Consider the following 60,948-nt stretch of genomic DNA (forward strand, 5'->3'; position numbering starts at 1 on the left):
TTATTGGCATTTAGCACTCATGTCACAAGATAATGTCAAATTAGGAACATAAAGTCCTATATGTCTTCTATGCTCATTTCTCATTGATATATAATAAGTATGAGCTATGAAGCAAGAATAGTGAAATTTACCTGACAGTCCAATGGAATAACCATTATATCCTAAAGCTGGGCAATCAGATATATGCAATCCATCACAGTCTTCCTTAGGCAGAGTCTTCATAGGCACTTTAGACCTAAATGGGAGGATTATGGCTGCCATATTATCTGTACTTCCCTTTTTGAATGCAGCATTTACTATGCAATCAGCTAATGAGTGCATACAGGAAGAATTTAGTTCTGATCTAACAGCGAAATCTGCACGTAACTTTGACAATATGTCACAAACATCTTGTGGGTTTAGTTGTTCTAAAACACCATCTGATGCAGCCACCAAGTAGCTGTCATTTTCTGTCAAAGGTTGCCAATCAGTGATCTCGGGCACAGATATAACACCATAACTGATAAGAAATCGAAAGACTGATAAGTCACACCTAAAGATAAAGATACTATTTGCTTACTAGTAAAAACAGTACATTGGGAAGTCATTAGAGCTGAAGAAAACAACAAAACTGAAATAACCAGAGCATGCAATTCAAAGCCATATTTCAAATGATAAGGACAAACTAACCAAGAGAAGGAAATCTTAGAAATAAATATCTATGTGAAACACAGGCCTAAAGAGCTCACCTTTTCAGGTACACATCCCCAATAGCTCTAGAAACAGCCAACTGACCATTAACTCGAGCTACACCACCCCATTCAGAAACATGTCCCCCAGCAGACTCCACTCGAGACCTTTCGTCGTCCCTATCTGGGTGATGATCTCTAGTCAACTCCCTAGCAATCAAAAAAGACAACCCATCGGAAGCTACTGATTCAAATGTGCGATAATTTCTAAAGGGATGAAAGATCCCATCAACCTTTGTCTGCCTATACATCCTCAATAAAGCAGCTGCAATTTAAAAGACCATCTAAGTAAGTATTTGATATCTACTCTTTACACTAATCCAGAATAAAAGGATGAATAGCAATCAAAATCCAGTTGTCCAATTAACTCATATCTGAGGTGAAAATGATAACCTCACCCCGTGCCTCTGTTGAAGATTTATAATCCTCGGAGCACACAAACGCCTTTGAATCACCAATGTTGGCCGCAAAAATTTGATTTTCTGCCATCAGTATGATTGCGGCAGTAGATCCAGAATCAAAATTATTTCTAAAAGCATCCTTCATGTGAAAAAGTATACATCAGAAATAGCAGCATTAGATGAATCAGAATCTGGTCAACCCAAGAAAAATTATTCAAGACTCACCCTTGAAAATGCAGAATCAATATCATCAATTGCTCTTAGCACTGCTTCCTTGAATATTTCCAATGGAAAAGATTCATCAAAGATTGATGACAAACTCAGCTTAAGCCTATAAGAATAAGGAAGGCTCAATTATACATTTATACTTCCTAGGTATTCATGAAATCTCAAAGTAGACATTGGAGATAACACTGTTTAGATTTCTGATACTATGCAAAAATTTCTTTCTGTGAATTCTAACACCCGAGTAATTCCTGTAATAAGAAAAACCACTGAAACTTGTTCGCAAAAGGAGAAGGGCTACCTCCCAAATTTCAACTGATGCTGGCCCAATTCCTCATCCCACTTCAGGTCCTGAAGTACATCATTCCCTCTTTCATTTGGTAGCCATCCCCTCAATTTCCTTAATAGGACAGAAAACGTTGTGTCAAGAAGAAAGAACATATGCACTGTAAAGTACTCCAGTAATAGCTTTGATGCCATTTCACTTGCTTCAGCACCATTATGGCCATCAAAAACTCCAACAATACCAACTGTAACCTCTGTGATACCTTTAGGACCTGCAACAATAAAGGAAAAGGGTGAGAACAGACAACAGTGTGCGGATACTAATTCTAGACAAACAGCCCCCTTCTAGTGATTACCAAATCCTCTAAAAATGTCATCTCAAATTCAGTATCTGGTGAACACTAGCTTTATATCTGATTAGAAGCAATCTATAGTAACAGCAGTGCTCACGTCATATCATTTTTTTGTTCCTAAAATAACTTCAAAGGCCTTTTCTTCCAATATCATAAAATTCCAGAATATACATGAGCATAATTCTCCAATCTCAATACAGTAAAATTGAATGCTGAACGTATATTTCGAAAATGAATTGAAAATACACAATCTACCATATAGGAACCAGTAAATTTTACTCTCGCAGTCAGCAACAAAAAATATTCTATGAAAATGTAAATCCTATAAACAACAAAGGATATTTTACCGAGGAAAGGAACGCGAATATCTAGAGCGCAGATAGCGCGATCTTCCTGCTGCTTGCGACGACCTTGATGCAAGGCCGTCTGACAATTGGCGGCCGGCGATTGATACCGCGGTTTGGAACCGTAGCTCGGAAGTTTCCAGCGAGGACATTTCGGAGACTGAAAAACCGCCGGAGCACCGCCTTCTTCGTACACCGTCAGGCACGTCGACGATTCGCCGTAAGTACGTGTTCCTACGCAAAGGATAAACCATAACACTAATACAAGCCTTTCACCTGTTGCCATTTTATGCGCCGATGCTACTCTTCACACTGAAAGGCATCGAATCAAAACGAAATAGTACTATGACCTGACGATCATGAAATCGAAAGCACAGGAGTGACAAGCAACAACAAATAATCGCGCGATTAATTTTGAAACTGCGCTTTTTATATCATAGCCCTAATGATCCGGCCCGAGAAGGTTCGGAACAACTACAGGGCAGTGGGCACCGTAAGTTCTAACTTCAGTTATATTGCGGGCTGGGCCTCTCTAAGTGCTCGTGTGGTAGACAATAGGCCGCGTTTTTTTGTCTGAATGTTTTGTGCACATAACACATGTATTGTGTATAAATGATGTCAATGAATCAAGTGTCAACAACAACATTCAATATGCTTCGAAAGAAGTTATCAAACGGGTGAAATATCAAAGAGTTTGCAATAATTAAACTAATAATTATACTTTACTTATTTCATCGCTCCATCACATATTTATTTTATAGACTTATATATATATATTTTATACTTTCACAATTTAATAACAATGCTTCTCTTTAAATTTATTAGTGTCTATATGTAATAAAATGAACAATTATATGTGTCAAATTGACATATTAGCACGAAGTTCAGTACAAGTCAATTCAGGTGGACCAAATGAGGCCAATCCATTTTACTACAATGAGCAGACTATGGCTAACTCATTTTACACTATACACATGGTTAAACTTTAATCTTTGATCCATATATACTCTAACATCTTAAATTGTTAAAAAAAATTACTCTGTAATTAGTAGTTGTAATTTGTAAACTTATTCTTATTAATGTTATTACAATATTGGTTATTGATGTTTTTATTTTAGTATAATAATTATTTAAGTTAAATAGTCGAACATAAATGTATAAATTTATAATGTTATGGAGTAATTTACAAAGAAAACATAATTTAAATAAGTTGATATATAATTTTTTAATGTTTTTTTTTTATTTTTTAAACTATGATACCGAAACTATTGTTATGCCGTGGACCCAGGTCACATACACTATACTCTACATTCACATACACTGTACTCTACATTCACACTTTGTAAACTCCACATTCACATACATTATACTCTACATTCACACTTTGTAAACTCCACATTCACACATTATAGAATTATATAATACTCTACATTCACACTTTGTAAACTCCACATTCACACATTACAAAATTATATGTTTAGTAACTATATTACCACTGTTATGCATTCACACATTCAAAACTCTATATTCACAGGTCCTATACTCTATATTCACAACTTGAGAACTTCACATTCACACATTACAGGGCTACAAGTTGCTAGAACTTTTAACTCTATTACAAATTCACACATGCATAACTCTACATTCACGATTTCTATACTCTATATTTACAATTTGAAACCTCCACATTAACACATTTCTGGGCAACTCTACATTCACACAATCATAAATGTACATTCACGATTCCTATACTCTACATTCACACTTTGAAACCTCTACATTCACACATTTTTAGACAACTCTATATTTAGCAATATATTTACTAATTTAAAAAAAAAAAAGACAAAAAAACGACGTAGTTTTGGACCCAGGTCCACCTTGCAAGGTGGACCTGGGTCCACAGCATAATTTGCCCAAAACTACACATTAATTTTTATTTTTTTAAGATAGAACTAAGCCCAGTTCAAAATTTAATCAAACCGACCCAATTGCGCATGTTTTACACCACCACCAGGCACCAACGGGATAACATATAATACTACGTATCTGGTATATAAGTTCCCCATTCAAGGATATGCAGCTGTTGCTTCCTAAGCAGCTGACCCATTTTCCTTATTTAATTAATTCAGTTTATTTTATTGCAAATTGCAGGAAGTTTCGAATTTTCGAACATTACACGCCACAAGATCTAGTAAAAACTAGAAGGTTGTAGAAGCCTCCATTTGCATATGGCTTCGAATAAAATAGATTATCTTTTTCTTTTCGTTCTTGTTAATGACAGGAATAGTACTATTTTTTATCGTATTTTCGAGCCTGTCGGCCTACTAGCGCTCATCTGGTGGCTGGTGCTTATCCTCTGCCCAGAATCCAGAGTGGCGACCTCTTTTATGCATTTTTTTATTAATTGTTTTTCTGAATTATTTAATTCCTCGGAATATAAAAATATAACATGCCAGCTAGATGACACGTGTAAGCATTAGCAGTTGACATTGGCACGTGGCGTGTTGCTCTTGAGTATTAAGATTCGCACGAAAAGTGAAAGCGAATCTCCATAATCTCACCAAAAGACTACAATTTGTGTGCCATTATTTTATTTATAGATCCATTAATCTAAGAAAAATAATATTTTGTATTTGTTTAGTTGCGATTGTGGTATCTAATTACTCACTTAATGATTTCCATTGTTAATTTTGCCCCTTTAGTTTTATTAAGAGATCAAATATTTTACGCTATTAAAAAACAGGTGAACTAAAATAATAATTTGAATGATTAACTTACATTAGAGCCTCCGCAATAGTTGAATCGTTTTGTGATTTTTGAGCAGTTTTTTAAGTGTGATTAGGAAATAAAATTTGAAAAGAAAGAGAAACAAAAGGAAGAGAAAACAACAATTCTGTCAATTTAAAAAAAAATTAATAAAGTATGTTTCAAAGTTGGCGGCAGTGCGCGCCAAGCGCGAGGTATGCACTGCCTGCTTCTTTTCCCCTTTTTTTTTTTTTAAATAATTTTGACATAGTTTTGTGTTTTGCAGAGGAAGAAAACATGAAAAAATATCTCCCACATCAGCTTCAAAACCATGAACCATTTTTGGGCTGACAAAAATCAAATAATATCCTTTGAGGTAGATGTTCTTATAATTAAAACTAGGAAAAAAATGTCAAATAGGCCACTGAGCTTATTACTTTTGTGCAATTGGGTCATTAAATTTAAAAAATGTGCAATTCAACCAGCAAACAAGTAAAATATGTGCAATTATAACATTTTCTAATTTTTTTTAAAAATTCAATTTGAGTTAAAAACATTTCAATATTGATTCCCGATGAAAATGCCACTCTTAATACTTATATGTTAGTAAAATAATCAGATTTTACCAGATTTTTTTTGTAAAAATGTTCCAATTGCACAAATTTTGTTTGTTTGATTGTTCGATTGCACATTTTTTAAGTTCAATGACCCAATTGCACAAAAACAAGAAGTTTAGTAGCCTATTTAACACTTTTTCCTCAAAACTATGAAATCTCAAAGTATCTTTGTTGTGACTGATATTAATACACATAGTTATTATGTGTTACCGCTAAGTACTGTGACAATCGCCAACCATCTATGGTTTAAAATAAGAGCAAATATCATTTTTAGTCCCTCAACTATAATATATGTATCAATTTTGGTCATTGACTATTAAAATTTTCAAATTAGGTGCATGACTATTCAATTTTTATCACATTTGGTCATTGACTATTCACATTTTCAAATTAGGTGCATGACTATTCATTTTGTATCACATTTGGTCATGTCGTTAGATTTTCCGGTCAAATTTCCAGCGAAGTCACCGGTGACCGACTAATTTATTTAATTTTTATTTTAAAAATTATTTTAATACTCCGTAACTTTTAAATAAAAAATAATAATAATAAAAAATAAAAAACGCCGGTTACCCCCGATGACTTTGCCGGAAAATTTAACGGCAGGACCAAATGTGATACAAAATGAATAGTCATGCACCTAATTTGAAAATGGTAATAGTCAAGGACCAAAAGTGATACAAATTGAATAGTCATGGACCTAATTTGAAATTTTTAATAGTCAAGGACCAAAATTGATACATGTACTATAGTTGAGGGACTAAAAATGATATTTTCTCTTAAAATAATAAAACAAATATCAAATTTGGTGATTAAGTTAATAGATCACGATTCTCGTATCAAAATATTACAAATTCGATTATGACAACACCCTCTTAGTTGAATTTGTTGTACACAATATTCTTTGCATGATCTACCTTTTATGCGTAATTTGTGCACTATTATATAGGAACAAAGTTTATCGACATACAATTTCATATAGTGCATGCAAGTTTCCCTCGTCATATGAACACAAAAGCTTCCCAAACTCCATCTCTTGAACCAGTTGAGCCGGACTAATATTTATTAATCTTCCTACCATAATTAGATGCTATAACCGACAAAGTGTTACAGTAGTAGGTGTTAAATCCTTCCTAGGAACTTGGTGATAATGGAGATGAAGTGCGTACGGCCGGTTTCCATGATGTCACCCAATCAAATTTCATAAACTTGCGTTGAAAACCAAAGCCACTCCTTTGCCACCATATGTGTGGTCCCATCCCATTCCTCCACCATATCCAAACTATCTAGCCCACTCCTTCTTTCCCACCCCATTACGAATTCCAGAACCTTCCAAAGCGCCTTCTCTCGAATTTCCCTTCTGCCAAAACCAGAAAACCGCGATAATAAATAAATAAATACGGTGGATGGGAAGGACGCCAGGAAGTCCAGAACCTTCCATGGGACTATTATCTTCTCTGTCCGTATATAATAACGCCAATTAACAGAAATAATTACCCTGTAAATTTCCTTAATCATTCTCTTCTAATGGAGGTGTTAAGGTTTGCCATTGACCAACCAACTTCTTAACGGCACAAACGACCTTCCCAAACGAGAAATCACGGCTCTCTGGAAAGCCCTTTAAAAAGTTCCCCTTTGTCCCTCGTTGTAATGCATGTCAACTTCACGCGACTTCTTCTCGAAACTTCCTCGCTCTCTGTTTCTTCTTCTTCTTCTACTTCTTCTCCTGTTGTTATTTTGTTCCTCCAATCCACGATCAAGAATCTCTTTTGACTGCTAGTTTACATAACCTGTTGCTTTAATTTTTCTTCACACTCGGGAAATTCAATTCGTACACGAAAAGTATAAAGCTTTAATTTTGCGGCGGTGATGGATTTAGTTTACCATGTTAAGGAAGAGTATCCGGGATCGAGTTCGTCGGCGGGGGGCGGCNGGGGGAGGCCCGCCGGTGATACCGCCGCCGCAGCCGATGGAGGGGCTTCATGAAATCGGGCCTCCGCCATTCCTGATCAAGACTTATGAAATGGTGGATGATCCTGGTACTAATCGTGTTGTTTCTTGGAGCAGAAGCGGCCACAGCTTCGTTGTCTGGGATCCTCACGCCTTCTCTACTAATCTCCTCCCCAGATTCTTCAAGCACAATAACTTCTCCAGCTTCGTCCGCCAGCTCAATACTTATGTAAGTTCACAATTTACAAACCTCTCTGCAGCTCAAATGGCTATAGAAAGCCTGCTTTCATTGGAGTCTAACCAGTAACCTCGGAGTTATCAAATAAACAATGAGACAAACTTAGTTGATTTGCTCACTTTTTTCTAACAATCTCTCACTTGATTCGTATATATATAAGCCTAACTTACATTTTCAATCCTTAATTTGAAACTCTAAAATATAAAAAACTTTTCAATTCGTCCCCTTCCCTGGTAGCTAGATATTTGAATTGTACAAGGACTGTCTTGAATTTTTACCCAACCTTTAATGTAGCAAAAATCACTTAATTTAGACATTTTTATGTTGAGATATAATCAAAATACAGAGAAGTGGTCAAATTGTGCGAAAATTTTAACTTCTGATGAGTAAAATGTCTGGTTTAGAATACCGCCGTTTTTGAGTCAAATTGGGTAGAGTGGTTTCATACTCCTCTTATTTTCCTTGGAGATTGTATTCTTGATGATTTAATGAATTAATCTTCTATTCTAAAAAAAAATGTCTGGTTTAGAAATGGGAAGATTGAGTGTTTTGGGTGAATTTTGCAGGGTTTCAGGAAGATTGATCCAGAGAGATGGGAGTTTGCGAATGAGGCGTTTGTGAGGGGGAACAAGCATATGTTGAAGAACATAAGGAGGAAAAAGACGCCGACTTCCCAGGCCGTTCCGGCGCACGCAGTGGGGCCGTGTGTGGAAGTAGGGCGGTTCGGAATCGACGCAGAAGTGGACGGATTGCGGCGAGACAAGCAGGTGTTGATGATGGAGCTCGTGAAGCTCCGGCAGCAGCAGCAGACCACCCGAGCCTACCTGCGAGCAATGGAGCAAAGGCTACTAGGCACGGAGAGAAAACAGCAACAGATGATGAATTTTCTCGCCCGAGCCATGCAAAATCCAGAGTTTCTGCAGCAATTGCTGGCGCAGAAGGAGAAAAGGCGAGAGCTTGAAGACGCAATTACAAAGAAACGCCGCCGGCCGATTGATCAAGGGCCGAGTCACAGCCGGGCCGCCGCCGTTAAACCCGAGCCTTTAGAACTGTCCAACGGAGACCCGTACGGATTCCAGGTCTCAGAACTGGAAGCCCTCGCATTGGAAATGCAAGGATTTGGCCGAGCAAGAAGAGAGATAGAGGAGGAGAATGATGAGCATGGATTTGAACAGTTTTCGAGCGAAAGCTCATATAAAGAACTGGATGAAGGATTTTGGCAGGACTTTTTCAATGAAGGATTCGATGAAGCATTGAAGGAAGAAGGTGAAGAGGGAGATGTCAATGTTTTGGCAGATAGGTTAGGTTTTTTGGGTTCAAATTCAAGTCCTAAGTAATAACTTGGAGTCGATGTGGGATTGTATCACGGTATGATCGCTCTCATTCTCAGAAGCGGATCGAATCATGGCTCTGGTCCTGAAAGAGTTGATGTGGGATCGTATCATCGTCCCAGCAAGGAGGGTCACATTAACTAATGTATTCAATCTCATGATCTCGTGACTTGTGTTTAATGCTATATAGTGTATCTGTCTTGTTCTTGTAGTTAGGTCCTTGCCCGAAGATGAAGCTCAAAGTAGAAACGCTAGCTGGAACTGGTTCTCATCATCTCAAATTCTCAAAACACCTTGGTAGTTCTTTAATTTACATCTTTTGAATGTTTCCTGGTACCCCATTTTGGGTACTTTAGGCCTTTATTGTTAAGATTTCTTCTGGTTTTCTTGGACTTGACAGGAAACATTCGTCAAAAAGCATCTATCCCCGACCACGAAAAAACCTCGTTTTCTGGTGTTTTCAACTCCTCTTATTACCTTTTAATGCTAATAGATAGCTAGTTCATCTGCCGCATCTCTGCCCCTTAACTCTTTGCTCTTTTTATCCTACTGCAGACTTCAGGTTTTTGCTTGGAAAGATTTTCTTGAATTGAAGCTCATCTCCTCATGTCTAAAGGTTACTATTTTAGTATGTTTACATTCAATGATACTATAAACTATATGTTTTTTATGTCAATAAAACTCAGCATATTTAGATTCGACTCTCATCTCCTCCATCCAGTTGACTCATACCTAGAAATGAAAGAAAAAGGTGCACAGTAGAGCATAGTTGGTTTCACTGCACATTCAGGTAGTGGGGGATATTTTTCATAAATCAAATAAGAGCTCACTAGGCATTATGCATGTCACATTTTAATTTGAATCTCACCTAACTCGTTACGCATGTCACATATAAATTTGAATCTCACCTAACTCGTCATGTACAATTAAAAAAAAATGATGCACAGTAAATACTAAATAGTAGTTCGATTCCTTAGTGGAGCAGTGTTTTTGTCTATGTTAGTGTCTGATATTTTTGGTCAGCAAAGATTGGTCGCAATCATTTGTAATTTGTTGTGATTGGAGCGTCCAAATGGCCGAATTCAAGACACAAGTCTTTGAGAATGAGAAGATATACACATATATATATATATATATCAAAGTGAATATTCTTCTGTTTCGATGTAACCCATTCCATTAAGTGCATGGCCCATATTCGTGAAGCTTTAGATTCGACTTTAGCAGACCATCATCGTAGGTTGTAACTCGAATGTTGTTTGGGCCTGCCCTAAGAAGCCCACGTCAACTGTTGCTTAAAAACAAGATGAGAAAATAGTATGGAGCACAATATTCCGGGACAAAAATAAATATGCATGACTTTCGTATGATCATATCTAAATACTATGAGTTTGATTCGTGTCAACATCTACTTGTTTGAACATGTCGCACATAATTTTTTTTAGTGCGATATACTTCTTTTTATATAATTCCCTGCCCATCCAAATATTTACACCTTTCTTTTAAGCAATGAAATGTATGTTCAAGTCCATCTCCCCTAACCCCCATCATATATGTACTAAAAGTTCATCTCCACGGCTTCTTTCTTCTTTTGAGCTCTGGTTTCTTTATCTGGTGGTGATGATTTTGGAAATTTTGCCTCTTTTGTTTGCTATGGGCTTGTATTGACTAGTGTATGCCCCATGTTCTTTTGCCTATATTTCTATTGGTTCTAGTTCAATTTACCTGTACCCAAAAAAGAAAGAAATTAAAAAATCTGAAAATTTCAATTAAGCAATACACATATATGGATTTCAGTTTTGCATTTTTTTCTTAGTAATTCTTTAGAGTTAACAATTTCCTTAAGTACTAAACCAACACTTTTGATGATAACTAAAGATCAAATGTGCACAGACTAAACAACAACCATTGCATTACACCATAACTAAAAAGAAGAGTGAAAAACGATATTTCCTACAATCCTAAAAAGTAGTACCGTGTTAACATGTTCTCAGCTAAACAGATACACAATCTTAAAAAAGTTAATAATTTTGTGTGACACTTGAAATTAACTTTGGACTTAAAAGGAGCATGTATACAATATAATAAATCCGGTTGTAGTGTAGCCAAGTAGCCATGAAGAGTTGGAACGTTGCTTACGATAATACCATGAAGTGTCAAGTGTCACGTCACAATTGTAAACAGAGCTGCTAGCTAGTGCCGCACATGGATGGGAACACAAAAATAGGTAGGCGAAAGCAACTGCAACTGAGCGTTAACCAAGTTAAATTGACACCCCAAAACGAGAAGATTACAGGAACATAGGTGGGAGTGAGTGAGGAGATTAATGTGGTTTCATCCAACATTAATTAGGAAAAAGACAAAACCAACGAGAGAGATAGAGGGAGAGGGACTCCCTTTTTTAGTACGTGCAAAATATTTAAAAAAATTGAAGAGTTATTCAGAAACTTTAACTAATTAGTGATGGTAAAGAACTTTTGTGTTATATAAAATACAAAGAGTCAGAAAATTTAGAACTATTCGGATAACTTGAGATTTACTTCCTTCAAGGGTCCAATATATAGTCTGGTGAAATCAGAATACCTGTTTTATCAAATATCTGACCCGTCTGATCTGGTATGGTCTAGATGGTCTAGCACACTAAGTGGTAGGGAACTGGCCAAATAGTTTGCTCCATTCACATGGATGGAGATCAAACCTCCAATCTCATGCTTAAGGGACAAGTTGCTGACATGGCCGGTTTTTTTATTCGCGGGGCCCTGTGCTAGTAACCAAGTGAGGCCCTATCAAAGTATAAATAAACTATGATAAATGGAAGAAAAATTGCAAAAAACTTAATTTTAGGTCAATATAATCACAAATACATATACTAACTATTAGGCCAAGGCTGAACTAGAGGCCTCCAAAATTTTGGGGCCCTCTGCGGTTGCATGTCTTGCACGCCTTAAAATCCGACCCTGGGGCTGAACCACCAAGCCAACCATGTTGGTTATTTCAAAACTCTTTTAACATAACGTGTATATATACAAAAATCAAACCTCAACTCTGACCTTAATTACAAGTTACAATTACAATAACAGCCTCGATTACCACTAATGATGCTTTTCTTAACACTACATTATCACCTTTAAGGAACAAGGAAAGAGGCCAAGAGTGCAGTTGCTAGCTAGCTGCATGAGAGAATCTTGGAATAGAAGAACCCGTGACCCAAACCTGGCCCGCACCAGTCCCATATATTCTTTCTCACACACCCACCCACCACTCTGCTGCTAATAATATGCCATCTTTCTCACTCAATAGGAAAAAAATGAATTTATTGGCAATCATAACAATTCACAAGAGCACTTTACTCATCCCTTCTTCAGAAAAATCCAATCACAAATTTTTTAATTTCCTTTAAAAAAAAAAATCGTGTAGGTGTATACGGCAAGATAGATTATTTTAACGTGCGTACGACATTTAGGTAGGATAATGCAAAGTGGTGTTTTGAATATCTTGTAAGTAGCAGCAAGCATCTATTGTACGTTGTCTTTAAAGGTGAACATATGGAACCTTATCGCAAAAGAGATTAAAGTAGACGAACATGAATCTCAGTGGAAAGTATGGCCGTCCGATTCATTTATTTAGATCAAAGATCAGCTCGCATAGGATTCCCCCTCAGATCGACATTTTAACTCTAAATTTGAAAAAAAAATATTTCTTTTTTCAGCATTTTTCACGCATAATATCTCACGTTATTATTAGGACTAGACTTCAAAAGATTCATTTATTTAGATCAAAGATCAGCTCGCATATGTAGTATGGGTTCCCAAGCTGATTGAATTGACATTTTAACTATAAATTTTGGAAAATGTTTCTTTCCTCTTCATTTTTCACCACCTAGCATATCCTGTTACTATTAGGGCTAGATCAGACTTCAAAGATTCATTTATAAAATTAGATCAAAGATTAGCACACATAGAATTCCCCACTCAATCAACATTTTGTAACTCTAAATTTTAGAAAATATAATGTTTTTCATTCCCTTGCAAATTACATGTTTTCTCATAGTTACTAAGTTAAATGGTCCACTAAGTTAACTCATTTTTACCAGAAAACATGATTTGACATTTTCTAAGTGACAATAAACAAAATTTGGTAAAAATTAAAAAGTGAAGGAGAGTAGCACAAATTTTAAATTTTTATCTTTATATTGAACATGCTAGAAACCCAAATTGTTGGAACGACAACCCAATCGCCCCCCATTACAACAAACATCATTATAGTAGTTACTAAGTAATACATTTGAATCAAACAATGAGAATAACTTTACAAAAACATTAGATCAAACTATCAAGTCCAACACATACACGATCCTCCACAATCAAAGAACATGTAACCGATCTTTAAGTAAAATTCTTTGATCAAAGAACGACAGGAACCCAAAGTGGCGCTTGCAACAAGTTACATACATTCTAGCAAGAAATTAAAATTTGTGGCTCTATACTACTCACAATATAATAGACATGATATAATTGAAGTCTTGAATTTGAACTTTATTATTAGAATGGGGTTTTTAGATTAATTAGTGGGTAATTTTAGATTACAATTAAAGCTAAATAAGGTAGATTTACATATATAATAAAAGTAATGGTTGGAGAGATGGGTCCTAGGTGAGCTTCTTGCATGTTGCCGGCTAGTTGCATGGTTGACACCCCACGTACTCCTTTGTCTTTGTGCTTTTTAAGTTAATGGGATTTAAAGGGCTGCCATGCTTTAATTTTGTGTCACCCCATGCCGTTTCAAGAAGCCAATCCCTTATGCCTCTAACTTTTTATAGGTTTCAACTCAAATTTAAGCTTCTCTCACGTACGGTCAAAAATGATGAATATATATGTGGGGTATAACATTACTAATAGACAAATCCCTAAATGCTTGCGGTTATTAGCAATGTAAAGCGGTGTGTCTCCGGGACTTTGTCTGATCTCTCTAACTTTATTTTTAATAACAATGAAAATTTGTAGCCACTATCTAAGGCCTAAAAGTTTGCATTGTATTAAGAGATCAGAGAAGGTCATATGTCGCTCTGGTTGATAATCAAATTTGTAATCTTGCGACTATAAAGTCAACAGCCTAATAAACTTGGTATTACGTTTTGTGACCAAAGGACCACAAGGAGGTAAATCACCGTTACTTGTTTATAGTTGATCGACTCAAACCAAGGATGCCAATAGACCACTCCCATTAAAAATCGAATTTGTTGTAATCTTGTAATTACCAAGTCAACAATCTGAACAACTTGTTGGGGTTGCCCATCCCTCTAACTTAGAATGGGGAGCATAGAATTTTGTAAGTTGTAACATATTTCCTTACGTTAAAAAAAAAAAAAGAAAAGCTTTGGACGACATAAAATATACCAATAAATCCGCCGTCGTCAATGCAGTTAACTAATAATTAATGTAGGATGGAAAAAAATTACTTTACTATGGCTATAAATTATAATATATGATTCATCATTTTTTCAATTCATTCTTAGGTGGCTTTGGATTTGGGTTTGGAATAACATAAAGTTGCATAAGAGAAAAGAAAAAGAACTTCTAAAATCTCCCATGGTTGGTTAAACATTTTATCGTAATGAATAAGAAAAATATAATGATACCATTCCTTTTTTGAGTACTACAATCTAACCCTAAACATAGCATCTGCTCAAACAACATGATAATGTCAACATCCTTGATTAGGACCCTAAACATAGTATCTGCTCAAACAACATGATAAGCCAACATCCTTGATTAGGATGGGATGATTGGGATGGGACTCGAACCTGAGACCTACCATTTGGAAAGGTAACAGTGATGCCATCAGACCACAAGGTACTTGGCATGATACCATTCCTTAAAGACAGCGAAATGTCAATAGGCTAACACGTAGATAATTTATTATTGACAATACATTTAGTAGACATGTATTTAATAATTTACCCTTAAATACTCTCTAAATATGCCATACGGAATAAACCTCGTTGATGTGTAATAACTCAAATCCGTGAACCGCACAAAAAAGATAAACTACACCATGAAAATCATGTGCAATGAGCTCCATCGAGAGAGTGTCGAGAAGAATAATCGAACTCATAACATTTTAATTAGTACGAGAATTATGTTCTACTCACTCGGTCACTTCTTTTAGAGCAAATTGAACATAAAGATTACATAATAATAATAATAATAATAATAATAATAATAATAATAATTAGGCAAAGTATGACATGGGGGAATATATATTAACATTAACTGCCAACGGCCTTCTAGGTGGGGTCCGTGGGGATACATGAGATATAATTGTATTAATTTATTTGCTTAATAATTGAAACGTTTGTAGACTCGATTAAATTAATAATAATGAAGTTAAACATGGAATAAAATGACGAAAAAATTAATGAAAAGAGAATTGGGGCAGGTGAAAAGGTGATTACAACCTTAAACAAACACTGCATGGGCTTTTGTGTGTTTGGGAAACGGTATAACTGGAAGGTCAATGGGGGGTACGTAATGCGTAATATAATTGGATTATGATACAAGTGGCCAAGTGGGGCTATTTAAAAGCTAAGGAGAGAGGAGGGGTATGTACAGTACAGTGATGATCATCCTCATCTTCACCACCACCTTTGCCTTTAAGCTTTTATAGCCTCACCACAGCATGCAATTCAAAGTCGTCGCAATCCTTGGCTATACTTTAGGTCGTCCTTATTTCTCATTCTCAAATATCCTTAGCTACACTTTAGCTTCTTACCAACTCCCTACATACTAATTACTAAGCTACCAATCGAGATTGACCCTTTTTGGGATTTGCTGGTGCCAAACGAATTAGACACAAGATAAAATCAACTTAAGTTGTTCATATTGTTGATTTACAAAAAAGTATGCAATTGTTATTTAAAGGTGCGCTTTGGGTGATGAAGTTTGTCTTAGAGCATCTTTAGTAGTGAGGTTATTTTACGGTTTTTGAAGAGTTTTTGTAAGTGTGATTAGGAAATAGAAAATGGGAGGGGAAGAAAAAAACAAAAAAATAACAGAGATGTCAGACGCTCCAGGAGTGCCTGACGCGCTCGAGTGGGCACCTACTGTGCGCAAAATGCGCACATCAGCGAACCATTTCCTTACTCTTGCACTGTTCCAAAATACTTTCCTTGCAGATGATCCTGGACTTTCTCTTTCCCCCTTTCTCTTTCTTCCATGTCATTGTATACTATATATTTCAAAAACTCACTATTATCCATTGATGGTGATGCTCTTATAACCAACTACAAGGAGGTATGTATAAATTAAACCAGCCAAGATTGTTCATAATTGACGGGCTCAAACTAAGAAAGTTAATAAATAGCGAACACGGGGAGTCGAACTTAAAACTTTATGGTTACAATTATAATTACATTTCTACTATCATGATAAAAATTATAATTACAATTAATTTTTATTATATTTAAATTAAACATATCAAAATGTCAATGACCTTGTGGTCTAATGGCACAAAATGATTTTTTTTTTTTAAAGTAGAAGGTCATGAATTCGAGTTGATGTTGACTCTTTGTGACTCTAAACTAAAAAAAAAATGCATTCGTTAGTGTTTGTTTATAAAAATTTATAGTGTTTGTATAATAATGTTCATGAACAAGCTAAGCAAGTTTCTTTAGTATTCGTTTAAGATTGTTCACGAACAAATTCATTTAAATACAATTTATTTTATTTTATTTAGTTATATATATACTAGTATACTACATTAGTATTTTAGTTTAGACATTAAGCCCCTATATATATATATATATATATATAATGTTACTTCTATTTTTCATATGGTCCTACATACTCCAATTAACCAAAATAAACCCATTCGATAATTCTCACCCGTGCTAATTATGCATAGTTTGTGCTCCTTCCTGAAGGAGCTGTAGGCTCCGTCCAAAAGGAACTACTTGCTCCGGAAGGGGCTTTGCTAATTAGGACCAAAAAAAAATAAAAAAGAAAATATATAAAAGACTATTTCTTGTTCACAAATGAATTATGTGTTTGTTTATTTAACGTTCAAGAATGTGTTCACGAACGTGTTCGACGTTAACGAATTGAACATGTTTATAAACGTGTCTATTAATATTAATGAAGTTCGCAAATGTTAACGAACACCAATATAAACGCTTAACAATCAAATACGAAATTTTCAAAAACCTTTAATTAACAAACACACACGAACACAAATAACATTTGTTCATTCATGTTCGGTACGTTAATAGTTCTATTCGTCACACAAAATCTTTCTAGTGATTTACTTTTACTGTATGATTTGCAAACTAAACTATTATTATACATGATCGAGATTTATGAATTATCCAAAACACAATCTCAGGGTGGATGTGTGTTTACTCGTCACCCAAAAAATATGACCATCATTGGCACACTATATTGTTCTCAAATTATTACTCCTTTACCTTTCTTATTTACTATTCATTGGTCAAACCAACTATTTCTTTCCTTATTTTCTTTAGTAATTTTTTATTATTTTTAAATTTAATTTTTTGTGTTTAATATTACTTGTAATGTAGTTTCTAAATATATAAATTTTATATATTAATGCTAAACTTAATATTATGAAAAATTGGATTAAAAATTACTTCAGTCAAACATTGTTAAACGAACCAGACAACCATTTTGGGACGGAGGTAGTATATTATATTGGTTTATAAAGTTCGGGTTATTATTGGAAATACAAATTTGAAATTGTACAAAGATGATTTTTAATGAAAAGAGAAATGCATCAATTTAAAACCTCTTACATAAATTCTTATCTGTTGCAATTAAGTTAATACAATATATTATTAGTACTATGTATGTAATTTAATATCTAGATTATGGAGGTTACCCCTAAATATGACTTACCTGCCCCCACCCTACCCCACAAACATTGTAATGGAATGTGAAACTGTCATTTTCACAATTAATTGGCTAATCTGATCTGATCTGATCTTTAGCATGAAGTGATCAACAAGAGATTATTGCACATGTTGGTCCAATTCTTAGTCCCATACACAAATCATTAATTGTTGGTCCAAATAGCAGTATAGTTATTGTAAAAATGTAATGAATCATGGAAACACTGGGAACTATATTCAAATTTTAATTAATATATATATATATATATTATGATGCCACCACCCCGGCCCCCTCATTCGTCTTAGTCTGCCACAATAATCATCACATTCTGTATGCCTTTTTCTACCTACTGATAATTTCCATGTATACTCGCATACACTGTCACCCTCTTTATTCACATATATAGATACACTGATAGCTCTTATAGGAGAAGTGTCATTGGGTAGTGGGTAGGGAAAAGGAAAGCAAGTATTACTGTACACACATTGCCTGCCATCTCTCTTTCTTCCTGATTATTGCATGGTGTAATAGGCTTAGCATGCTAATTTTTTAGAGTGGGAAACACCATATATATATATATATATATATATATATATATATATATATATATATATATATATATATATACCACACAAATATGCACTATTAGGTACACATCACCAAAAACACACCACTACGTATGAAAAAAGACACCACACAGTGTTAAGAAATGCACAATTAGAAAAGGGGAGTTATGAGGTGTTTTTATGCATTTTCATTGTGATGCATTTCTTAATATTGAGTGGTGCATTTCTTAACATTGAGTGTGGTGTAAACCGCACGGCCGCACGGGAAGGCGCGACCACATTTGAACAGATTTTTATATAGGATTGAGATCAAATGAGAACTACTATAGGCCAGAACGTGGACGAAAAAAAAGCTCATTTAAAAAGTAATTGATAATAAATTTTGAGAAGAGTTTTCAAATGTAAAATCAGGCATTATACTGAAATAATTACAAAAATGTCACTATTTCTTAGAAGAATATTTAGCCATGCTTTTTCAAAATGTTTCCATATGCACAATTAGACATTACAATATACTTTTTTTCAAAAAAAAAAAAGACATTATATTACAATATACTAATTCGTACTTCTCACTGGAGGGGGGTTTTCATGATGATATCCTGCCCATATATATATACACACTGTGTGTGTTTTGATTGCTGCAGAGTTGAACAGACAAGCTATATATCTCTGCAAACCATGGTCAGATAGTGACTTTGAGAATCACATAGCATCATCTATTCTCTCATCAGCAACGATTTTGTCTTCTTTATTTTTTAGCCAATTACTAGCCTTTCAATGAATGATGGTGAGGCCTTTCTGGGCTGGGTCTAATTATCACTGCCATCTGTTACTATATATCGAACCCTTATATATTAGCTGTCTGTGTGTAATCTAAAACCTGGGATTCTCTAAATCCTTGTCTGCCTGTCTTACACTTGTTGTTTTTTCGGCAAGGCTGTTTATTTACTAGGATTAAAAAAAAAAAAAACAGAAGATATTTTTTTCTTTTTTTGTTTGTACTTATCTGATGCTTCAAGAATTCAAACACCAAACACTACACCTCCTCAAAAAGTACCAGAATAGTTCTTGTTCTTCCTTATCGTCACAGGCGGCCATGTTTCCTTCTGATCAAGAACTCAGTGTTTCTGGTTTAAACCCCATGCTTCTTCATTCGGCCATCGATGAACAGCCTCAGAAGATGAAGAAGAAGAGAAACCTCCCTGGGAATCCTGGTATGTGTTCCAATAATATAATTCAGAGTTTTCAGTTTCTGAGCTTATTATTCTAACGTGACAATATAATTTAATTTAACAACGTGAGACATGATCTATATATCCTCGTACAGATCCGGACGCGGAGGTGATCGCGTTGTCGCCGAAGACGCTGCTGGCGACGAACCGGTTCGTGTGCGAGATCTGCAACAAAGGGTTCCAGAGAGATCAGAACCTGCAGCTTCACCGGCGAGGGCACAACCTGCCGTGGAAGCTGAAGCAAAGGAGCAACAAGGAGAACCGGAAGAGAGTTTACGTTTGCCCGGAGCCCACCTGCGTTCACCACCACCCTTCTAGGGCTCTCGGAGACCTCACCGGAATCAAGAAACACTTCTGCAGAAAACACGGCGAGAAGAAATGGAAGTGCGAAAAGTGCTCCAAGTTTTACGCGGTTCAATCGGATTGGAAAGCCCACTCTAAAACCTGCGGGACTAGAGAGTACAGATGTGACTGTGGAACCCTTTTCTCCAGGTATATATGTATCATCATCTTTTCATATCTATTGTTCTTAATAATTAACCACAATATTTTCCAGGATCTACTTTCTCCATTTCTCTAAATTTGAAGAATTAATTAAATGAATTCTTCAAATTCTAGTCAATTTTAAAAAACCATTTAGTAAACAAGTTTAATACTGCTTTCATTTCTTCAATTTTCTTTAAAAAAAAAAAAAAAAAAAAAGACTGATTTTTTCTTCTATTACTAACCACACATCAATTTTGGTGGTTTCTTCAAAGTAGGAATAGAACTCTCATATGCCATTAGAACAGAGGGCAAGTTTTTTGTTTTTCCTTTGGCCTCTCTTTTGTTTTATGTGTTGTTTGGTGGTTGTTATCCACAAGAGCGGTAAGCTCTGAGTGGGGATGTCTGCTTTTTGAATGTGGTGACAGATAGCATAGAAACACACACCATTAATGCAAGTCCCAGTTCACTGGGATACATTCATATATAGATCAGATTATTTAACAAATAAATTTTTTTTTAAAAATAATTGCATTGTTCAATTCTTGATAGAGTGCAAGAAAAAAAAGCTCCGTTTTTTCCTATTGAAATTTGTCTCAAATCTTGATTATTTTGGTACTGGACTATCTTAAACTCGAATTAATAATATAATAACGCCGGTGTTGATGAGTACAGTAGAGGTTAAGTATATTTTGGTTTATATTGGAAGGAAATTTCTGGGAAGTTAATAATGGAGGGTCACGGTGTCTGAGAGCAAATGATGGGTTTCTTTTTTTGTCTACCCAAAAGATACAAAAGCTTGAGTACTTTTGTACCTATGCGTACACTCATGGCTTGAGAATCTTGACGCTGTTAAATTTTCATGGAAGGCATGATTGAATCACTTCAAAAAATGTGACAATTAAGTGCTCCAATTTCACTTTCTCATAGGCAAAATGGTCTAGTTTTGACCATCATTGTAGTAGTTAACATCTTTTCATGAATTTCTGCAACCTATATATGTGGTCTCTAAGAACAGGAATGGGTAGAAAATTAGACAACATTCTAGTGGTTTAGGAGTTAGTATGGTAGGATGGTTTTTTTTTTTTTTTTTTTAAGTGACCAGAAAAATCAACAGTCCTATCTAAGGTATGCTGAATAAATCCAATATTGTGACTCTAATTCAAGGTAAATCAGATTAATTTGTTCAATTTTAACCATCTCAAATCAAGATGGTCAATAAGTCAACAAACTTGACCTAAGATATGGTATGTTGTTGTTGAGGAATGCGTTTTTGTATGGTCGGAGAGGCGCAGATTTCGAGAAGGTGTTTGAGAGGCAGTGCGCTTTCGTTCATGGCCAGAGAGAAAGGGCGTTTTGCTTTGCATGCGGACATTTACATTACATAGACATCAGTCAACTGTCATGTCTCTATCTCTCACTCTCCCCAAAACTTACGTTTGGTCTCTCATTATGACCCAACAACGTAAAATCTTATAATCAAAGTAAAAACCACATAATTGTATGTATGCCTTGTATGGTGATGATGGAAATTGTTTAGAATTATTCACAGTAATTATATGCGTTGTTCATCTGATCCGATTCATTTGTTCATTTGATTATTACTGTTGTTAGGTTGATCCATAGCTGATATATATGTTGATTGTTGACTGCAGAAAGGATAGCTTTATAACGCACAGAGCATTCTGTGACGCTTTGGCTGAAGAAAGTGCGAGACTTTCTGCAAATTCTATATTACTCATGCACCCTACTTCCACCGCCTCGCTTACTAATGGGGCGCCGCCTAATACTGCTCAAATGCAACCCAGCTTTCATCTCAACCCTTCATCGCTCTTCCCCAACGCGGCGGTGCAGCAGCACCACCAGCCGCCGCAGCGTCACTTTGCCAACCCGCCGTCACCGGTTATGAGCGGCGGCCAGCATATCTCTCTCAGTAGCCCATGGGACGCGCCGCCGTCTCAAAACCCTAATCATCATCCTCTCCCCATGATCAAGACCGAAGAAAGCATGGGCCTTCCGCCGTATTTTCAAGAGCCGCCGCCGCCGCCTCTGATGGCGGCGTCCGGGTCGTCGGCGGTGCTGTCGGCCACGGCACTGCTCCAAAAGGCAGCGAGCATAGGCGCCACAGTGGGTCACGTGAACTCTAGCATGGCCCAGCTGGATAGGGGGGGCACTGTGGGGCACGTGAACATGAAGATGGCCCCACAGGACTACTTAGGGTTTGCCACGTGGCAAAAAGGCGACCCTCTGACCAGAGACTTTCTCGGCTTGACAGCAGACCACGAAAGCAGCAGCGCCAGGGACCACGACCACCACCGCCTGTTATCGTACGCCGCCGCCTCAGGCGGCGGCGGAGGCGGCGTTGACGAGTTGTTCCCCAGCAGCAGCACCAACAACAGTATGTATAATGAGCGTGACAATTCTCTGTTCAAACATCATCAATTAAGCTTCGGTTTCGCGGCCGCCGAGACAGCCTCGGAAACATGGGGAAACTGTTGATTTATTATGGGATAATGAGGATTCATATTCCCTGGTAGAGTTTCGAGCTATGGAAATACATAAATTTTCTGTGTTGATAAAACATGAACACAGACACAATTAAGCTAGCACATGGCAGTTGGAGATCAGATGATCATCTTCAAGAAAGAGAAAGAGAGAACCAAATTAAATCATGATCGAGTCATTTCAATTTAATTAATGTATTTTGCAAGAATTCAACTTTTTAGTTATTTCTTCTTCATCAATTCTCCTCTAGCTGGATTGTAACGTTTCCTTGGGACATTCTGAGTACTAAGAAAGCTTGGTTTTTTGGAGTTCGTTAACAATGTTGTCCTTCAATTTCATTGGATATAATTCTTGAAGAAAGGGTAATCTACTAATCTGTATGTGTACTGTATTTTGGATGCATATATTTCTTGAAGAAAGTACCTGCTGCCTCTGAGGGAAGTGCATAATTGTAAAGCTAGCTCTTGGTGCTGTCTAAAGGAGAAATGATCTGAGCAGAAACCCATTCTTCCCTGACAAAATGCATGGGATAATTAGTATAAATATGCATGCATACTCCATATATATTCCATAATGTCATCAAATTCTCTACTTCCAATATTTCAGATCAGAGACCATGCATGCATGCCCATCATTTTCTAAGATCATGGTGTCAGCTTGTAGATGTTGTACATGATGCTATCCCCACCCCATGCCCAAGAGTCACCCGAGGAAGTAAATTACAAATTTTCATGCCTAATTCTTAAATTGTCGCTTATGTATGTATACTCTCTGAGCACAAGTGAGAAATTATGCACTTCACTATATATAATTTGAGCTATAGCAAATGAACTAAATACTTTTACTTCTTTTTTTTTTTACTTTTCTTTTTTTGAGTATTATAACAAAAGATATTTAAAAAATCTTTAAGATCTAAATTAGTGTATTTTTTTCATTGTATGATCACAGGTTTGTTTGACCTGTAGTTAATTAATTAAGCACTGAGGTTAACCTTGTTCATATAAGTAGAACCTCAAAAGTGATAAAGTAACACTACTCATTTGTGAGTTTTAAAATAGATACAGTTTCAGAAATCAAACCCGAAACCACTTGTTGCATAAGCATGTTTTTATATTAATTGCAAAGCTCTAAATCCAAATGTAATTAATCAAGATATATATGATCACTGCATGGTGCATTTCCCTTAGCTTTCCATTAAAATATTCATTGAGAGGCTAGCACAGTACAGCTAAGCGGATTGGATGATGACTTATTTTCACCTTATTCAAGTCTGTTACTAGTATGTATTTCATATTTCACTGGATCTTTTGCGAAAATTTTATACTACCTCCGCCCCATTTTGTTTGTCGGATTCGGTTAACGAGGCTTGACTGAAGTTATTTTTAATTCAATTTTTCATAATATTACGTTTAGTATTAGTATATAAAATTTATATATTTAGAAACTACATTAAAAGTACTATTAAACACAAAAAATCAAATTTTAAAAATAATTAAAAATTACTAAAAAAAAATACAATAAAAAAAGAGTTGGTTTGACCAATGAATAGTAAACAAGACAGGTAAAATGGGACAGATGGAGTATTTTTTTAATGATATTTTAAGCTAACATTACTTATATCTTTGTAATTTATGTGATTTTTGTTAAACTTGAACTCAATTAGATGGTTCATCGTTAAATAAGTTTCTAAAAACTAAATGATTTTATCTTAAAGAAAAATGACATTTTTCATCTTGAATTATAAGAAAATTATACTTTTTATCTATCAATTATGTCCTTTCCCCACTTTTTGTTCCTTAATAGTTTGTGAAGTAACTTTTTTCAATCATTAGTTCTAGTATAGTTGAGTTAAAAAAACAAAAAACAAAAAAAAAAAAAACAAAACAAAACAAAACAAACAAAACAAAACAAAACAAAAAAACTACAAAAAGCGAATACAACATAACTAATGAAAAAAATTATTTTAGCCCGAAATGAATAATCAAATGAGTAGATCAGAACATAACTCAATCTCATACTAAAATATTACGAATTCAATTCTTGTCAATATTTTTTTAGCCGAGATTTTCACTTAATGTTAGTGCACATTATTTAAAAATCCATTGGGTTAGTTGGATAAATAGACTATTCCAAATATTTCACACGCATAATGACATAAATGAGGCAAGCGTGTGAACCTTAAGCCAAAATGCGTTGACCCAAACATCATTGGATTCATTGCACTAATGATTCTTATCTGTCATAATAAATATGTTTTAAAAATTTATCCTGCACTAATCATTCTTATCTGTCATAATAACTATTGTTTAAACTCAATGAAATCATTAATATTTGTCTTACTAAATCAGTATTATACTGTTAACTAGTATTATCTTAATTCTAACACCATACCATAGCACAAATTGATTAATTGACAACTATTAGACTAATGTAACCGAGTTTTGATCAAATCTTTGCGAGGCGATATGCTTAAGCAGTTCAACCTTCATCCACTAAGCCAACACATTTTATTTTTCCTTACCTTTTCCTTTTCCTTTTCCTTTTTCTTTTTGATGGATAAATTCAATCATATCTTATTTGGGCCAGCTCTCCCTATATGCCTAAACGCTTCAACCTCCATCTCCACTTAGCCAAATGCCTTTTGTATTTAGGGTGTGTTTGGAAAGCAGGAAAATGGTTTCTGGAAAATGATTTCTAGAAAATGAGTCATTTTCTAGAAAATATTTTACTTTCTTGTGTTTGGCTGCAGAACAGAAAACTATGTTGGTGTGTTTGGCTCATTTTCCAGAAAATGGGTAGGAAAATGAACAGAATTATATAATTGAATATTTTAATTAATTTGTTTAAATGTAACAACATTTATAACAAATATACAATCCAAAAAATAAAATAATCACAAAAAAATCACAACAAAATAATATCTATCTCATAAAAAAAATAAAAAATAAAAGTGGCCGACTGGTTTCAGATGTCAAATAAAAAAAATAAAACTCATAATATCTATCTCATAATAAAAAAAAATAAATTATTACTTAAAAACAAAAAGAAAAAGTTGAAGATGTCAAGAAGATGGGATGGAGATGAAGAAGTTAAAGCATTTAGGAGGCCTAAGGAGATGGAAGAAGCAAAGGAGAAGGAAGAAGCAAACTTTGGAAAATGACTTCCCCCAAAAAAAGGGGAAGTCATTTTCCATAAAATTGGGCTTATTTTCCATTGACCAAGAAGTTCATTTCCATTGACTCTATTTTCCCCCTTCTTCCCAAACACCAAAAACCCGGAAAATGATTTCCAGAAATCATTTTCCGAGTTTCCAAACACACCCTTACTCTTCTTTTTTTTTTTTTCCTTTACATTTACTCTTACTTTGTAATTCTATTTTTTTTTTACTCAATACTAATTGGCATGATCAAATTATCAACAAAAAAAAAAAAAAAAAAAAAAAAAAAAANAGTTGAGTTAAAAAAACAAAAAACAAAAAAAAAAAAAACAAAACAAAACAAAACAAACAAAACAAAACAAAACAAAAAAACTACAAAAAGCGAATACAACATAACTAATGAAAAAAATTATTTTAGCCCGAAATGAATAATCAAATGAGTAGATCAGAACATAACTCAATCTCATACTAAAATATTACGAATTCAATTCTTGTCAATATTTTTTTAGCCGAGATTTTCACTTAATGTTAGTGCACATTATTTAAAAATCCATTGGGTTAGTTGGATAAATAGACTATTCCAAATATTTCACACGCATAATGACATAAATGAGGCAAGCGTGTGAACCTTAAGCCAAAATGCGTTGACCCAAACATCATTGGATTCATTGCACTAATGATTCTTATCTGTCATAATAAATATGTTTTAAAAATTTATCCTGCACTAATCATTCTTATCTGTCATAATAACTATTGTTTAAACTCAATGAAATCATTAATATTTGTCTTACTAAATCAGTATTATACTGTTAACTAGTATTATCTTAATTCTAACACCATACCATAGCACAAATTGATTAATTGACAACTATTAGACTAATGTAACCGAGTTTTGATCAAATCTTTGCGAGGCGATATGCTTAAGCAGTTCAACCTTCATCCACTAAGCCAACACATTTTATTTTTCCTTACCTTTTCCTTTTCCTTTTCCTTTTTCTTTTTGATGGATAAATTCAATCATATCTTATTTGGGCCAGCTCTCCCTATATGCCTAAACGCTTCAACCTCCATCTCCACTTAGCCAAATGCCTTTTGTATTTAGGGTGTGTTTGGAAAGCAGGAAAATGGTTTCTGGAAAATGATTTCTAGAAAATGAGTCATTTTCTAGAAAATATTTTACTTTCTTGTGTTTGGCTGCAGAACAGAAAACTATGTTGGTGTGTTTGGCTCATTTTCCAGAAAATGGGTAGGAAAATGAACAGAATTATATAATTGAATATTTTAATTAATTTGTTTAAATGTAACAACATTTATAACAAATATACAATCCAAAAAATAAAATAATCACAAAAAAATCACAACAAAATAATATCTATCTCATAAAAAAAATAAAAAATAAAAGTGGCCGACTGGTTTCAGATGTCAAATAAAAAAAATAAAACTCATAATATCTATCTCATAATAAAAAAAAATAAATTATTACTTAAAAACAAAAAGAAAAAGTTGAAGATGTCAAGAAGATGGGATGGAGATGAAGAAGTTAAAGCATTTAGGAGGCCTAAGGAGATGGAAGAAGCAAAGGAGAAGGAAGAAGCAAACTTTGGAAAATGACTTCCCCCAAAAAAAGGGGAAGTCATTTTCCATAAAATTGGGCTTATTTTCCATTGACCAAGAAGTTCATTTCCATTGACTCTATTTTCCCCCTTCTTCCCAAACACCAAAAACCCGGAAAATGATTTCCAGAAATCATTTTCCGAGTTTCCAAACACACCCTTACTCTTCTTTTTTTTTTTTTCCTTTACATTTACTCTTACTTTGTAATTCTATTTTTTTTTTACTCAATACTAATTGGCATGATCAAATTATCAACAAAAAAAAAAAAAAAAAAAAAAGACAAAGCCATTCATTTTCTTTTCTTTCTCCAATAATCAAGATGTACTAAATCTCATTTTTACATCCAATTAATGTGACACACATTGATTGATTCAAAAAAAAATGAGAAGTCCCAATTATTTCTTTCATCTTTTCTATCTTGATACTAAAACACGTAACGAGATTTCAAGATTTTGAAGTAATACTTTATACAAGTGCACTACACATGAAGCAAAAAATTTCTATATTGGTGACACACTGACACCTCGAAGACGATCTAGTATTACTTATTCTTTTTTCCTTTTTGAAAAAAAAAAAAAAGGAAGAAAGAAAAAAGAGGGTTGGAAATGCAGCACGGGGACTTCTCAGGAGTCACCTGTTCTAGTACTATTCTCGCCCAAACACGCTTAATTTCGAAGTTCTGATGGGATCCGATGATTTAGTGGTGGAATGATTGCATCCATCTAGTGTTACTTATTCTAAACTCATACATATCCACCTTATTAGTAAATGTACATATCTTAAGCATCGGTCCAGGTGATTGGTTAGCTTTTGCGTTGTTGAAGAAATACGACGAAAAATTCGAAGCAGCTTATAGCCTTTTCTAAAGGGGCAATGGGAGGGAGCTATAAAAACCTGCAATGAGCGTGAGAGTGCAATAAAGGGGCGGGAGAGGGACTACACTTAGTTGATTCTCTTCTCACCTCTGTGTTTGTGTGAGTGGTGGTCTGGTAATTAGTGGCACACCAACAAAAGCTAAAGAAAAGAAAAGAAAAGATAGGCGAAATAATGGAAACAAAAGATGACAAAATTAACGAAATACGAGGACGACAATGTCAACGGTTGTGAAAATGATGCTCAATGAAACTTTTTTCTTTTTATTGGGTGACGAGAAAAACTCACAATCACTATTTGAGAATGTGTACTGAATAAACTCACAACGATCAGCTTAAATTGTCCGACCAACTTAAATTAAGAAGACCAATAGACTGTTCCTATTAAGAGTTGAACTTATAACTTTATAGTTACCAAGTCAACAGTTGAGCGGGACTAAAGTTGTCCTTACTCATAGTGTTCAATGAGACATTTGAAAGGTGGTTTGGGCAAAATTGTCTTGAGGTTCATGGCTCCCCCTTTCTCAAACTCTGTGCACGTCGCCATGCTACAGCCTTAAAGAAATTTTCAAAAACACAGACTGCCTGCCATGTACGTGTTGTAACTACGTAGGCACCAAAACCTAAGAAAATGAAAAGCAAAAAAGGTTTCGAAATAATGAAAGCAAAATTCCTGAAAACGACGTTGATCTCTCTCTTGACAACCCAGATTATGCCAACGTTTTCACACCAGAAATTCTTTATAAGCACCAAATTCAACTCAAAACTACTATAAGCTCGAGCCAGGTTGTGTCCAGGATAGTATGATTGATACCTGAATTAAAGTTAAACCGGGAATCACACCAGTCTTCTTTCGCGTTTGCTGTTAACTTGTTAAGCCACCAGCTGTGCATTAAACAGTAATTTCCTGTCAAGTAAAAAAAATCAGCAATCAGAATCTTGAAGAGTCATCATATCACACACCAAAAAAGAAAGAACATGTATAAGCATCCAAAAAGAAAAAGGGGGCAAGGAATCACATTCCACTAGAGAATTGCGCAAATTAGAAATGTAACAAGGAAGGGGGAGAGTTAATAGAATTGCTTTTTGTTAAGTATATTCAACATCTAAAAGTTGGAGCAGGGGTAGTGGGGCTTGAGGAATTATAAAAGAAGTGACAAAGTATTATGGTATATCCAAGCTTTTAGAAAGGATTTGTAAGATGCAGGTTTAAGGTACAATCTATATACCAATTGCCTGCCTAAAAAAGTCACCTCTTTTTATCTTTGCCCTGCAGCACATAAAAGCTTCTCTTCTATATATCTACTCTTTTACCCTCTCCATTTGAGCTTGAAGATGTCATCTATCGTCAGGGAATCTTATCTCCACAGGCTTACCTTTTATTCTTTTTCCTTGTCCCTTCCAAATCCAATAATTCCTTCACCTTCTTTTTACCTGTGTTTTACTTTCCTTCCCCCTTCTACTACAAATCCCCATGCTAGTGCTTCTTTTTTCCAGAATACCCTAAGTACCATTTACAAGGTATAGCCTATGGTCTCTGCTTCCAAAAAAAAGATGAACTTAGCTCAAGTACAACTTAATCTAATCTAGTTGGGGGTTTAGGCGTTTAGCTTAAATTATTCAAATTCTAAACTTGCCCACAATCTGCCAACCAAGAACCAACTGAGCTATTCAAGTTCTAAACTCATTTAATGCCTATTAAAGTTCTTCATCCTTCTCCTATCCTATGCTTATTACTACTATGTGTTATCATAGCTACTACCCTTTTCACCAATTTTAACAGAGATAACACTCTCCTTGAAACATGACAAATAATGATTAAACTGACCAGGCCTGACAAAAGAGCAAGACTGACTCTGAATACAGAGACTATTTATTAGCTTGGCAGATATACAGCAAAGAAGTGACTAGATTCTTTGACTGATTAGCAAGGAAGTTCAAATGAAAACATTCAAATAATCACTCCCAGGAGTTCTATCGCACTTAATTATAAAGCTTTTCGAGTGTAAAGAAACAGGTGGAACAATCCTCATTTACTTCAACATCAAATGATAGTATAAGCTGAAAGCAGGTGCTCCATCATGGAAACAAGTTCATAGTATTAAATTAGCAGTTAGCATTCCATGAGTCACCAAACTTTTGCTCACACCTAATTCATAAATGTAGCAAAGTGACAAAGGATAGGTTTACAGTAAAGCACAGGGAGAGATAAACCCGAGTTTCTAATCTAATTCATATACAAGTATACAACTGTTGAGTGATAAATTTCAAGATGAGCATAGTTAGAGTAGCTCACATGCAAAGCTCAGATGTACAATAAACCCTATAGTTACTAACAATCTCAAAATACAAAACAGCCAGTATTAGTGTGGACCTATAATAGGTTACCGTGGCAGACTCACGTGTTTAAGAAAAAACTGAGAAAAGAGAGCTTCTTCCATGAATCCAACTCAATTTGAAGGAGGGACCAGAATTTTCTTTACAGAAATTGGCAGCAGTAGATGTCTCATCACACTTGTGGTTTAGGTCCAACCAAATTAACTCCCAAATATTGATCCAGAACATTCTTGAATGCCTGTTGCAAGAAATAAAGCGAATAGAGTCAAAAGTTACTGGATAATTTTTTTTCATTACATGTAGCCTATCTCATATAGATGTATAGTCATATTTCAGACCATTTCCATATGGTTTCTCTGTCATGATTGGGTATAATATCTGGTAAACTGTAGACCAGGCAGAATTGATCACAACTCACAAGTATGAATTTAATATACCATAAAAATCAAGTATTCAAGGAACAGCTAGTTCATCAGTCTAGAAACAGAATGTTAGAAAGAGGCATATTCCAGTTATACATGGTCATAAAGGCAAGAACATAGGTAGTGTCCACACATAATTGGAGATGGAAAATGAAAGTAAAAGCACAAAATTATCTTCTGCGTCAGTCACTGAGGTGCTGATTATTCTCCAGTAAAAGCTCATCCAAACAAATGGAATCACAAATAAGGCTGCACATGCAGTTTATCCACAGGGTATATTCTAGCCAAGCATAATTGAATGTTGGGAAAAAAAAAAAAGTAAATGAGTTCAAAAGACTAATGCAATGATTAAGGTCACCTCACATAGTAATACCTACAAGATCTACAAAGATACATACAGAAAAATAGACAAATATTTTTGTGTTGTGTATATAACAAATGTAAAGCTTTATCAAATATCATAAGGCTGGTAACAGTAACCCACAAAAATACAATCGTTATAACCTGTGTAATAAAGTTCTGAATTATGATGCAGTAATTAAGAGACATCCCCATTCAAATGCTTTTGGCATTACAGATTAAATACGAAAACTTTGTTTCATCCAACTTTGAAAGTCCTAAGTCCTAGCATATGAATACATAGAATGACTCGATATCTGAAGCATAAAATTTTGTAATTTCAGAATGATGAAATACAAGTACAGTGTACACTGGTCAAAAAATATGTGGCTACAAACTCCATATGATTATATGAGAGAAATGAACCCAGCTACAAGTACCTGACACGCAAATGCTTCTTTCCTGTTTAAAAGTGCATCCATTGCAGCAAATTGATCATCAAACACACCATAAAAGATCTGGTAGAAATGGTTCCTACAGACACCAAATTAATGTGAGATAATACAAACAAATAGAGACTTCTTTCTCCAAGGACAGAACTGTATTAGAGATTTAGAGATATAGGTACCTGTCTTCCTCGGCAACAATTTGATCCATCTCTTCAAATTTACGAGTTAGTATTTCTGCTCCAAGAGGAGATAATGCATGCAATACTAAAGCCTCCAGAGTTCTTGGAAAATTGTGCTGAAAAGACATTAAATTAGTTTTACACAGTTGTGGATGGGAATGGGAGAAAAGGCAAACAACAAATGAATGGTGGAGCAGAATAATGTCTCTCAGAGACGTGAGATCCTCTCTAAATACAAGAGAAAACAATAAGATACAAAGTGGTCTCACAGAAAAAGGAAGAAGATAAAAACAAAGCAAAACAAACAAACAGAAAACTACAATTCTCTTCAGCCTTCAAGATGCTGAAGCGTTAACAAGTATAATGGAAAGAGACCAGAATCACCTCACTAAAAGTATTTAACAACCTTTACCGACAATAATAAATTTTAAAAAGTGAAAAACGATAATACTTTTATAAGGAGAATCACACCAAAAGTCTAAGATTTAGAGAAGCACAAAAATACAGAGTATTGAGGTCATCATGAGGATTCAAGGAGCTCTAGTGTGGATGCAACTAGCTTAGGTTGGGTTCAAGGAAATGCCTCTATAAAACAGAGGCACAGTTGCATCCATTCAACCCCCTACCCCATTCCCCACCACTCAAAAAAACAAAGAAATAAGTAGCATTTTTTGTCTGAGAAAACTCAAAGATAGGAACTACTAAAATATTAAACCTGCATAACTGAGAGTTGATGAGAAAACTGCTAGCAGTAATAGATGTGAAAAGAAATAATAAACTCACTGCCATGGCAACAAAGACAATCCTAAGCATAAGTGGATTAAGAGTCCAAATAAGATTTGCTACTGGATCTTCTTGACAGTTATGAAAGACTTCCTTTCTGTTATCCATTTGATCATTGGTTTCAACTCCTGCAGTCTCAATAGAGCTGCATCCCACAGGTTGTCCTTCGTTGACATGGTCGTGGACTAAAGAAACAAGTTCATGTAGAGACTGGAGTTCAAGGGGCTCCAAATCTTGCAACATGATATTTTGTTTTAGTCTATTTCTGTTTAAGCTGTCATGTCCATGGCTCAAGGCAACAGTAGGATCAGTATGATCTAGCAAACAAAATAGCATGTAGTCACAACATCAGTGCGTAGCAAATATACAGAAAAATATCCTGCTTCTTAGAAACAGAAAATGATTTTGAAACCAATATTTGAAGCTAGGAATTAAAGTGTTATATGTTAACCTCCATGTGCAATACAAGGCTGGCCACTTGTAGTGGCTGCAATTTTACCCACAGTTATAGAAGGTTGATGCAGTCTTTGGTTCTGCCCCAGCCACAAATAGAGAATGAAATGAAAAATGAGCCCGCTACAGTTGATATCCCCACACAAAAATTCTTTTTGTAAGCCATCCTCAGTATTTAGGGGCATTAAGGAATACTAAAACAGACAAAACAATTTAACTAGCATAAAATCCTTCAAAATGATGGATTAAGAGTAAAACTACTCACCATTTCTTTGTCAGTCAATCTTCATATTTTAATTGGAAAAGCAGAGAAGCATCAAGGAGAAATGATTAGTATGTTATTCTTGATGTGTAAAAGAAGGAAACCAGAGAATAAAACTGCAGAAATCTAAGAGCAGCTTTACTACCTTTTCAATATTCTTCGCATATAATATGCATCCATGTGCTCTAACATATCAGACATTATCTTTGAGCGCCACCAAAAGTTAACAGCAATTGTTAAATTTTCACTATCCACTTGGTGAAACCTGGGCAAATGAGGAACACTAGTCATGTAAATGTAATCATTTTAAGAGCAAACTGAAAGAGGGAAAATATAAAGTCAATGGAAAAGCACTCATTATAATACAAGATATCCAACCATTATGCATAATGCACACACAGAAAAGTACGACAATCTGGGGTCCATAAAAAATAGGGCATTATTGCACATGCGCACACACAACTTTGTAGTCTTAATTAAGTTAAAATCTTATTCTTATTAACCAACTAGTTGGCATCTTAACAAATGCCAGAATATCAACAAAGATGAATTATCAAAGATTATATTACCATCCTTCAGGAATGAAAAGTGCATCACCGGCATGAAGAATGACCTTCTGGGAATACTCATTTAGATATTTTGCCCTTGGGTACAGTGACAGGTTTGGGTTTTCTAACGTAACAGCACTGGAAAAGGAAAGAAATAAGAATAACAACCATAGTTATAAACCTATAATATCCATCAGACAAAAGAAACAATGATTATATGATTTATATCAGACTTTTCAAAATATATTTAGGATAAGTACCTGTGGTTTGAGGCTTCTCCATATAATGGCAGCGGATATAAGAAGGGACTTGCAGAAGGTGGCCATAAAGAAACTGGTCATAATAAAATTTGGACAAAATGCATCAGGGGGCATGCAAGAGAGAAAGCTCACTTATAACAGCATAAACAAAGACTGCATGGAAACAGAGTAATGACTAGAAGGAAGCAATTGCCATTTCCTTAAAAGCTTATATCTACAAGTCTAATAATCAGATCAATCCTAAACAAAACGCCATCCAGTGCTAATCCAGCATATGTTCAAAGAGCACAAAAATGAAAGAGCAATCCATAGGCAGCAGTTTTAAGTGCAAACAGAGAGTGTGATGAAATTAACCTTGTTTACATCCAGAAACTATGCATAAAAGGTTATTGTGTGGATCATAGTGAGTGCTTGATCTGGTCTTAGCACTATTCATCCACAAATTGACAGAAGCCATGCTTTTTGTCCCCAAAAGCACAGGCTGTGCAGAAAGTAACCATTGTTAGAGAGACATCAAAAAATAAATAAATAAATAAATAAATAAATAACAAAAAATAGAAGATGATGATGATATTGATGTTAGCTCAGCGCTGAAGTGGGTGGGTGGGAGGAAGATGCAGAGAAGCAGTCCACAGACCTTATGTATGTCTTCACTCAAACACTTCAGTTGTATGGCTTCCTCGTTCTCAGAATTTAGAATTGGCACCTGGTTCACAACTATGATTTGTTATAGATTGGGAAGATTATTTGCTACATAAGTGTTAAACGAACGAATGAGTTTGTCAGTCCACCTGAGCTAGATAGATTTGCTGAGCCTCTCTAATACAGCAATCAGTTTGCTCAATGCCACATACTTCCAGCCTATTCTTATGTGAGTGGCGGGGGTTATCTTCTCCATCCTCTCTATCTTGTAAAAGATCCATGCAATATCCAATAAAGGTTGAGAATGGCAATGGAACCTTAGAAAATATATGACAGAGTTTCAGCTTAACTAATCTAACCAAGAAAAGCATCGCTCTGGAACTTAAAATCTATTCAGAGGTAATTAAAGTTACCCTTTCATGGCTTCTAATATCACCGTAAAAGACTGGTGCAGATCTGGACAGCATTACTTCCACAATGGTTGAGCCAACAAGTTCCTTATTTCAATGCATAGGTAACTTTAAAATCTCATATAAAACACAAAAACTCCCCATTGCCATAGGCAATCTACGTTAGGATAATTACTTATTGTACATCCTACACCACAGTTAAGAAAACAAAATATGCTAATACAAAACTTGTGAAATGAAATGAACTGTTGCAACATATTTCGCTCTTGGTAAAGTACTTTTTCGCTATAAGTTCAAATTTTTAGTCTCGAAATGCTTATAATATACATCAATGCGTGCCGCAGTATAGAACTACAGACATGTTCCGAGTTCTAAAGAGATAATGAATTGCTTCGGGTCATGTGATTGCTTCAATATGCTGCGGAATAAATAAATAAATAAAACGAAAATATTTAGAAAAAAAAAATAGAAACCTGCAAGTAAGCGAGGCCACCATTTGAGGGATTCCATTTGGAGAACGCCTTCCAATTCTTGACGCATCCTTCGAAAACCTTTTTCCCAAAATAAAAATAGTTGCGAGTTCAATTTCGGATTTATTAAGATAGTGCAGTAAATTAAGTTCTTAGTAGGAGACGATACAGTTGGGACGTTCTTCGGTTCAATATGGGAGGCGAATTCTTCCGCAGACGGAACTTCGTTGAATGTTTGAATGCGAATAGATTCCTCCACTGCCATGGCTCGCGGACCTCTACGAAACTGACGTGAGCTCAACGTTTTACTTTTGCAGGAGTGGCATCTACCATTAGCGGGTAATTCTTTCGGCCGGGTCGGATTAGGTTAAGCCGTTAAGGGAGCGCGTGATTTTAACATGAAATCGAAATTATCATTTTAAGGGGAATTACACTTGAGATGTTTTGATTTGTATGCATTACGATTATGAATTATTAATTATTATTATAGGTAATATACAATGTAATAATTCGCAAATATCACTAAATATCATGTGTGACGAATTTTGTATGAAAATAATATTTCACCTATGCTCAATCATTCTTTTTGAGATAATAAAATATCGATGTTGTTTACCGTGTTTTGGCTAAAGTGCTAGCTACTAGACTTAGGAGGGTTTTAAGTTCTGAAATTTCTGAGGCTCAGAGTGCTTTTATCTCGAGGAGGTCAATAGTAGATAATGTGTTGATTGCTTTTGAGTCGAGTCATGTTATGAATCGTCAAAAGGGGTGTAGGGGAGGGCATTGGGCTCTTAAAGTTGACATGAGTAAAGCCTATGACTGGGTGAATGAGACTTTTTGGGGAAAGTTATGCTAGCAATGGGGTTTAGCGAGCGTTGGATTCAGTTGATGAGGGAGTGTATTTCCACGGTCAGGTTTCATGTTTTAGTGGAAATGAAGGAATGGGGACCGATTGTCTCAACCCGGGGCCTTCGTCAAGGGGATCCTTTGTCACCTTGTTTGTTCATTTTGGTGGCAAAAAGTCTTAGTGCAATGTTGAGGGTTCGAGAGAGAGAGAGGGAGGTTTGCATGGGGTGCGGGTTGCGAGCGGGCGCCTGAAATATCCGATTTGTTTTTTACTGATGACTGTTTGTTTTTCTTTCGGGCAAATAGTATTGAGGCGGGTGCTATAAAGGTGATTTTGACTGAATATGGGGAGGCGAGTGGTCAACAAGTCAATTTTGATAAAACATCTATAGTATTTGGGAGGAATGTTCACCGGGAGGATAAATGACATCTTGGGTGTTCATGAATAGTAAGAGAGAGGAAAATACTTGGGTTTACCGGGGTATGTAGGGCGTAAGAAGAGGGAGATTTTGGGATTTGTTCGAGAGAAGTTGGGGGGTAGAATTTTAAATTGGGGGAACCGGTTCTTATCTATGGCGGGTCGTGAGGTTTTATCGAAAACTGCTTTACAAAGTATTCCCAATTATGCCATGAACGTTTTTTTGTTGCCAAAATCTTTGTGTGAGGATATCGAGAAACTTATGAATTCTTTCTGGTGGAGTTGTGAGGATCGGGGTGGAAAAGGGATTCGGTAGAGTACGTGAGAGACTTGTGTAAACCTAAGAAGTATGGGGGATGGGGTTTCGTAGGGTTCGGGATATGAATTTAGCAATGCTGAGGAAACAAGGGTGGAAGTTTTTAACGAACCCGGAGGCCTTGGTAACAAAATTTTTTAAAGCTCGGTATTTTCCTGATTGTTCTTTCTTGTGTGCTAGGGTGGACTCCAACCCCTCTTTTGTGTGGTTTAGTATTCGGGAGTCTCAAGCTTTGTTGAGTAAAGGGGTGCGTGGTGAATTGGGAATGGGGGGCAATTGAGGGTGTGAGGGGGATCCTTGGCTACCGGATGCTCAAAATCCTTTTTGTTTCTACTCCGGAACCTGTGTATTTAGATAGCCCTTGTGTGGAGTCGCTTCTAGTGACAGGTTCAAAGCAGTGGGATACGGAGTTGATCCTGGATCTCTTTTGTCAACGTGATTGTCAACTTATTTTGAGTTTGTCTATCCCTACCTTTGAGTGTTTTGACTCTTTGTTTTGGGGTGGCAAGGATACAGGGAAGTTTTCCGTGAAAAGTGCTTATAGAATTGTAAGGGAGGTGAGAGTAAGTGGTGGGGTAATGGACTGGACAAGGGTGTGGAGTTTGGACATTCCAGCAAAAGTTAAAAAAATTTCTTGGACTTTGTTTACTATGAGACTTCCTACTAAGGATGTTTTGGTTGTCAAACAGTTGGGGTGTGATCTTGTATGTCCTATGCGTGGGGTGGAGAATGAGAGTGTTGTCCATCTTTTTGCTAATTGTGTCTTTGCTCGTGCTTGTTAGTGGTTGGTGAATGCTGATTGGAGGCTTGAATCTGTGAGCGTCACAGTCTCCACTTTGCTGCGTGAGCGTCACAGTTTACTTTTTAAACTGCGTGAGTTTCAGTCTCCGTTGGGCGCATCCAGCAATCATACATTTAACTTTTTTTTTTAAATCAATTTTGTTTATTTCTTTGATTTAAAAAAAATTCACTCTCATATTCTCTTTCATAATCACACTTACAAAAACTCATCAACAACCATAAAGAGCTTTACTATTAGGCTTTCCCCATTAGCTTGTTTTGGCACAGATTTTAACACAAAAAACTACTCCTTGTTATTTTAAACAAATGGGAGTGTTGGTTTTTGGAGATATCTTTCTCCTGCAACATCCTAAAAATGTCAGTTTTTTTTTTTTTTTTAAACAACATAGCGGGCGCGTGTTAGAGTGGCCGCCACTGAAACAATACACTGACCTTGTTTGGTAAATGGTTGTTAGCTGATTAGGTTGGCTGTTTGGGTTAGAAGGTATGATTTGTTGATACTATTAGCTGATTGTAGAAAGTTGTTTGATAGATTAGCTGTTAGCTGATAGCTGTTTGGTATAATTTCTTTTCTCAAAAAGCTAATTGAAAAGGCTGCCATTAGTAGCCTTTTGAATTTTAACATTTTAGAGTTACAAAAAACTTATTAACCAAACAACTAATAGTGGTCAAATAAACCAAAATTGACTGATAGGCTAATTATTTACCAAACATGGCAACTATCTTATTTTTTATTCCTCTTTTGGCCGTTGCATTCAATGCAACGACGAATGCAACGGCCAAATTCCTTTTGAAAAAGTTATTTTGTTTTTTTTGGCCTTTGAATTGCAACAAACAAATCCCTCTTTTTTTTATTTATTTTTTTTTATTTTTTATTTTTAATATATATAAATTGTTAAATTTTGGCAGTTGTTTTTTTTAAAAGAAAAATTTTGGCAGTTGTAGAACTTTTTTCTTCTTTTTTTGTTTTGTTTTTTGTTTTTTGTTTTTTAAATTTGTTGAAACATTGTTAAATTTAAATATAATAAAATAATAATTGTAATTATAATTTATATAATGATAAAAAATAAGTAAATAAATAAAATATAATGGAGTCAAATGGTGAGTCTAAAAAAATTAAAAAAAAACTTAAAATTAATGAAAAGAAATATTTTTGAGATTGAGTGAGATAGTGGATGATAATGTGAATATTTAGACTTACAAAAATTTTGGCTAAAAACTAAACTATTGCGAAAGGCCTTATGGATTCTCTTATAAAGATAATCCAGTAAAAAGAGGAGAGAGAAGTATTTAATATTTTGGAGTTTCAGACTGTAGAGCGAGAAACAAGGCGCGAGAGGCCGTCCGAAAGCTGGCGGGAGTCTGAAAGAAAATAACTAACGAAAGAAAATCAAAACGAGAAGAAAAATTAAACAGAACAGCAAAATCCTTCGTCCTCATCGTCGCCATTTCTCATTTCGCTGTCACGAACGCTTGTTGAAAAGCAAATTGCATCAAATTCAAAGCGAGATCATAAGACGAAGAAGAAAACAGAAAGAATCTGAGTAGTTGTAATTATAATTTACATATCTGGACAAAATTTAAAATTATCCAGGTATTGCACCTTTCATCTCCGTGTTACTCTGATCGATCAGCTCAATTAATTTACTATTTTCCTCACATTTTATTTTATTTTGTAAATTATATAATGGATGCATAATTTTTTCATTTTTCAGCTCATGTATGTTTATGCATTGGGGGTTTATCGAGCTAGGTGATCATTCTAGATAGGTATAGAGGGGTTCGGATCTGCGCGGGATTGAACCAAGTGGAGATTGGTCGGTTTGTCGGATGAGAGACGCAGGATTGAATGTTTCAGAAATCGCCCGGCAGAACGATGAAATGGGCAACATTGCTTAAAGACTTCAAGGAAAAGGTCGGCTTGTCTCATTCTTCATCTGCTGTTTCATCCTCTTCGATTTCTTCTTCCTCGTCCTTTCGGGAGAGCTATGCTTCTCCAGTCAATCAGGACTTCATATTTTCGCCTTCAAGGTATGCAGATTCTTCCCACTAATGATATCAACCTGTGCTTTTACCAAATTTTGTTGCATTCGTCCATATTGATTACTCTGTTTTATTTTAAGCTGTAAGTATGAATGTGACATTAGTAGGGCATTCGTTTTCAGGTAATCTTGCATGATTACATGCACTTGCTCTTTGTTAGGAAAAGTTTTTGATTTTACTACTCAAAGGATAGACCTATCTTTTTGTGCCTGGTCTGCAAGTTTAAGCTCCAAAACCATGAATATTTACCATAGAAGCAATTAAACAGACAGCATTAGTCAGGTTTGTGGATAGGCCATGCTCTAGTTATTATGGTAAAAAAGACCATCAAGTACAAAACGTCACGTTTATTTATTTTTTCACTTCATGCTGCTTTTAACTCCTTGCCAGAAAAACATTTTCCATTATTCTCATTTTCTCTTTCAATGACCCCCTTCTTCACCAAGTTTGAACAACCTTGCATTGGACAGAATGTAGGAGTAAGTTGAAAAAGAACTGAGAAATTACTGACTATATGATAGCTAATCAGTAAAAAATTTATACTTATGTGGTAATGCAGTGGCAGCTGTGCTCTGCAGATAAAGGCCTATAAGAGTAAAGGAAAAAAATATATGGTGGGTTGTGCCAGTTATCAATTTAGCTTGATCATTTTTTATTTCACAACTTCATCAGGAAATCAAGTGTTTTTATGTAAATGCTAAAGATTTCCCTTGAGCCAATATGCTATTTGAAAGTATTTACTTGGATCACCTTGCCTGATGCTTTGAGTTATGAGTTATGCATTATAATAATCTGCAAGTGAATCTATGAGAGGAAGAAAATTAAATTGTGAAATTTTCATCACTTAAATATTTTAGATTTATATTTTTCTTTGTTTCACCTCTGACCTTGAAAACAGAGGCAAACGGGAACTGGAATTGGACTTCAGGAGATATTGGGAAGAGTTCCACTCTTCAAGTTCGGAAAAGGTTTTTCTTAGTTTGCATAAAGAAAAGTTTAATTTTATCAATTCATACACTGGACAACATCATAGTGTTCTTTCTTTGGGCAGGAAAAGGAAAAAGCCTTGATTATGACTGTTGATGCTTTCTGTAAATTAGTGAAGAATCAGGCAGATGTAGCTCAATTAATTACCAAGTAAGGGAGTAATTTTTGCCTCTTCTTAGTTTATTTCCCTGTAGTGTGTCATTCTTTTTATGACATTTAAATTTAAGAGTACTAGAATATTCTCCTGACTTCCTGAGTTGAAATGATGACTGGATAAAGTTGCAGTTTAAGAATTTGTGTTTTCAATTTCATTTACATTTACATTCTTAGATTTATTTATTTATTTATTTATTCTGTTATCAAGTACTCCATAGCAAAGCTTTTTTTTTTTTGTTTTTTTTGTTTTTTGTTTTTTTTGACTTTGCTTAGATCCTTACCTTTTGTACAGACTTGCAGTTGATATTTTGTTTAATAATATCATCTGTGAGATATAAGTACCCCAGAAAACAAAATTCTCATACAGAGATATATTTATTTTCTTAACAAATTATAAAACTAGTTGACTTTCCATGGATCCTTATATTTTGTTTTGTACAGGGCAATTCTGAGTTAATAATTTGTTTAATCATCTGCTTTATAACTGTGAACTTTATTTATTTTCTTCTTAAGAAATTGTAAATAAATTATATATTTCTTGGGTACTTCCCTTTCTTTTGTGCAATGTAATTTTGAGTTAATGTTTCATTACTTCTAACTGTGAATGGAAATTTTACTGTTATTTATTTATTTATTTTTTAATCTTATGGTGATTGTAAACCAAGTTCAAACTGTCTTACAGGTTAGTAGAAACACATATATTTTCCTTTGTTGTGGGAAGAACATTTGTAACAGATATTGAAAAATTGAAGCTTAGCAGCAAAACCAGATCTTTGGAAGTTGAGAAAGTCTTGAGCTTTTTCTCTGAAATCACAAAGGTTATTCAATAACATTTATATGTGAATCCTTTTGTCTGTACTTCATATTACATTTTAACCCCATTTGTTGTATGAGTTATGCTGGTCTAATTGTGACATTATTCAATCATTATATTCACAGGATGGTATTAACCTTGGTGCAAATTTATTATATGCAGTGGAGGTCCTTGTTTCTGGGGTATATACACTCATCTTTTTTCTATATCTACCAATAAGAAACAGTTGACTTTTATCTTCACTGCTTTGATAATCAATGTTTATTATTTGAATTTTGTTTCAAAAGACTCTTTGTGTTTGCATCAAAGTTGTAATTCAGCCTGTCTAGATTATGCTAGGCACTGAATACTGATAATATTAGGGAGTAGACTTATAAGCTAGCAAATGCTGGGCATTCCCGTTCTGAATTGTAATTGGTATACATTTCCTACAGCCCACTGATAAGCAGTCTCTACTTGATTCTGGAATCCTGTGCTGTCTCATTCATATTCTCAATTCTCTTCTTGGTCTCAATGAGGGTCATTTGAGGCAAAATGTTGGCAGTGATAAGGAACCAGTAATGGCAGAGAGAAATCTTCGTGGTGACACTGGTTCAGTGTGTTGGCTTGAGGTAGTTTCTCTGCATGCCTGCTCTGTTTACTTGTTACTTTATTAACTGATTTTGTACTGTAAGAAATCCTGAATAATTCTTATTACTTAATTGAAAAATACAAGTCCTAATTTATACAAAAAGGAAGACGGATTATAAGAAAGAAAATCCTATAATCTGGGAAAGTAAATAAAAGAATAACTAAACTAGGAAAGAATAAAATCAGTATCACTAATTACATATCCTAAAATATACGCATATCAATTCTAATATTTCCACACTCCCCCCCAAGCTGAGTTGTATATATTATACAAGCCCAACTTGGAATTGAATTCTTCAAAGCTTGTTCTAGGTAGAGCCTTTGTAAAGATGTCGGCTATCTGTTTCTTTGTAGGAATGTAGTTGAGTTCAATGATTCTTGAATTCACCTTCTCCTAAATGAAGTGCTTGTCTATTTCAACATGCTTTGTTCTATCGTGATGAACCGGGTTCTTAGCAATGCTGATGGCAACTTGACTATCACTGTACATTTTGAAAGATGCAAGAGCCTCAATTTTCAACTCATTCAATAACCTTCTAATCCATATCCCCTCACATATACCTAATGCTAGTGCACAGTATTATGATTCTGCACTGCTTCGAGAGATCACTGACTGTTTTTTGCTGTGCCAAGTGACTAGATTTCCCCATACATAGGTACAGTAACCACTAATTGATTGTCTATCAGTCAACTCTCCAGCCCAACTAGAATCCGTGTAGACTTCTAGGTCTCGGTTGTCATGTTTTCGGAAGTGCAGTCTAAGACCTGGTGTCATTTTGAGGTACCTTAGAATGCAATAAACAGCTTCCAAATGCTCCTCATTAGGGTTGTGCATATGTTGACTTACAACACTAACAGAGAAAGCAATATTAGGTCTGGTATGGGAGAGATAAATTAGTTTTCCCACTAATCTTTGATAACTCCACCTCTCTACTGGAATTGGTTCCCCACTCCGGTTTATTTTAAAGTTAGGGTCCATTGGAGTATCTGCTGGTTTACTCCCGAGCATTCCAGTTTCACTTAGAAGATCTAGGATGTACTTTCATTGAGATATAACAATCCCTTAGATTGAGCTACCTCTATCCCAAGAAAGTATTTGAGGGATCCTAGATCTTTGATCTCAAATTCTGATGCAAGAAATCTCTTGAGGTTTGAAATCTCACCTGAATCATCTCCTGTTAGGATTATGTCATCCACATAGACAATGAGAATTGCCAACTTTCCTGTTGAAGAGATTTTCACAAACAAGGTATGATCAGCCTGGCACTGTGTGTATCCAAGTTTTACAATTGACTTTGCAAACCTATCAAACCATGCCCGAGGTGATTGTTTCAAGCCGTAGAGAGATTTTTGTAGTTTGCATACCAGTCGTCAACTGGGGTTCTTCTTCAAACCTGGTGGAATTTCCATATACACTTCTTCTTCCAATTCTCCATTTAAAAACACATTTTTACATCCAACTGATATAAAGGCCAATCACAATTTATAGCAAGTGATAATAGAACTCTTAATGTATTGAGTTTGGCGATAGGAACAAACGTCTCCTAATAGTCAACACCATATGATTGAGTGAACCCCTGGGCAACCAACCGAGCCTTGGATCTTTTGATACTCCCATTTGGATTGTACTTGATAGTGAAAATCCACTTACATCCAACTGCATGTTTTCCTTGAGGCAACTCAACAAGAACCCATGTGCTATTTTTCTTAGCTGCATTGATTTCCTCATCGACAACAACCTTCTATTTAGGATCTTTTAGTGCCTCGTAGATGCTTGTGGGAATCTGGACAAGATCAAGAGAAGAGACAAAGGCTCGATACATAGGAGTTAATTTCCCATAAGCAAGATACCTTTCTATGGGGTGACTAGTGCATGTTCTATCACCCTTCTCTGATGAGCAATAGGCAAATCAAGATCATCAATAGTAGTAGGTACCAACTCATGGGTCATAGAGTCCTTACCTTCATGATTTTCATGGTCAAGTGAGCTCAGATATGTGTTTGAACAATCCTTGCTTTGCATGGTGGCAAGTTTTCTCCTTCTATAAACACGAAGTTCTTTGTTTCTGTCTTCAAGTGGTGATTGAGGAGGTGAATTTGGTGGAGTGTTTTCTGAGGATGGGTGGTTGATTATTAGAGGTGAAGATGGGTTGATTGTAGGAAGAGAGGATGACAGATGGTTGGAGTCACTCTCAACCCTGGGTTTGAATGTTTGAAACCTGTGGCTAGAGTTAGCTCTTTTCTTGTATAAATAGTTGTACTCTTCCTTGTACATAACATCAGAAATATATACAAATACAAGTTGAGTTCTCTAGGTAGTTCATTGTTCAACATTAGGGACTTGTTTGTTTTTTAGGAGTGTTTTTGAGAATATAGAGACCACCACAAATTTCAGCACTGCCAATCACCTACCACGAGCCCACAACCTGAAATTCACAAAGCTTAGGATAGAATTTAGTCACACAGTTCATGTCTCTAGTGAGTTTACTGATGGAGAGTAGGTTGCAACTTAATTTAGGAACAAAAAGAACGGATGAAAGGAGAAGTTCATCAGTTAGTTTGACAGATCCTGTTCTTATCACGTTGGAGAGGGATTCATCAGCAGAGGTGACGCGGCGGCACGTGGAGGATCCGACGGCGGCTTGCTTCTTGCTCCGGCGTCGCGATGCCGTTCCGAACACAGCCCACTACCTCACTCTTGCCGACTCTGATACCATGTTAGTGTTTATAGGAGAAGCTTAACTCACAATGACTGTACGTATGTATTCTGATATTCTTTGAAGTTTAGAGAGCTATACAATATATAGGTACAATGGATGAATGATAGCCACAAGCCAAATCCTTCTAACCAACCCCATATTACTCTAACACTTATCACGTTGGAGAGGGATCCATCAGCATTTCTGACCGTGGTGGGATTAATACACGGTTTGAATGTATGGGAAACCTTCAAATCACCTGACATATGGTCGGATGCCCCAGAATCCACAATCCAAGGACCTGTGTTATTGGAATTTGCAGCAAATGCATGAGAGGTAGTACCTTGATGACTCATCATACTAACATGTGCTTTGGCTGAAGGTGGAATTGACTGTTGTGCAGTAGATATCTGCCCAAAAAACTTCTGCAGTGCCTTGAGTTGAATTTTTGAGAAAGGACTGACTTCATTGGGTGATGCTTCAGCGGCTGCAGCCACATTAGCACGAGCTTGATCAGTATGGGGTTCGGGTTTCCAATTTAGACATAGCTGCTAGAGAGATTTGGTGAGGGACAATAGAGAAGGACTAGGGGTTTAGAGTCAGGCTCTGATACCATGTAAGAAATCCTGAATAATCTTATTACTTAATTGAAAAATACAAGTCCTAATTTATACCAAAAGGAAGACTGATTATAAGAAAGAAAATCCTATAATCTGGGAAAGTAAATTAAAGAATAACTAAACTAGGAAAGAATAAAATCAGTATCACTAATTACAGATCCTAAAATATACGCATATCAATTCTAATATTTCCACATGTATTACTAGCTTTTTGAGTGTATGTTATTGGGTAGGAATTTGATAGTTGTTTACTATTTTTATTTGCATTATGTTTACGATCTTATCATTGTTTATTTGATTTCTTTCTATGTTTCTGTGGAGATTCATCTTGTTGGCAAGAACTTTAAATGAGTCTTGACAGACCGTAGCATTGGTCTGATTGGGGAAATATGAACCTGCCCAACAGGTCCCTATTGGTAGAATAAGGGGATGCAAAGTGCCAGTTCTTTTTTTAATTACTTTTTTAATAAATATTTTCTGAACTGCAGTCTGCCTTTTGTATGAAAGCTAAGAAAGGGTTATTTTGGCCTTATAGAAACGAGGATGAAAAGGATCTGCAGCTCTCTGTAAATTGTCTTTTGTTTTTATGTCTGAATTTTGAAGAGAAACCGGTTCTTCTTCACCAAGCTAAGTTCAATCACAATTGTGGTTTAGGAAAATATGTAATTTTTTTTTTTCAATGGTGGTGGTGGTGGGGGGTTAGTTCTATTGCATTGCAACATAATGAAACTATTTCCGTCTTTAGTGTCTTCTGAGCTGAAAACAATTTCAACTAGAAGGTTTTGAATTGGCTTTATTGTAATAATAATATAGAGTTTTGATATTAGCATTACCAAAATGGCAAAAAGGGTTTTTGAAGGTGACTTGTAAGTAAATTTTCTGTTCATTTTTGCACCTGTGCAGGTAGAGGAAAGTATTGTGCATATTATGAAGGCATTGTGTAGCCACCCTTTTGCTGCTCAAAGTTTGATAGAGGACAACTCTCTTCAGCTACTATTCCAAATGGTTGCCGATGGATCTTTTATTGCCTTTTCTCGATATAAGGAAGGCCTTGTGTCATTGCACACTCTTCAGCTTCACAGACATGCTATGCAGGTATTAGCTGATTGTTTTTCACTTCCAAAGCTGTGTACATATTGTCAATTAGTATGAGTAGACTTTGTATATTAACTTTGCTGAATGGAACTTCACCTTTAATATGTTCTTATATTGGATACTTGATCCAGGTACTTGGTCTTCTTTTGGCTAATGACAATGGCAGCACTGTCAAGTACATACACAAGCATCTTCTGGTATGCCCTGCCACACACTATGATTCTTATCATTAATTATTAACTCCAATCAAGAAACAACCTTCCCATTTAGCTTTTCTGGAGGAAAATCAACATCTTGTTAAGTTACAACCTTGTTGCTAGTTGACTTTAGAATTTCTGTCGTTTTAATAGTGTTTGGAAAACGTCTGAAATCTGCCTGAAATACTCTTGTTGCTACCTAGGAAGAAATTTTAAGGCTTCCTTATTTTGATTGCATTCTAGTGGAAAGTTGCATTGACATCATTCTACTTATCAAAATAAAACAAGAAGTTGCATGGACATCTTTTTTGGTGTTTCAAACTGACATTTAATTTTCTGTTTACTAGGTCTATCTTTAGTTTATCATTTTTCCTCTGTTATAGACTTATAGTCTTGTCAGCTTTCCTCATATCCCTTGAGAGTGCTATAAGCTATTTGAATCCTATCACATGACGATTATATAGCCCTTACCCTTCATCATTATTGTTCTTCTCAATGCTTACATCTGTATAATTTGACATTTTAAATTCCAGCAAAAATCATAATATGTTCTTCTTTATGTTCATGCTCTTTGAGATTTATCTTGCAGTTGATGAATAATCTTCGAAGTTTGCTGTATTGATAATTAGCCTTTTCTATGTCCCAGATAAAAGTACTTCTACTGGCTGTGAAGGATTTTACTCCTGATTGTGGAGATTCTGCCTACACAATGGGCATAGTAGACTTGCTTCTTGAATGTGTTGAATTGTCATACAGGCCAGGTAAATGGTTTTCTTGCATTCACTTGGATCAAAACTAGATTTGGAGAGTATACTTTGTTTCTGAATGGCTTTCAAGTTGCTATAATGCTGTATACTACCATAACACAAATTGAGTGAGACTGCACATCTTTTACAAATATAAATTGAGCAAGATCGTTTTCAAGTCCTTACAATGCTATAAAATTATCCTTTTTGGCTTGGGGTGGTGCTGATTCAAGACAGTTTTGACTTCTAGGGGCTGGTGGTATCAGGCTCAAAGAGGATATCCATAATGCTCACGGTTATCAATTCCTTGTTCAGTTTGCTTTAGCACTTTCTAAGGGTCAAAGTTACTATTCAAAGTCTCTTACGGATCAAGAGCTTGCTGCAGAGGCTTCTCCGCAGAATGTCTGTCCTACGCTGTCTCGGTTGCTTGATGTTCTTATTAGTCTTGCTCAAACTGGTCCAGCTTTGAAAACTTCCAAAAGTTCTCATGCCAATCCTACTGGGCATAACAGAAGTCGTACCTCATCATATGACCAAATTAGCGTTGAATTTTGTGAGAAGGATAATGGCCAAATTAAAGATCTAGAAGCTGTCCAAATGTTGCAAGACATTTTCCTGAAAGCTGATAGTAGGGAGCTGCAGGTTGAAGTCCTCAACAGGATGTTTAAAATTTTTTCAAGTCATGTTGAAAATTACAAATTGTGTCAGGAGTTGCGAACAGTACCCCTCTTTATCCTTAATATGGATGATTTACCTCCATCTTTGCAAGAGATAATTTTGAAAATTCTTGAATATGCTGTGACCGTGGTGAATTGCATACCTGAACAGGAGTTGCTTGCACTTTGTTGTTTATTGCAGCAGGCAATCACTTCTGAATTGAAGCATACTATCTTATCATTCTTCATAAAACTTTTATCTTTTGATCAACAGTACAAGAAAGTACTGAGAGAAGTTGGTGTATTAGAGGTTCTTTTAGATGATTTGAAGCAGCATAAGTTTCTTTCTGGTGTAGAGCATAACAATGCTGAATGTAGTTCACCGGAGATAAAATCAAGCTCAAGCAGCTTCAATAAACACATGGACAATAAGGATTCAATCATTTCTTCACCCAAATTGCTGGAATCTAGTTTTCGAAAACTCCTTCTCTTTGAAGTAGAAAGCATAACAACAATTGCTTGGGACTGCATGGCCTCTTTATTGAAGAAAGCAGAAGCAAATCAAGCATCATTTCGCTCAGCTAATGGGGTGACCACTATACTTCCTTTCTTGGCATCTAATATTCATCGTCCAGGTGTCCTTCGAGTGATGTCATGCTTAATAATTGAAGACGTTGCACAGGTTTGTTTTTTCTTCCCTAGACTTTGAATTATTTATAGATCTATGTTGGGTTAATGCTTTCAACTAGAATTACTAAGTGCTATGTGCTATATCTCATTCAAGAGCTCAAGCTATTAGAGAAGTGAGACATTTGATATTTTATTTGTCATTGTTAATGTGCCCCGTCATGTGTGGCTTGGATATATGAATATTTTGATGATGGGTGGCAAGTGGGACTAAAATCCAAGACTGACCTATTCTCTCTCTTTGTGTGGGTGGGTGGGGAGTACTCACTGACTTGATCTTATGCCATATTAAATTGGATGTTCCACCTAAACTTAAAAACTCAAGTATTAGAGACAGGTGACTTAATATTTTAGTTATCATAACTGATAAAATTTATACTTATAACTGTAACATGGAGGTTCTAAGGGTCTTTAAGAAATTCACATAGTATCAGTTTTTATTCATAGGCATGCTGCCTTCTGACAACAGCATCTTCCTCTTTTTTATAGTCCTTGCTTGTATAGCCCAACTCTCATAACACTAAGAGTGCATTCTTGCCTTCAATAAATAGATTAAATCCATGTTGGCAATTGCATCAGTTTTCTGTCATGGCAACTGTAGATATTAGAAAACTTCTACTGTATGCTGTAAAAAATGTTGATGGATTTATACTTTTTCAGTCTCATCCCGAAGAGTTGGGAGCAGTGGTTGACATTTTAAAAAATGGAATGGTTACAAGTGCTTTGGGATCTCAATATAGAATTCAAGATGATGCAAAATGTGATATATTTGGAGCTTTGTGGCGCATCCTAGGAGTCAGTAGTTCAGCTCAGAGGATCTTTGGTGAAGCAACTGGGTTTTCTCTTCTATTTACCACACTCCAATCTTTTCAAAGTGGCGAACTTACAAATCAGTCTTATTTAGCCATTTATGTTAAGGTGTTTACTTATCTGTTACGTGTGATGACAAGTGCAGTTTGTAATAATGCTGCTAACAGGACAAAATTGCAAACAATCATATCTTCCCTTACATTTTATGATCTCCTCTCGGAGACTGGAATAATTTGTGTTGATTTTGAACGGCAAGTTGTACATCTGTTATTGGAACTTGCTCTTGAGATAGTGATTCCACCATTCATGATGTCAGAAGGTGCAACACTGCCGCGTGTTAATCAAAATGAGTCTACATGTTTTCTTCTTGTTACGCATTCTGGTTCTCTTGTTCCTGACAAGGAATGGATTTTTAATGCTGGTGCTGTTAAAGTGCTATTACGTGCACTGTTGCTCTTTACTCCAAAATTGCAATTAGAGGTATTAAGCTTCATTGACAAACTTGCTTGTGCTAGCTCCTTCAACAAGGAAAACCTCACATCTGTAGGTGAGATTCTGATGATTTTGGTTATCTTTTAAATACCTGTTTTTAATCATGACCTTAGCAATTGATGCCTATGATACTGGTAGGTTGTGTGGAACTCCTACTTGAGATGATATACCCGTTCCTATCAGGCTCATCACCACTACTATTGCATGCTTTGAAAATCATTGAGGTCCTTGGGGCATATAGGTAATTACATTTTATCTAGTCTAGGACTTCTCTCCAATGTCAGCAATCATCTAGTACCTCTAGTGAGATGAGCTCTATAACTTTTGGTTACAGGCTATCAGCGTCTGAACTTCGAGTCATTGTTAGATACATTCTGCAAACGAGACTTGCTACATCTGGTCGTTTTCTTGTAGATATGATGGAAAAATTGATTCTTAAGGAGGATATGACTTCAGAAGATGTTGCTTTAGCACCATTTATTGAGATTGACATGAGCAAAACAGGGCATGCTTCAATTCATGTGCCGCTTGGGGAAAGGTCTTGGCCCCCTGCTGCTGGTTATTCTTTTGTCTGTTGGTTTCAATTTCGGAAATTTTTCAAATCACTGGCAATGGAAGCAGAAGCTTCAACTGTTGGATATTCTAAAACACAGACCCTAGCTGATGGTCAACATCATGAGCCACATGTTTTGCAGTTGTTTTCTGTTGGAGCTGCAGACAGTTCAACTGCTTTCTATGCAGCACTTCATCTTCAGGAGGATGGAATCCTTACTCTTGCTACCAGTAGCTCTTTTTCCTTGTCATTTTCTGGGTTGGAAATGGAGGAAGGTAGGTGGCATCACCTGGCTGTTGTGCATAGTAAACCAAATGCCTTGGCGGGATTCTTCCAATCTAGTGTTGCTTATGTATATCTTAATGGGAAACTAAGACACACAGGGAGACTGGGGTATTCTCCATCTCCAGCTGGAAAGGCTCTACAGGTAGTTATTGGAACACCAGTTCCTTGTTCTAGGGTTAGTGACTTGTCATGGAAGCTTAGATCTTGCTATCTTTTTGAAGAGGTTCTTTCACCTGGTTCTATCTGTTTTATGTACATTCTTGGAAGAGGATATAGGGGCCTCTTCCAGGACACTAATCTGTTGCAATTTGTTCCTGATCAAGCCTGTGGTGGGGGCAGTATGGCTATTCTTGATTCTTTGGATGCTGACTTGCCTTTGACTTCCCATGCACAAAAGCCTGAAAATGCTGGCAAACAAGGGAGTTTCAATGCTGAGTGTAGTGGTTTTGTTTGGGATTTTGAACAATTAGGTAATCTTTCGCTACAGCTTTCTGGCAAGAAGCTCATATTTGCTTTTGAGGGAACATGCACAGAACTTCCTCGAGCATCTGGAGCTGTGTCTGTGGTCAATCTAGTTGATCCAACATCAGCTGCAGCCTCTCCTATTGGGGGTGAGTCAATGAAGAATCTCTCCTATAAAACAAAATAGCATTTTTGTGATGTTTCTAATAAAATTTCGATACATATGATTTACTAACTACAATATTCAATTTAATTCTTTCTGGATTCTTCTGGATCCCACTATAGGTATACCACGCATTGGGCGGCTTGTTGGGGATGTCTATATTTGCAAACAATGTGTCATTGGTGATACTATTCGCCCTATTGGTGGCATCGCCGTTGTTCTATGTCTTGTTGAAGCTGCTGAGACTAGGGGTATGTTGCATATGGCTTTGACCTTACTTGCTTGTGCTCTTCGTCAGAATCCTCGAAACTTGAGTGAGATGCAGCAACTTAGAGGATACCATCTCCTTGCTCTCTTTCTGCACAGAAGAATGTCATTGTTTGATATGCAATCACTTGAGATCTTTTTCAAAATTGCTGCTTGTGAGGCCTCTTTTTCTGAACAAAAAAAGTTTGAGACTACTGATAAGACTCTATCAACTGTCTCAGCCATCAATGAAGTCAGTATTGAGGATCTTAGCTTGTCAAAATTCCACGAAGACTTTTCTTCTGTAGGATCCCACGGAGATATGGATGATTTTTCTGCTGCAAAAGATTCTTTCAGTCCTACTTCAGATATTGAAAACACTGTCGTACCTACTGAAACTTCTAATTGCCTTGTCCTGTCAAATGCTGACATGGTTGAGCATGTATTGTTGGACTGGACTGTCTGGGTAACAGCCCCAATACCAATTCAAATTGCTTTAATTGGCTTTCTTGAGCATTTAGTTTCAGTGCATTGGTATAGGAAACACAACCTCACTATTCTCCGTAGAATTAACCTAGTTCAGCATTTACTTGTAACTCTGCAAAGAGGTGATGTTGAAGTTCCTGTGTTAGAGAAATTAGTTGTACTATTAGGATTAATTTTAGAAGACGGTTTTCTTCCCTCAGAAATAGATTGGGTGGTTGGGTTTGCGATTATGACCTTCAATCCCCCAGAGCTGATATCACGTCACCAAATCAATAGAGAGTCTATGGGGAAGCATGTTATTGTAAGAAATATGTTGCTTGAGATGTTTATTGATCTACAAGTGACAATTAAATCAGAGGATTTGCTTGAACAGTGGTATAAAATTGTTTCTTCAAAACTAATAACCTACTTCCTTGATGAAGCAGTGCATCCTACAAGTATGAGATGGGTCATGACTCTTTTTGGTGTGTGTCTTGCATCTTATCCTGCATTTGCACTTAAATTTCGTTCAAGTGGAGGTTACCAAGGTTTGGCTAGAGTGCTCCACTGCTTCTATGATACCCCTGATATATATTATATTTTGTTCTGTCTGATATTTGGCAAGTCAGTATATCCAAGACTACCTGAAGTACGCATGTTGGACTTTCATGCTCTTATGCCTAGTGATGAAAATTATGGAGAACTGAGATTTACAGAGTTGTTGGAATCTGTGATCACCATGGAAAAAGCAACTTTTGATAGGTTGTCTATGCAGTCAATGCTTGCCCATCAAACGGGCAATCTTTCACAAATCAGTGTTGGCATTGTTGCAGAGCTTGCAGATGGTAGTGTGGACTGCTCAGGAGAACTTCAAGGTGAAGCCCTTGTGCACAAAACTTATGCTGCGCGGTTAATGGGTGGAGAGGCTTCAGCCCCTGCTGCTGCTACCTCGGTCCTTAGGTTCATGGTTGATCTGGCAAAAATGTCTCATCCATTTTCAATGGTTTGCCGACGTGCTGAGTTTCTTGAAAGTTGTATTGCTCTATATTTTTCTTGTGTCAGGTTTGTTGTAAAATGTTTTTCTATATTCTTGTTGACAAATTCTGCTTTCTCTGCCTAAATATGCTGGATAACTTATGTTCTGAAGTGTACTGGATGTTTTCTGACATATAGGGCTGCACAAGCAGTGAAAATGGCAAAACAGCTCTCTGTATCTATTGAAGAAAAGAACCTGAATGATGGTGATGAAACTAATAGCTCCCATAATATGTTCTCTAGCTTGGCTCATGAACAGGAACAGTCAATGAATGCCTCTATAAGTTTGGTAAGCTTTCCTCAAGGACATGCCAACAACTCTGAGGATATTCCAGTGGTGCCAAAGAATGTAAGCAAAGATAAAAGTGAGTGCACAATTGCTGCAACCCAAAATGATTTGAGCAAAGAGATGAAGAATGATTCACAACCTAATCTGACTATAGATGATCAAGTGGCTGACAAGGTCTCCACTGCTCCTTCCAGCAGCAATGACTTCAGCTTGTGTGATAAAAACACGCCAGATCTTATCTATCAAACAAATTCACAAAGTTCTCCATCCTTCACGACTTTTGAATCCCCTATCGTATCTGAGAAATCTAATACCAGACTTCCACCACCATCTTCTTCGTCACCAGTAAATGCATTGACATCTATGCTAGGGAATACTATTCACAATGAGAATAAAGGCCAAATAGCTTCCTCTCCATCTACAGATTCTGCTGCATCATCTTTCAATGGAGTTCATTCTTCTTCAGACACAAGGTCCAGTTCTCATGGACAACTGGCTGCAAATGAAATACCATTCACTATTAGCTCAAAATTGCTCCTTGAAGTTGATTATTCAGGCTATGGTGGTGGTCCCTGCTCTGCTGGAGCTACTGCTGTTTTAGACTTTATGGCAGAAGTTGTGTCTGGTTTGGTGACTGAACAAATGAAAGCTATGCCTTTTATTGAGGGTATTCTAGAGAGTGTTCCATTAGATGTTGATGCTGAATCTGTTCTGGTCTTTCAGGGACTGTGGCTTACTACATTAATGAACTTCCTTGAAAGGCGTCTCTTGCGTGATGATGAGGAAAGTGAGAAAAAGCTGGATAAAAGCCGTTGGTCTTTGAATTTAGATGCATTATGCTGGATGATCGTGGATAGGGTGTATATGGGAGCTTTCCCCCGACCTTCCAGTGTGTTGAAGGCTCTGGAATTCTTATTGTCTATGCTACAATTGGCAAACAAAGATGGTCGTGTTGAAGAAGCAGCTCCAATTGGAAAAGGGCTCCTATCTATTGGAAGAGGAGGCAAGCAACTTGATGCTTATATACATGCAATTTTGAAGAATATGAATAGAATGATTTTGTTCTGTTTCTTTCCATCATTCTTGACCAGCATAGGAGAAGATGAATTGCTTTCACGTATAGGTTTGCAAACTGAATCAAATAAAAGACTGCCTGTGAACTCAACATCAGAAGATGTTGGGGTTGATATTTGCACGGTTTTACAGCTCCTAGTTGCTAACAGGCAGATAATATTCTGTCCAAGCAATATTGACACTGATCTAAATTGCTGCCTTTGTGTAAATCTAATTTCCCTTCTTCATGATCATAGAAGGATTGTAAAAAACATGGCTGTTGATATCCTCAAATATTTGCTGGTGCACCGCAAGGCTGCATTTGAAGACTTGCTTGTTTATAAACCAAACCGAGGAATTACTATTGATGTTCTACATGGTGGTTTTGACAAACTTTTGACTGGAAACTTGTCTGCCTTTTTTGAGTGGCTTCCTAATTTTCAACTAGAGGTTAATAAAGTATTGGAACAGTCTGCTGCCGCTGCATGGGTTCAGTATATCTCAGCATCAAAGAAGTTTCCTGGAGCAAGGATTAAAGGCATGGATAGTCGCCGAAAGAGAGACATGGGGAGAAAATTAAAGGACTGTACGAAATCGGATGACAGACACTGGGACCAGATTAATGAACAAAGAGTTGCACTTGAATTAGTTCGTGACAGAGTGGCTACTGAATTAAGAGTTATCCGGCAGGATAAGTATGGATGGGTACTGCATGCTGAAAGTGAGTGGCAAACTCATGTTCAACAACTTGTACATGAGAGGGGGATATTTCCAATATGTAAATCCTCCACAGATGAAGAACCTGAATGGCAACTTTGCCCCATTGAAGGTCCTTATAGGATGCGCAAGAAATTTGAGAGGTGCAAATTGAAATATGATACTATCCAGAATGTTTTGAATGGTCAGTTTGAGTTAGTCGAACTAGAACTGCCCAAAGAGAAGAGTGAAAATGAACTCAATGCCTCTGATACTGAATCAGATCACTTCTTCAATTTTCTGAATGGCAATCCTCAACGATATAGCTTTGGTGGTGAGCTTTACAGTGGATCAATTATCAAAGATTCAGATGATTTCAAGGATGCAACTTCCAGCAAAGCTGGATGGAATGATGATCGTGATAGCAGTGTAAATGAAGCCAGTATCAGCTCTGCTGTTGAATTTGGTGAATCCAGTGCAGTCTCCACCCGAAAAGCTGAGAGTGTACATGGGAGGTCTGAACATGGATCTCCAATGCATTCTTTATTAGAAAAAGTTGATGAAGTTAAGGTGCCAGAGGACAGATCAGATAAAGAGTTAAATGATAATGGTGAATACTTGATTAGACCTTACCTGGAGCCTGTTGAGAAGATAAAATGTAAATATAACTGTGAAAGAGTTGTGGGTCTTGATAAGCATGATGGCATTTTCCTGATTGGAGAGCTATCCCTGTATGTCATTGAGAACTTTTACATTGATGAGTCTGGATGTATATTTGAAAAAGAGAGCGAAGATGACCTCTCAGTTATTGATCAGGCTTTGGGTGTACAGAAGGACTTCTCTTGTAGCATGGATTCACATTCCAAGTCAAGTTCCTCATGGGCTGCAACAGCGAAAGCCTACGTTGGGGGTAGAGCATGGGCATATGATGGTGCATGGGGAAGGGAAAAGGTTGGAACTAGTGGTAATGTGCCTCATCTTTGGCGTATGTGGAATCTGGATAGTGTCCATGAAATTTTGAAACGTGATTACCAACTCCGTCCTGTTGCCATTGAGATCTTTAGCATGGATGGTTGTAATGATCTATTGGTTTTCCACAAAAAGGAGAGAGAAGAGGTTTTCAAACATTTAGTTGCGATGAATCTTCCAAGAAACAACATGTACGTTATTCACTTCAAGTTTTATTCCATTTTTTTGCTTGTTGCATTTTACCGTTAAACTATTGATCTTCTGCATTTTCTGTTTATTTGGCATTTTGAAATATAATGTGGAAATAATTAGGTGTATTGAATGATATATTCCACCTGAAATAAAACTTTAAAATGGTGAGGAAACACATTTATTATTTTAGTGGGGTCCATTCATCCTAAAAAAAATCCTTGGCATCCAGAAAATTGTTTATTTGAAGGTATCAGTTTTATAATGGGAAAATTTTAACTATTCTTGTTCCTATTCTCTGTTTCCATAGACATGGTTCTAGACAGTGGTCAGGATAACAATGCTACATTTACTACAAATGCAACTATGTGAGAATTACTCCAACTATTACTTGGAAAAAACTCCTTAATTATCTCCTTAAAGGTTTGGTGCTTTACATTCATTGGTCTAGGTATTAATGCATAATCAACATTGTTTTAAGATGTTACATGTGTTTCGCCGATTTATATTTCTTGTACACTTGGATAGGTTTAGCAAATGTTGGATATGTGCTAGGCTTGTTGACCATTATGCTGTATTTTTTGTTTGACATCTATCAAACAGATTGGATGCAACAATTTCAGGATCAGCAAAGCAGGAAAACAATGAAGGCAGTCGCCTTTTTAAGGTGATGGCAAAATCCTTCTCAAAGAGGTGGCAAAGTGGAGAAATTAGCAATTTCCAATACCTCATGCATCTCAACACCCTCGCAGGTCGTGGATACAGTGACCTTACCCAGTATCCAGTGTTCCCCTGGGTTCTAGCGGATTATGATAGTGAGAATATAAACCTGTCAGATCCTAAAACTTTCCGTAGGCTTGACAAGCCAATGGGTTGCCAAACAGCACAGGGGGAAGAAGAGTTCAGAAAAAGGTTGGCCCCACATTTCAATTTCCCCTGAAATATTCCTGTTGATCTTGCGTTCTTCTCCACAGTGCACTTTTCTTTACAAAATTTATTTCATATGGAAGTATTTGTTTATGCATTTTCACTAATATATTATTCTGTCTCCTCAGATATGAGAGCTGGGATGATCCAGAGGTACCCAAATTCCACTATGGCTCTCACTATTCTAGTGCTGGAATTGTCCTCTTCTACCTCATCCGCCTTCCACCTTTCAGTATTGAGAATAAAAAATTGCAGGGTGGACAGTTTGACCATGCAGATCGTCTTTTCAACAGTATAAGGGATACATGGTCAAGTGCTGCTAGGAAAGGCAACACTTCGGATGTTAAGGAACTCATTCCAGAATTCTTCTATTTGCCCGAATTCCTTGAAAACAGGTTTAATCTTGACTTGGGTGAGAAACAATCAGGGGAAAAGGTTTGTCTTGGTTTCAAATTATTATATTGGATCATTGTCCTTTTTAAAAAGCTATAACTGAAAATTCTGTTGGATTTGTTTCTTTAGATCATTGTATCCTTATACATTGGCTATTACTCAGGTTCACGATACCGTTTTGCCTCTATGGGCAAAAGGTAGTGCTAGAGAGTTTATCAGAAAGCATAGGGAAGCACTGGAGTCTGATTATGTTTCAGAAAATCTTCACCACTGGATAGACCTTATCTTTGGCTATAAGCAGAGGGGAAAGGTAGATGTCATGACAATTGGGTATCCCATATTTAAATTTCCTCATCAACATGTTACTCTGAAGGAATTTCTCTCAGTGACACCATGTATTTGGTATTATAAATATTACTGAGTAGTTATGAAAAGAAGAGAGCAATTGCAGTGAATGATGATAACAATTTCAAAAATGGAATTTCTCCCAACTGTTTATCAGCTTTCCTTCTCTCCCTTAGTCTCATGTTTGACTTTTGGTGGCAGGCTGCTGAAAAAGCTGTAAATGTTTTCTATCATTATACTTATGAAGGAAGTGTGGACATTGACTCTGTAACTGATCCGGCAATGAAGGCTTCAATTCTTGCTCAAATTAACCACTTTGGACAAACGCCAAAACAATTGTTCCTCAAGCCCCACGTGAAAAGGAGAACTGATAGAAAGCTTCCTCGTCATTTATTGAAGCATTCTTTGTATCTTGTTCCTCATGAAATCCGTAAAAGCTCATCTTCTATATCTCAAATTGTAACCTTGAATGATAAAGTTCTTGTGGCAGGAGCAAATACATTCCTAAAGCCTAGAAAATATACTAAGTATGTTGCATGGGGATTTCCTGACCGTAGTTTGAGATTTATGAGCTATGATCAAGATAGGCTTCTTTCTTCTCATGAGAATCTTCATGGAGGCAACCAGATACAATGTGTTAGTGCTACTCATGATGGTAATATTCTGGTTACAGGAGGTGATGAAGGATTGGTATGTATTTGGAGAATAGGCACAGATGGCCCTCGTGAACTAAGACACTTACTGTTGGAGAAGGCACTTTGTGCACATACAGGCAAAATCACATGCCTTCATGTAAGCCAGCCTTACATGATGATAGTAAGCGGATCAGATGACTGTTCTGTAATCGTATGGGATCTTAGCTCCATGGTTTTTGTTCGTCAGCTTCCTGAGTTTCCTTCACCGGTTTCAGCTATCTATGTTAACGACCTGACAGGGGAAATTGTAACTGCTGCTGGTATTATGCTTGCTGTTTGGAGCATCAACGGGGACTGTCTTGCAGTCGTCAACACGTCACAGCTTCCATCAGATTCCATTCTCTCCCTAGCAGGTTGCTCGTTTTCCGATTGGCTTGAAACGAACTGGTACGCCTCTGGTCACCAGAGTGGAGCCGTTAAGGTCTGGAAAATGGTACACTGCTCCACCGAGGAGTCTGCCCAGAGTAATCCAACATGCGGTTTATCACTTGGAAATAGACTGCCTGAATACAGGTTGAACCTTCACAAAGTGCTAAAGAGTCATAAGCATCCTGTCACCGCTCTCCACCTCACTAGTGACATGAAATATTTATTCAGTGGAGATCATGGAGGGAGCTTGCATTTGTGGACTCTCCAAGAAGAGAGCATGAAATCTGCAGCCAGTCGTGGGTAGCTAGCCATTCTGCATCCCAGCTGAAGTAGTTCTGCTACAGTCAGTCTTGAAGGGCTGCACAGCCTTTTGAGGTCATAAGGGGATTCCAAATTTTACACAAACAATAGCACGAAAGGTGCATCCCTTGCTACTTTGTCAAAGCCACAGACGTGCTTGATGCTTCAATCCGGTTCACAATGAGGCCGCTAGTCGTGCTCCAGGGACTTTGAAATGTAAGGATTTTTCTGGCTTAAGTATAGCTGTTGTATGTATCAAAATAGTGTATAATGAAGTTTGTATAGGCTATATCAAAATTGCCAGGAAAGGCATGTCAGCTAAAAATGATCCAGCTTCACCAATTTTGAGTGTTAGCTAAGTCTAGGGTGTTCATTCGCTTAACTGTTAGGTTAACCGAACC

General features: G+C 36.3%; 5 protein-coding genes and 1 pseudogene across 13 annotated transcripts in view; 3 read left to right on the forward strand and 3 right to left on the reverse strand.

Moving 5' to 3' along the window:
- LOC116016509 overlaps nucleotides 1-2,821 on the reverse strand; it is an 11,562-nt gene extending 8,741 nt beyond the window's left edge. For 3 of the 7 annotated variants that reach the window (XR_004097762.1, XR_004097761.1, XR_004097760.1), the window contains exons 1-6: nucleotides 2,340-2,821; nucleotides 1,656-1,911; nucleotides 1,355-1,460; nucleotides 1,127-1,268; nucleotides 729-993; nucleotides 132-499 (exon numbers count right to left, since the gene is read on the reverse strand). Coding sequence is in view for 4 of the 7 variants with exons in the window: in XM_031256813.1 (XP_031112673.1) it covers nucleotides 132-499; nucleotides 729-993; nucleotides 1,127-1,268; nucleotides 1,355-1,460; nucleotides 1,656-1,911; nucleotides 2,340-2,622 (1,420 nt within the window). In the remaining 3 variants the exon portion in view is untranslated. The remainder of the gene's footprint in view (nucleotides 1-131; nucleotides 500-728; nucleotides 994-1,126; nucleotides 1,269-1,354; nucleotides 1,461-1,655; nucleotides 1,912-2,339) is intronic. The other 4 variants (XM_031256813.1, XM_031256812.1, XM_031256815.1 and 1 more) reach the window with 3 other exon arrangements.
- Nucleotides 2,822-7,190: 4,369 nt separating this feature from the next.
- Nucleotides 7,191-10,105, forward strand: LOC116015422 (heat stress transcription factor A-7a-like). Its single transcript, XM_031255483.1, is given in 4 exon segments — nucleotides 7,191-7,630; nucleotides 7,632-7,877; nucleotides 8,453-9,514; nucleotides 9,618-10,105. Coding segments are annotated over 3 exon segments (1,080 nt in total). The 5' UTR covers nucleotides 7,191-7,567; the 3' UTR covers nucleotides 9,224-9,514; nucleotides 9,618-10,105.
- A 9,241-nt stretch (nucleotides 10,106-19,346) lies between these two features.
- Nucleotides 19,347-23,262, forward strand: LOC116015266 (protein indeterminate-domain 12-like). The gene is made up of 3 exons (XM_031255296.1): nucleotides 19,347-19,897; nucleotides 20,011-20,407; nucleotides 22,054-23,262. The coding sequence occupies exons 1-3, from the start codon at nucleotides 19,693-19,695 to the stop codon at nucleotides 22,895-22,897; spliced, it is 1,446 nt and encodes a 481-aa protein (XP_031111156.1). The 5' UTR covers nucleotides 19,347-19,692; the 3' UTR covers nucleotides 22,898-23,262.
- Nucleotides 23,263-28,276: 5,014 nt separating this feature from the next.
- Nucleotides 28,277-28,394, reverse strand: LOC116017993 (annotated as a pseudogene).
- Nucleotides 28,395-28,904: 510 nt separating this feature from the next.
- Nucleotides 28,905-36,462, reverse strand: LOC116016840. Of its 3 annotated transcripts, XR_004097795.1 has the most exons (17): nucleotides 36,270-36,462; nucleotides 36,104-36,181; nucleotides 35,634-35,717; nucleotides 35,370-35,537; nucleotides 35,216-35,284; nucleotides 34,933-35,059; nucleotides 34,579-34,651; nucleotides 34,340-34,456; nucleotides 33,916-34,035; nucleotides 33,774-33,792; nucleotides 33,507-33,588; nucleotides 33,056-33,372; nucleotides 32,273-32,388; nucleotides 32,085-32,178; nucleotides 30,949-31,121; nucleotides 29,361-29,453; nucleotides 28,905-29,169 (listed from the first exon to the last, which is right to left on the reverse strand). XR_004097795.1 is itself a non-coding variant. In XM_031257274.1 (15 exons), exons 1-15 carry the CDS (start codon nucleotides 36,363-36,365, stop codon nucleotides 31,056-31,058), a joined length of 1,626 nt encoding a protein of 541 aa, XP_031113134.1. In that variant the 5' UTR covers nucleotides 36,366-36,462; the 3' UTR covers nucleotides 30,631-31,055. The 3 variants fall into 3 exon arrangements, 1 of the variants encoding a protein (XP_031113134.1); XR_004097794.1 differs by having other exon boundaries at nucleotides 28,905-29,453; XM_031257274.1 differs by lacking the exons at nucleotides 28,905-29,169; nucleotides 29,361-29,453 and having other exon boundaries at nucleotides 30,631-31,121.
- Nucleotides 36,463-40,357: 3,895 nt separating this feature from the next.
- LOC116017660 (protein SPIRRIG-like) lies at nucleotides 40,358-60,716 on the forward strand. Its single transcript, XM_031258282.1, has 19 exons — nucleotides 40,358-40,512; nucleotides 41,423-41,492; nucleotides 41,576-41,661; nucleotides 42,350-42,485; nucleotides 42,607-42,663; nucleotides 42,916-43,092; nucleotides 47,334-47,525; nucleotides 47,657-47,722; nucleotides 48,369-48,483; nucleotides 48,719-49,806; nucleotides 50,472-51,168; nucleotides 51,252-51,354; nucleotides 51,448-52,562; nucleotides 52,699-54,349; nucleotides 54,461-57,520; nucleotides 58,122-58,430; nucleotides 58,574-58,880; nucleotides 59,002-59,148; nucleotides 59,385-60,716. Exons 1-19 carry the CDS (start codon nucleotides 40,358-40,360, stop codon nucleotides 60,549-60,551), a joined length of 10,698 nt encoding a protein of 3,565 aa, XP_031114142.1. The 3' UTR covers nucleotides 60,552-60,716.
- The last annotated feature ends 232 nt before the right edge of the window (nucleotides 60,717-60,948 follow it).

The sequence above is a fragment of the Ipomoea triloba genome, chromosome 4 (genome assembly GCF_003576645.1).
Source record: "Ipomoea triloba cultivar NCNSP0323 chromosome 4, ASM357664v1".
Classification (NCBI taxonomy): Eukaryota; Viridiplantae; Streptophyta; class Magnoliopsida; order Solanales; family Convolvulaceae; genus Ipomoea; species Ipomoea triloba.

Bases quoted from the DNA above. Each gene is read 5' to 3' on its own strand.
- LOC116015266 (XM_031255296.1), top strand. From the start codon at position 19,693: ATGCTTCAAGAATTCAAACACCAAACACTACACCTCCTCAAAAAGTAC. The intron at 19,898-20,010 runs GTATGTGTTCCA...ATCCTCGTACAG, and splicing joins AAACCTCCCTGGGAATCCTG to ATCCGGACGCGGAGGTGATC. The intron at 20,408-22,053 runs GTATATATGTAT...TGTTGACTGCAG, and splicing joins TGTGGAACCCTTTTCTCCAG to AAAGGATAGCTTTATAACGC.
- LOC116016840 (XM_031257274.1), bottom strand. From the start codon at position 36,365: ATGGCAGTGGAGGAATCTATTCGCATTCAAACATTCAACGAAGTTCCG. The intron at 34,036-34,339 runs GTAATATAATCT...TCATTTGCCCAG, and splicing joins CTTTTCATTCCTGAAGGATG to GTTTCACCAAGTGGATAGTG. The intron at 32,179-32,272 runs GTACCTATATCT...TGGTGTCTGTAG, and splicing joins ATTGTTGCCGAGGAAGACAG to GAACCATTTCTACCAGATCT.
- LOC116017660 (XM_031258282.1), top strand. From the start codon at position 40,358: ATGAAATGGGCAACATTGCTTAAAGACTTCAAGGAAAAGGTCGGCTTG. The intron at 48,484-48,718 runs GTAAATGGTTTT...TTTGACTTCTAG, and splicing joins TGAATTGTCATACAGGCCAG to GGGCTGGTGGTATCAGGCTC. The intron at 51,169-51,251 runs GTGAGATTCTGA...TGATACTGGTAG, and splicing joins GGAAAACCTCACATCTGTAG to GTTGTGTGGAACTCCTACTT.